General features: G+C 43.3%; 1 protein-coding gene across 1 annotated transcript; it reads left to right on the top strand.

Moving 5' to 3' along the window:
* Positions 1-1594: 1594 nt before the first annotated feature.
* Positions 1595-32456, top strand: LOC117701956 (anoctamin-6-like; the record flags this gene model as incomplete). Its single annotated transcript, XM_034493359.2, has 10 exons — positions 1595-1766; positions 3864-3941; positions 8469-8694; positions 9752-9921; positions 10123-10220; positions 15832-15962; positions 20084-20289; positions 23898-24100; positions 25507-25612; positions 29431-32456. Coding segments are annotated over 10 exons (1597 nt in total), but the record flags the coding sequence as incomplete, so codon positions are not given.
* Between the last annotated feature and the right edge of the window lie 39633 nt (positions 32457-72089).

The following is a 72089-nucleotide window of genomic DNA, read 5'->3' on the forward strand; positions in this document are numbered from 1 at the left end:
CCAAATAGCAGAGAAAGAGAAGTAGAGCTTACTGGGAATGGCATTGGCCTTTGAAGCACCAAAGCTTGCTCTGGTGACACACCTCCTCTTATAAAGCCACACCTTCTAATCCTTTCCAAAGAGTTCCACCAAGCAGGAAACAAGTATTCAAATATATGAGCCTGGGAATCATCTCATCCAACACACACACAAACCCAATGTCTTCCTCCAATGTGCTCCTACACTACAATAGAATCAAGTCCTCTGCTCAAACCAGAAGCCTCACCTGCATTCTTGACCTCTTCTGGCCTCTTCATTACACCTTCTATCCATCCTGTCTGCCTCCACATCCTTCACACAAGCATCCTTATCTGGTGTTTGCATATGTCCACGCAAGAGTACCTCCAGTGAGTGCCCCTCCCAACCTTTGTTAAATTCCTAGCCCCTTTCTATATATTCTTTGTTAGGCACCCTCCTGCAGGTCTGTCCACTTGGCTGACCCGTCTTCCTCATCTTAACCCTGCAGTCAGAGCCTGGCTGGAAAGCACCCGGTGGCCTAGCCTCCTTGACATGGGCAACTTCATGAGGAAGATAAACTTTTCACCTGCCACCTTCCTCCCTGACCTGATCATGCCAGTCATCCCAAGAACTTGCATGACCATCCTCCTTTGGAAGTCTGTCCCTGAGGTCTGGAAGTCTATTGTAGTGTTCTCAACCTTCCTGATGTTGAGGCCCTTTTATGTATATAGTTTCTTATACCATAAAATTATCTTGTTGCTACTTCATAGCCATAATTTTGCCACTGTTATGAATCATAATGTAAATATCTGATATTTAGGATATCTGATATATGACCCCTGCAGGGGTTGAGAGCCCCCAGGTTGAGAACCACTGATTTGTTGGTCCTGCCCAACACAGTCTGTTCTTTCTTGCTCTGCTGTGCCTTTCATCCCCATGCATCTTGGACTCCCTTTTTCTCTTCCTTGTTCTCAGCATGTAGTGGACACTTGAACAGTAACTTTGAACAGAACTGTAGTAATGTCAGAATTTTTATGTAAGAAGGGCTAGAGACAGTGTACTAATTAAAAGAGCCTGACCTAGAAACTGACCTGGAAGCCATATTTTCAATTAACATTTGATATTTTTAGCTTTTTTTTTTTTTTGAGTTCTAGATTATAAAAAATAAAGATGCCTAATTGCTTCATATTTGTACAAAATTGAGAGATTGGTTTTCTGTGTAAAATGTTGTTTTAGCTTATTTTGAGGGCACTAGAGTGTTTTTCCTACCCCAGTCCCAGAGGAAGGGAAGAAGAGGAGTCTGGAGGACAGGAGGAAAGGCTGAACCATGGACTGCCCTTGAGTAGGGAATTACTCATGTGTTCAGTTGGTGAAGCGTGGGTTGCAAGCTTTGTGTCTGACATACACACTTGCCTTCTGACCATCACCGTTGCCCACCTTAGACCCTCATGTTTTACAGTGTTTGTAAATTACCAACATTTTCATTTAAAGAAAAAAAGTACTTCCTGCCTTTTAAATGTTAGCATCTCCTATAAATAGATTGCACTCACCACAAAGAGGAGTGATAATTCCCAGCGTGGAGTCACCAATCTTAAAGAGCCTCACTGTCCTCTTCTCTCCTGTCAGTTACATTGTTTCTGGAGTTTTGGAAGCGGCGCCAGGCGGAGCTTGAGTATGAATGGGACACTGTTGAGCTGCAGCAAGAGGAACAGGCCCGGCCAGAGTACGAGGCCCAGTGCAATCACGTGGTAATAAATGAGATCACTCAGGTATGTGTCTGTGCTGCTGCAGTGCAGTGCTCTCCTGCAGGTTCTCAGCATAGTGATGCAGTGCAGTGCTCTCCCTGCAGGTTCTCAGCAAGGTGCTGCAGTGCAGTGCTCTCCTGCAGGTTGTCAGCATAGTGATGCAGTGCAGTGCTCTCCCTGTAGGGTCTCAGCAAGGTGCTGCAGTGCAGTGCTCTCCTGCAGGTTCTCAGCAAGGTGCTGCAGTGCAGTGCTCTCCCTGCAGGTTCTCAGCATAGTGATGCAGTGCAGTGCTCTCCCTGCAGGGTCTCAGCAAGGTGCTGCAGTGCAGTGCTCTCCCTGCAGAGTCTCAGCAAGGTGATGCAGCACAGTGCTCTCCCTGCAGTTTCTCAGCATAGTGATACAGTGCAGTGCTCTCCCTGCAGGGTCTCAGCAAGGTGATGCAGTACAGTGCTCTCCCTGCAGTGGTTCACAGCATGACCCACCAGGCCATCTTGGGGCTTGAACAGTGCAGGTGCCTGAGCCCACTGTGGCACCTCTGAGGTGCTGAGTACCCAGACGTGTCTGACACTGCTTAGGACAGTGTACACGGATGACCATTGTGGCACCTCTTTTACAGTAACAGTGTATTTTAGAAAGCGAGAATGGCAGAGTTGTTTAAGGAAGCTACTTTGGATGTACAGATCAGTCTCAGTTGTCACAGGCAGCTTCCTTGCAGTCAGTTTTCATCCTGTGCTAGCTTAGCTCTCTGTCTTGTGCTCAGACTCAGTCTCTGGCCCACCTTCTGATTAGGCTGTACACAGAAAATACTGTAACTCTTATTAAAGTCAGAAGGGGTTGAAGGACAGGAATGCATATTGTCCTACTGTGTGCCAGCACTGTGTGAGGCATCTGACACTGGAAGAGTCTATCATAACTACTGCTGCCAAAAAAACATATCTCCCTCTATATCCTCAAACCCCCAACAGGTGATTTCTGGGTATTTGCAGTATTTCTGTCAACACAGGGAATTCTGAGCTGTTCTTAGTCACCAGGGTGGGAATCTGCTCCCACAGAAGGTTTTGAATAGAAGCTACTGCTCCTGGGAGGAAAATCCTTTTACCAAGTGTCTGAAAGGTCCCCAACTGTAGTTTTTCTTAGTTAGCATCCCCAGATTTTCAGAATGTGGGTGCTGTGAGGGGTGGGGAGTACTTAAGCATTCTCATTTTATAAATAGCATAGCAGGTAGCATTTGTCTCTTGGGATACAGGGAGCCCCCATTCTGAATAATGACTGCTCTTTGCAAGAGAGGACAGGGCAGTACCTCAGAGTAGATATTCCAGTATGAAACCCATAACTCAGGCAATGACGAAGCCTCCAGAGAACCAGAGGGGAGATGGTCTGGCCATTTTAAATGGTCAGCTAATGAACTAAACCCCCAGTGAAATGCTGTTTGCTAAAAATTTCCGAATGAAATCTCACTGTTCTTTATTCCTCGCTTCTCCTTCGTTGCCTTGTGCATCCTTCTGGCTTAGAGAGCAGAGTGCTGTGTTTCTGGCACTGCAGGCTTATGCTCAGATCCTAACCCAGCAGCTTATGGGCTGACTGATCCTGGATCTGTGCCTTCGTTCCCTCTCTATGAAATGGAAGTGATGGAGTTTCAGTGTTGCTCTGTCAAGGGTTGATTGGGATGGAGGGGGGTGTCTAAAGGTCAAAGGTCACTTAGGAGAATACCTGGCACAGAGTGAGGGCCAGCTAAGGCTCACACCTGGTGCTACAGTCTGGCTATTCTTCCAAGGAAGTCAGGAAGAGTCTTGTCTTCCTCTCTTGGTAAATTATAAGATGGAAACTCTCCAGAAATTCATTATTGTACTACGTTAGTATGTAAAACTTGACCAAAACCCACGGATCTGATAGCTGAGAGCATTCGTCAGGTGAGTAAAGGGCCTGTGTTCAGTGTACAACACCAAAACAAAGCAACACTGAACATGGCCTCTGTGTCTGTCTGAGATCATTAACTAACTATGTGTTAGAACAGTATGCTAGCAAGCTAGAGTTTGTTTTTAAGTGTAAGATCTGTTGACACATGCAGAGATAGCAGCTCTGTCGGTGTTGCCCCCTTGACCAGCCATTTCTATTCACCAGGAGGAAGAACGTATCCCATTCACTACCTGTGGGAAGTGTATCCGGATCACCCTGTGTGCTAGTGCTGTCTTCTTCTGGGTAAGAAACTGTCTCAAGCCTATGTTTTTGAGTAACTGTTTAATTTTGTATTACACGACAAGGTTTTCAGTATCTCTTTTGAAATATTGAGGGAAGTGCCAGCCAGGTATGGTGCCTACATGGTCTCATATGGAGAGGTGTGGTTGTTACATGGTATCAGAGAAAGAGATGGGGCTCTGGAGCGCTCCCTGGTGGCTTCATGGAGTATTGCAGGTCAGGGAACCTTCTCCATTATCCAATGTGGATCTTCTGTTCCTTCCACTCTGTTCCTGTCAGCAGGTCAGGGGTTTCCAGCCATTACTGAAGAGGCATGTAGGAGGCAGTAAGAACTTTAAGTAGTTGCAACGGTAACTACTAAAAGATTTAAATGTTAGAACTTCCCATAACAAAAAGATATGCCAAAAAAGGCATAAAAACTACAGAAAGGAAAAGAAATTTTAAAAACAGATTTTAAATGAAGCAAAAAATTGCTAAGACCACCAGACTTTACAAACTTGTTCTGTTTGTTATTAATAAAAACATTAGCTAAGCGGTGGTGGTGGTGTACACCTTTAATCCCAGTACTGTAAGTTCAAGGCCAGCCTGGTCTACAGAGCAAGTTCCAGGACAACTAGGACTATACAAAGAGAAACTCTATCTCAAAAAACAAACAAAAATATTAGTAGTACAATTTAATGACAGCTTTGGCTTAGGAATAAAGAGATTAAAGAATGTGACATGGCAGCTGGATCCAGGCTCTGAGGCAGAGCGTTAATGCATCAGAAGTGGAGAGTTGTAGATTCTGACTGAGTTAATGCACAGTGGAAATGTTGCTGGTTGCTGGGGAAAGGAAGGCCATGGTCAGACTTTGGACCACACGTTGTAACAAATGCCAAAATACCTTTTAAACTGTAAGCCATAAATTAGAAATAAAAATGAGTGAATGTACTTTCTAGGCCTAAACTCCACTAGCAGCGGAAGACATTTCAGAGAAAAGTCAGAGTTTGACACACTGAATTTAAACAAAATAGCGGAAGAAATATAAACACACGAATGCGACACAGGACTGATACCTTAGGACAGAGTCCACACAGCTGCAGGAGCTCAGTAGCTGGTGACAGAACACATATGCACCAACCAAGGAAAACACAGTGGCCCATATAGGAAGACATCCTGAGCCGGGAGGCGGGGTGGAGGTGAAATTGCTCATTGTGAGACTCTACTCTCTGCCTCTTGGGGGCGCCATGTCAGCCTCTCCAGCCTCTCTAGCTAGGTGATTTTGTTTCTCCATTTTTCCTACAAAGCAGGTGACTCAGAAAGATTGGTGTGTGGCAGCTTAATTTAGCTTTTAGAAACTGTTCATCAAGAACCATCTCAAAGTCCAGAGTGGCCACTGATCTGTCATGCCAGTCTTCACAGAGCCAAGACAGGAGAGTTAGTTCATAGTCATCTTGGACCACATAGCAAGATCTTATCATGAAAGGGACAGGTGTTATGGAGAGGCAAGAGTATTTTCACAGACATTATCACATTTTATAACACACATGCACACACATAGGCCTATACACACTTGAACACCACAGCCTAAAATGGCCTACTTCAGACTCAGCCAGACAGTGGAGAGGGCTGTATATACTTGCACAAGTTTACTCATGAAATATCCATGACGTGTAAAACTCTTAAGGTTTATGATGAGTTCAAGGGAAAGATACAGGTGACACAAAAAGTGGCTTTTAATGTGTAAATAAGGCATAGTTCTGAAATAACTCACCTTTTATTTTCATAGTTTTCTTACCTATTTTCTTGATATTACTTTTTATAATTAAAAGATTCTTGTCCTTTTTTTAATCGGAAATAATAAAACCAATTTTCCTTTAGTGTATATGATAGTGAAATAGAAGTTGGGTTTATCAGTTCCTGAAAGTCAACTCCAGGTCTGGGGTATAATTTTGGTGAGGGCTGGTGACTACAACTTAAATAATATTCAGTGGGTATCCTGCCGGCTGAGGGTTTAGGAGAGATTGATCCTACAGAAGAAAGGCAGCTTCTCTCCTAGAGAAGGAAGGAATCTATGTCAGTCCACTGTGGAGCTCTCCACAGTGAGCACACGCTCGCTACAGCTTAATCTGAAATACGTTAGAGTCAGAAAAATATAAATCTAAGGGGTGAGTGTGCCGTGCTCCGCGAAGACCAAGCAAACCCCACAGCCAGTTGTGGGGGCCTAGCAGGTTGTAGCTCTGGAAGGTACCAGAATCTGTTACCCAAGCCAAGGGCGGGGCAGGCCAAGTGGGAAGCAGGGGTGGTGATGTCTCTGTCTGACACTCGTGCTTTTCCCTCCCGTCGACTTAATCTACAACAAATTTTTACTCTTTCAGCCTGTGTGTTTTTTCAGCTTTCTAACCCTGCCTACAGTGCAGACTAATTAGAAAATCCACCGGTGAAAGAATGTTGAGGTTGGCAGTGAGCGCTCCAAGGATGTTCTTGTGATGAATAATTATAAAAGTAATTGTGTGTTGGGGGGGGGGGCGAGGGGATCATTAGAAAGGTTTAAATGGCCTGTTTGGAAAAATGCACCGACTTCTTCCATCAGCATAATACAATTTTTTTTCAGCCATAGCTAATTTACACATGCGCACACGTGCACACACACACACACACACAATCCTTTTCATTTCACAAGACTTAACTGTGAAAGAGGAAAGGAGATAATGAGTGAGAATACAGGGAAATACAATGCCTTCTCTATATGCAGATTGCACAGCAAGGAAGAAACCGTCTTTTTAACACTTTGGTTGCCATAATCATAGTTAATACTACCCAGTGCTATTCCTAGGCCTAAGAGAAGTATTCTGACCATTGTATGGAGAGACTAAAGCCTGGGCGTTAACCTGTACAGGATTCACAGCCAGCGGCAGAGCTGGGGCTTACATGGAGGAGTCTAGAGCTCCTCTCCCCTATATGTTGACGTAGGGTGTACCTTGCTTGGTTTTGGAGGTCTTGTTCTCTGTAGCTCCCCCCACCCCCACCCTGGCTGTCATCATAAGCAATCAGACATGGTTCTAAAGTATGTCCAAGAAAGAAACCATAGGCAAAAACAGTTTAAAACCGTCTCTCCGGTGTCTAAATCAGTGGCTCTCAGCCTTCCCGATACTGTGATTCTTTAATACAGTTCCTTGTGTTGTGGTGACTCCGAACCATAAACTTATTTTGTTGCTACTTCCTAGCTATAATTTTGGTACTATTATGAACTATAATGTAAATATCTGATGTGTAGGATATTGAATATGTGACCCCTGTGGGGGTCACGACCCCCAGGTTGAGAACTACTGGTCTAAAGTTTGTGTATCAAGTAAGGAAAGGGCCTTTAACATGCACTTAACACTGGCCAGAGAAAGCAAACCTGTTTACTGAGGAAGTATAATTGTATCCTATGTAAGCTCTGTAGCGGGCGTCCTGGGAAGTGGGAGTCAGAAGTACAGCAGGTCCGTAGAGCAGTGCTCGTGGGGGCAGGTGTGAATGACAGATCAGGAATTCCTGAATGTGGCCGGGCAATGGTGGAGTACGCCTTTAATCCCAGCACTTGGGAGGCAGAGGCAGGCAGATTTCTGAGTTCGAGGCTAGCCTGGTCTACAGAGTGAGTTCCAGGACAGCCAGGACTACACAGAGAAACCCTGTCTCAAAAAACAAAAAACAAAACAAACAAACAAACAAAAAGAAATTCCTGAATGTGAAAACCATGAGATGCCCTTAAAGCAGAGACCTACTGCCAGTACCAGCTACCTGGTACCTTGGCCAGTGCTCCAGTCAGACCCTGCTGATGCCATGGTAACGGCAAAGCCATCCCCTGTGAACTCTTAGTGACTAGCTCTCTGACGGGAGGAATTAACTGAAGAAACCCCTGCAAACTCCACATCTGACTCAATCAGTGTTGTACAAGGGACACTTTCATTGCTTCTGGGATCATGAACAGTCCTACCTAGGACAGCGGTCCTCAGCCTTCCTGATGCTGTGACCCTTTAATACAGTTCCTCGTGTTGTGGTGACCCCCAACCATAAAATCATTTCATTACTACTTCATAACTGTAGTTTTGCTTCTGTTATGAATTGTAACATAAATAACTGATATGCAGAATATCTGCTATGTGATCCCTGTGAAATGGTCACTTCGCCTCCAAAGGAGTCACAACCCACGGGTTGAGAACCACTGACCTAGAAGGTCCCTCCACCTTTGTGCTATCTGAAGACAACGCTCCTTTTAACACAGGCATTCTTTAGTGGCACTCTCTTAGTTTTACAAGACAATTACATAGAACACACAGCAACTGACACACCATGTCCTCCCTTGCCCGACACACAGTGTGACCATCCACAGTATCCCGCTCAGATGGATACTCTTTGGCTCTCAGGTTTCTTCTCACCCCACCCCATCTTCTTTCGTGGCACATATGTGAGGTTTCCCACAAGGGGCACCTGCCCTTTCATCACGTAAGCACGGGGCCAGCCCTGGTGCAGCGCTGACTGACTCGTCATCGTCACTGGCGGTTTCAGATCCTGCTCATCATCGCCTCTGTGATCGGGATCATCGTCTACAGGCTGTCCGTGTTTATCGTGTTTTCTGCAACGCTTCCCAAGAACCCCAACGGGACAGACCCGATCCAGAAGTACCTGACCCCACAGATGGCCACATCCATCACAGCCTCCATCATCAGCTTCATCATCATCATGATCCTCAACACAATCTACGAGAAGGTGGCCATCATGATCACCAACTTCGGTGAGGTTCTGCCCGGAAGACCATTGAGCTGTTTTTCATTCCTGTGGGTTAAAATGGGTAGAAACGGTTGGATGCGAGCGTATCGCTCTATCCCATATGGACAGTTAGCCATGTGCATCTTTGTGTTTGAAGATGGTAGCACTGTCCAAGCTCTGTAAACACATCGGGGTGAAGAATATGTTCGGTTACATTAGCTTCTGTGTTCTGCTGCTGAAAGCAAATGGTCTTTTTATTGCGAACAAGCAGAAGAGGGTCTAGGCTCCAGCTGCAAGTGCACGCCTCTGTCACAGAGAAAACAAACTGCCTCACTGGTGGGTGCAGTGCCATCCCCCATGCTGTCTCTGTTAATACAGTTCTCATCAGAGCTGCCTGCTGTAATGAGTGCCGCTTCTGGATGGCTCTCGTCCCAGGCAGCTGCTTCATGGCTCCAGCTGGGGCCTTCCCACACCCTGCATGCATTTGGGTCGTTCTCAAAATGATGGTCAGAGGTCAGACTGGCTGAGATTCCTAGCTAGGAGGACAATCCTTTGTGCTTCCCAAATGCCTCTAGCCAGTTATTCCTGCCCTACTGTTTCCAGCAGAACCTAGGATTCTGGAAGACAAAAGGACCGTCTTCACTGGGCAGTTCAGAGCTGATTTTCTGAGGGGTTGGCTGTGTTGCTCAATGGCACAGCTCCAGGGTTTGATCCCTGGCACCACAACAAAGATAGCTGAGGGATTTTAGACCAAAACAGTTCTTGCTAATATTTGATAACATATACTTATACGTTTTAAGGAGAAGTGTGTGTGTGTGTGTGTGTGTGTGTGTGTGTGTGTGTGCGCGTGTGCACGCTACTTGCCATGGAAGATGTTGTGTTTATTTGGGAAGAGAACTCATAACAATGTATAAACTCAGAATTAACACAGCGGCTACAATAAGGAATGAAAATCAGATTAAACTGAAACAGTGTGAATCGGATTTCTTTCAGTGTGTTATCTGGGGTGTCAAGGGTCTTTGATTTGAGTCTCAGAGCTGTTCGGAATTTCAGTGTCTCTCTTGTCGTTGATCTGACCGCAGAACTCCCAAGGACCCAGACTGATTATGAGAACAGCCTGACCATGAAGATGTTCCTGTTCCAGTTTGTCAACTACTACTCCTCCTGCTTCTACATTGCATTCTTCAAGGGCAAATTCGTAGGCTATCCTGGGGACCCAGTGTACTGGCTGGGCAAATACAGAAACGAAGAGGTGAGAAAAAACAGAGACATGTTACTCTCTTGACAGCTGAAGCTGCTGCTTGCTTTCTCTCGGCTGCTTAATGAATAGTGACTTCCTTGTGTATTTCTGAGATATTTTTAGCCAAGAGAACCAGTAGAGATGTTAATACAGCGCTTCTTTGCAAGTTAATACACCTGGAATCTAAACGTTGTTCTCTTTGTAACACACCAGTGTGACCCGGGGGGCTGCCTCCTTGAACTGACTACACAGCTGACCATCATCATGGGGGGAAAGGCTATCTGGAACAACATACAAGAAGTACTGCTCCCGTGAGTACTGCATGGGTGACCCTGGGTGGCAGGAAGGGGGACAGGCCAGCCCACCCACTGAAATAGTTTATCCATGTAGCCGTACATCTGTCTCTAAAGCAGATTAGAATAGGCTGAAATTGAAGGCCTCTGGGCAAAATGTCCAACTGGTCGTTTGTATGTGCTTAATACTTATATAGAGAGGCTCAGCCAGTGGCTCAGCTGTAATGCGCTTCATGTGTGAGCATGAAGACTGCAATTGGGAACCCCAGTACCCATGTAAAAAGCCAGGCACTGCCATAAACACCTGCACCCCGTGTCAGGGAGGGAGAAACAAGAGGATTCCTGAAGCTCACTGGCTGGCTAATGAGCATAGCTCAAGTGCAGAGCTCTGGGCTCAAGGATAGACCATGCCTCAAAGAAGCTAGATGAAGATTGAGGAAGACATGATGTCAACCCCTGGACTTTACATGCTCATGCACACTTGAGTGCACACATGAACTCACACAGATGCACACAGTAGTTATAAAAGACCCTCATCTTCATATCTAACAGAATCTAACACCTGCTGTAGTTTATGTCTCTTAGGTTATCACTAATGGCTGACTAAACAGACCTTTGAGAAAAGGCTCTTGTTAGCGATGTGAACTAAATATTGCCACAAATTTGCATAGCATCCCCCCATGCATCTAGAAGGCGTTAATAGTAACGTGTTACATGACTAATATGTGCCGGTCTCTGCACTAAGAGCTATGTGTTTTCATATGTTTATGTGTGCCGGTATATACTTACATAGCTTAATTTCATAAATCTTAATCTCACTTTTGCTGATGAAGATCTGTGCCTTAAAGGGATTAAATGACTTACCCAGATCACACTGACAGGAAGAGGTTACGGTGAGATTCAACTCCAGGATTCTATGACTTCAGACTCAGTGTTGTCAAAAACAGACATTTCATGTGATCCCTGAGACGTTAGAAACAATCACCACAGGAGTTTTTGAATGGTTTCCCTAAAACACTTGAGAAAATGGCAGAGCATAGTGACTTCCCAATTGTTAGCAAGGGCCCTACTATGGGATCTGCCCACAGCCCAGCAACCCCTGTATTTTGTGCAAACAGGACACTTGACATAATAGTTTTCCATTGCAATTTAATAAATTATTACAAGCTTAATAGGTTAAAATAAGGTTCTATGTCTTCCAGTTCTAGAGGTCAGAAGTCTGACATGGGTCTCACAGAGCTAACTTCAAGTGTTGGATAGCCAAGGCCTTTCTAGAAGTTGTTGGGTGAATCTGCTTCGGCCTTTTTGGGCCTTGAGGCTACCTGGACCCTTGCCTTGGGATGCAGCCTGTCAAAGTTCTGCCCTGTTCGCTGGTTCTCAGCCCTCACTAAGTCATCCAGAATGGCCACCTGTACTGTAGCTGACGCTTTCCTGGACCTGACACTCTTCAGATCTTCCTCCTCTGGAGGCTGTTCTGACCAAACACTTCCTTTTTCAAAGGACTTTCTGGCTTCCATTTTTGCTTTCACAAAACTTCTGGTCACCCTTCTACTTTGCCTCCTCTGTGATCTCTCTATTCTGTGCCAGCACCAACAGAGTCCTCTATCCTTAATGTCTTCCAGCATGAAGGTAAACTTAGGAAGGATTTTAATTTCAAAAATGTAAATTCTTTGTAACGCCTTTTATCCCACTGTGCAGTGGGATGGACTTGCTTAGAACGCTCTACCGGATGCAGGCTGGTGCCCCTGCAACCTTCACTGTGCTGCCTCACCACATACAACCCCTGCCACGTACAACTCCCACCTCTTTTTCTGACCTGAATCTTTGCCTCCCCCATTGCCTGGCTTCTGTTCATTCTCTCTGAGGCTTTACCCACCCTCTTCAGCGTGACCCGTCAAGGCCCTTCTCAAAGCAAAGACAACACTCCCATCCCAGGAAGGGATTCCAGCTTTAGCTGTGAGATAACTTTAATCCTGCCGCACAGAAAACAACCCTTCCTTTCATCGGGTTCATATTTGTGTTTTTCCAGATAAGTAAAAGTAGGTCATGCACAAATCATGCCGTTTCAATATGAAAATGTATTTGAAAAAAAAAAAAAAAACTTAACTCATTCTTAGACAACTAAGGGAGCATTTTCTGAGCCAAGTAGTGTGTTTAACACTACATTTTTTGATTAAGAACTGCTTGGCAGTGAGCTGTCTTCTGAGCTTTAAAAGTTAGGGGGTAGGGTGTATTTTCTAAATTAATTATGAGCAATTGAAATGTGACCTGCAGCACCCTCGGTCTGTCCATGTTTTGACTTCAGGTAAGCTTACTGTGATCAGTGGCAGAGATTTCTATTCTGGCTGAAGATACTGACGTCATATGTTTTTAATTCTCCTCCACTGGCTGGAAACCCAAGACTGCCGAGTGTCAGTCAGGACAGCCTCCCTGGGACTGCTGCTCTGTGTGGGCCAGTTCCCTGCTTCCACACAAAATCCAGTACAGTGGGGTGCCCATTACCTCTGCTTCCCAGACCCTCACTCCTCTGAAGAGTGTCAGAGCAGAGAAAGAGCCATCCCAGTTCCTTTCATATGAGGTTGCTATGCCAGTGGAACACAGTAGAAAGGATATTTGACCAGAGTTTCTTAGACTTGGCCGTTTCAGGCCCATACCCTTCATTCAACACGGATTCCTAGACTAAGCTGAGCCTACAGCTAGACTGGTCCCAGGTACGGAGCAGGGGCTGGGCATGAGACCCTGAGCGAGTGTTGCCTTGGCCTCATCTGCAGATCATCAATAAATCAGATGGTGTTTTGCTGGAGCCGAGAATGTCAGCCTGCTGGTCATCCCAGCAGGGATGTTTGAGACAGTCTAGGGATTTTCTTTTTTCTTCCCCAAAGATGATGTTAACATTAAATAATGAAAACCCTAAAAGATGGGGAACATTAGCGCCCTCAGGTATTCAGCCGGGGGATGGCTGTCACATTTCTTTCCCTCTGTGTTTGTATCTCTTGTCTTTTCAAAATTACAGAGCATTTACATAACAAGGGAAGATACTGTAGTGGAGCAAACCTTCTCAGGGGCTGCCACAGGCCTCCCTGGCCACACAGACCCTTCACTAGCATGCTGAATTCGGGTGTGAAATAGTCAGGTCACGGTGGGCGCTTCTGGGTGGCTGTACTAAGTGGAAATACTGGTAGCTGGCTCTAGTTTGATACAAGGCCAGAGAAAATGAGACACAAGGTTTGATCACGTGCTTTGTTAGTGTTGCAGTAGATTTGTACAGGAGTTACTTTGTAACCTCTGCTTCTAGTCTTCACCAGGGACGGAAAGGATCTGTTTAATTCTTTTTTCTTTTCTTTTTTTTTTTTTTTTAAGTTCTGTGGTGTAATTCCCATGTGTAGTCAAGGTTGAGATCTGGCTCCAGAATCACAATTCGTTGTTGGGGTTGTTGTTGTTTCAAAAGAATCAAAGACTCAGAAGATGGATAAGTCTCTATTACAGATGAGTAATTGAACTCAAGAAAATGGAACAATAGGCTTAGAGTCTATAGTTCCTAAAGCCAGGCAGAGAGTCATCTACTGTGGCCTACAGTGTGTGGGAAGACAGCATGAGAGGAGGGAGAAGTAGCTGCTGAGTTAGGTATTTGCCAGGACAGAAGATGTATTGGGAAGCCCAGAAGAAAAATGCTTGCTTTTCCTAGGCCATAGACAGTGTTCAGAAAAGGCCGGGGAGTGGGAGATGGAGCAAACAAACCAACAGAGAGCAAGCCCTTATTTATCACGATTTGGTGTCACCTATGGTAAGAGCTCCTGGGATGACTGCAATGTTGAAGATTCTAGGGCATCCCCAGATCTTTGGGTTGACAAAGGAGGCTTTGCTGTCCACAAACAATGACATCTTTAAGCAGGAGCTGTCAGTCCACATGGCCTGTTGTCTCCAAGCCAAGATTCCAATCATAGCTCCATATTCAATGGCCTCCGCTTGTTAGCTCATATTGATGAGCAGGAGGTCCCACAAGTGTAGGGAAGCGTGGATTCTCTGTCTGGATTCCCATTAGTCCCGACATCAGCCCTGGCTAGTGGACATCCCACCGGCACATTTCAATTCCACCAGAATAGCTGGAGAGCAGGAGAGTGTGGGTTTCAGGATCTTCCAACTCTGAGTTCTTCCTCTTGCCTGGCCTCCTATGGAGGATGTGGGAAGAGATGGGGAAGCCAGGGCCTGTTCTGTGGAAGAGGGTCTGCCCTGAGTGAGGCCTCACTGGTAGTCAGGGGAGGCTGGCATGAGACCACCAGCAGGAGGAAGGCCAGCACAGTGAGTCAACTGTTGTCAGCCTCACATTTTAAACACTTGATGGGTTTGAGGAACAGGTGAGGGCCTGCACCAGTTTGTAGCATTTGTCTTTAGAGTCCCAGGATGGGTCCTCATTGTCAGAATTTCAGACCCACACAAACCTATTGTCTAAGCAACCAAATTGTAGGAGATGCTTGTGCATATACTTGAAGCCAGCTGTCACTTGAGGAGGTGGGGTTTGTCACAGATGCATGGCCAATTCTGTTACCATCTCAGATCTATTTTCAAGGCAGATTGTTAGGAAAAGGGCAAGCATTTTTCAGGGTCAGAGAAGCAGGATGTTCAGAAGGAGAGAAGGCTGGAAAGGAGCCATATGCAGTGATGCACTGGGCATGCTCTGTACCCTCATCTGGAGAATAATCATCTCTTCTGTTGTCCTCAAGTTGTTTGGTTTGAGGCAGTCTGAGACCTATTTTATCATTTTTGTGCATAGTATTCTGCAGTAGCCCCTCACTTCCCTTAACTAAGAACACCCCAATCCCCCCAGTGGTCTCAGAGATTCCACAGCAGTGCACTGGCCTTGCTTTCTACTTTCTGAGATCACAAGAGCTTCTGTGTTGTACTGGCAAAGGCAGGTGTCATCCCACGTCAGGCTGTCTGTAGTCACTAGAACCAGCCTGGAAGTTCTCGCCCTGATGCTCAGCCTTCTGGTTCCTTCAGAGCCTCACATTTACTATCATAAGGTGACCATCTGTCATGGTTTGTATGTGCTTGACCCAGGGAGTGGCACTATTAGGAGGTGTGGCCTTGTTGGAGTAGGTGTGTCACTGTGGGTGTGGGCTTTAAGCTCCTCATCCTAGCTGCCTGGAAGTCAGTCTTCCACTAGCAACCTTCAGATGAAGATGTAGAACTCTCAGCTCTGCCTGCACCATGCCTGCCTGGATGCTGCCATGTTCCCACCTTGATGGACTGAACCTCTGAACCTGTAAGCCAGCCCCAAGTAAATGTTGTCCTTATAAGAGTTGCCTTGGTCATGGTGTCTGTTCACAGCAGTAAGACCCTGACTAAGACATCATCCCTGGTTCTCCCTGCACACTATTACAAACAGAACTTGTCTATACCAGCTAGGACTAGTTTGCACTGCTGTCTTCCTTCTTATTATTTCACTGAAAATTTTCATTCTGAAAAAAAAATATTTTGAAAAAAATCGGACAAACTGGAGATGTTTAACATGCAAAAGAGAAACTAATTTCTTGAGAGGATTACATTTATTTAGCTTTGAGACAGCAAGAAATACTTCATGTTGCGGGTCTGACGTGTGTTCTAATCTATAATTTGATCTTTCTGACAGATGGGTTATGAATCTAATTGGACGATATAAAAGAGTCTCAGGATCAGAAACGATCACTCCACGATGGGAACAGGATTACCATCTGCAGCCCATGGGCAAGCTGGGATTGTTCTATGAGTACCTTGAAATGAGTGAGTTTTCTGTAAAGTATGTTGGGATATGGGTTGCAGTTAAAAGCATCTGTTGTTGACCCACAGAATTATTTAGCGCATTGATGTGAAGAGCAGTATGTTTTTCTCTACCAGGATAAAATTATATGGTAGAGAAAAAAAAAATCAAAGCTTTCAGATATGATGGCTGTGTGTGGTTTTGTTAATGTTTATGTTGTTCAAAGCTAAGGATTTATTCTCGTGCAGTGAGATGGAATTTTCTTTGACGTATGACTTTACTGTGAGTTCTCAGAGTGTTCTGGCTGTGTTGTTCTCAATGAACCCTATCACTGTCATGATCCAGTCAGCTTGGGCTCCAGTCCATGCAGACACTGTGACTGGCTGGGACAGAATAACAGAATAAGCATGTAAGAGTATGCTCTCTCATGGCAGGGATGTACCCTCTATTGCCTTTCATAACTTGCTCCTGCCCAAGATGGCCTCTTGTTTCCTCTGCACAGGGTTTGTATGTGGTGCCATGAGCAAGGAAGCAGTGTACTGGCCTGGAGTTAGGACTTGGCACAGGTCCTGCCCTGCCTTCCTGAATGTCTTGTCCATTTGTGGATTGTTTGCTTGGGCTCTTTTTCGTCATTGGTTTCGAGTGACTTTGAGCTCTGTTGCCTTCGATAGATGCAGCTCAGACAGATTTCCCCGGAAACACTAACCTTTTTTTGTGAATGGCATGCTAAATCTAAAAATGGCTAACCGTTTGCATATTCTGTATCTCTGCCCTTTCACCTATACTTTACAATGAATCATGATTTTTTTTTTAAGGTAGTGAGAACAGAAAAACAGGCATAAAATCTGACAGGCCTTACATTTATGGATAGGAATTTGTGTCTTTTCCAGGAACAGTGTTTCCTGCAGATAGCGGGTGGGTTATTAAATCGCATTCTATGTATAAAATATCATTACAAAAATATGCATAATACAAGGGAATATCTGTTTGTCTGGGTGAGTAAACAGTCCACTTTTATGTGTCTGTTATCAGCCTGGGGTCAGATTTGGAATTCATTTTTGCTTTTTATCAAGATTGGGTTTTATTAAGGGTACAGCATCTGTGCGGAGTGAATTGTAAGACAGTCGTATGTCCTATCTCTTGCCAGGGCCGTTGTCCTGCAATAGAATGTTATCTATTTGAGCTTCTCCCCAGCAAAAAAAAAAAGACTTGATGGGAACTTGTTTTGCCCCAATTAATTAGCTAAATGTATGACATTAAGGGAAAAGCTACATGGCCGTGCTTTGGGGAAGAAAATCAGACTTTAGAGTTTCCCAGGCCTATTAAATAGTTAATTAACTAATTAATTGGACTCATCCTACCCTACAATATACGTATGATATATTCTGTCATAACAGACTTTGAGATTTCCTACAGTGTTTTGTAGCCATCCCAACAATTCCCAGTGACTTAGAAAGCTTCCCTCCCGAGTTTCCGAGCACAGACAATGTGTTACTATGTAGTCGGTAACACTGAAATCTGTGTTGAGTGTCAAGTTGTGGAAGATACATTCTTCAGTACCCTTTGGATTCTTGTATTATTCCTCTAAAAATAAATACCATCTTTGGGTGTGGTGTCACTCCCATGTGACCGTCACCGTGTTCTTCCATGTTTGCCAGCAGCCCCAATGTGCACCCAGGATTGGGTGTACCAGTGTGCCAAGCACTGTATTCTTTGCCAGAGATACCAAGCTGAGATTCAGTGTGTGCTCTTGCGGAGCACACCTTTTTTGGATGGGGTCTGTATTTGGTGGGCAGCCAATTAACTAGGTGACATCAATTGATGCTGATAAGAGAAAAATGCATATCCGAGGTCATGGGCATGGGGATAGATGTGGGGAGACAGGTTTGGTGAGCATTGGAGGAGTGACTCAGGTGGAAGATGAAGAATAGCACTTCCAAGATACCTTTCAGGAGATAGAATATGCCAAGCAGGAGGGAAGCTGGTGTGGAGATGCTCTGGTGTCTGTAGGATGGCAGTGCTACTGGGGAAAGTGGGTGCGCAGGTCAGGCACTGAGGAGCTGTAGTGAGGCCATGGGGGTGGGGTGGGCTTGCCTTGCAGGAGTTGGCAGACTGCCAGCGTGTTGATGAGCCCCAGGCAGAGGAAGGAAGCAGGTGGAGAACTCCAGCAGGGTTCTCTCTGCAGAGAAGGCTTTTGGGGGTGCCAATGTTATTCAGGGGAGATTGAAACATGGCAGACAGGTGCATAAGACAGGAGAGAAAGTTAAAGCTAAAACCCCGTAGATGCTAGAACCATAGGAAGCCGATGGAGCCCTACGGGTAAGAGTGTTTTAGAGGCTCGTCTTTAATATATAACTTGCCTTTTTGCGTTAAGTAAAAACAAATCAAAAACCATCCCGTGGAGAGGAAGATGCCTGGCCCTGTCAAAAACTATCTGTCTAAATGAGCAAGGTCAAGAGCACTCCTGGGCTTTGGCATGTGCGGCCACATTTGGGGGTGAGGATGGGGGTGGGGAGCTGCAGGAGTAATTTCCATGCAGCCGTAAGGGCTTGTGGGATGCAGAGCTCAGAGGTTTGGGGTGACTGGCAGAGAGAGCAATGGGGGATCTTCACAATGGGGGGGTGTTTTCTACCTTGCTAACATCTTCACTTATTCTTCATTTCAAAGGGTGCTTAGAAAGTTCTTCTTACTATTTTTAATATTAAAAAAAAAATCTTAATCCTTCTGGGGTAAAAGTGATGAAGGCCCCTAGCTTTTGCAGTGATTTAGCCAACTGTATGAGAACCCTCAGGTTAGCATACAGTACGATCCCGTGAATATTTGTATTTCTTCATTAGAACCTTCTGTTTAACCAGTACCCGTGTTTGCATGTACTAGAACCCAGTGTCACAGTGACCTGGCCGTTCTCCTTTGATTCTTTATCAGAGTGACTTACATTAATTGTCAATGTTATTTTAACTGTTTGTTGATGTCTCTTGAAATTTAAGTGTCTAAAATAACCATAAGGAATTACTAGCTAGATTTGTATGTCCCCAAATTGAGTCTAGCTGACTAAGAATATACACACCCTGTCATTCATTCATTCATTCATTCATTTTATTTTACAATACTCATTAGTCTTAACATTAATATCCAAGGCTGGCGTGGGATATTGGTTAGAGAGACGCAGAGGCAGGCGTAGCTCGGCTGCTAACACAGCTTGGGTCCTTGCCCGTCTGACTTTCCTGATGCTGACCGTACCAGCCTTACCTCCTCGCAGTTCTGAGGTACCACTCTCATAGGCTGGTATCTCAGACCAGAAGCATGTGCACCACAGCCTTGCCCTTCTTGAGGAAAACGGAGCACAGGCCTAGAAGAGTTGTCAGGGGACATCTCCTCCAGTCTCAGGCTCACTCACACCTGTGTAGGTGTCTTCCGCGGCTCTGCTAGTAAGCTGGGAAGGAACTCAGAGAGGCTTCTTGGCTAGATCTTTGGTCTTAATCTCACTCTTCACGGTCTCCGTGGCGGAGTTTATCCTCTCTCTATTTATACCAAGGTCAGATACATTTCAGATAAAGAGAAAGGGCTGAGTTACCACTGGAATCTTGACCTTGTGACCACACAGACTGACTGCTATATGCGTACCTGTGACACGCAGGGGATGAAGTCTCTGGAGGCTTGGCTGCACCCCCTCATTTGCTTGATGCTAGCAGGCTTCCAACATCCTCTGAATGTCAGCTTCATATCCACGCATTTCTGTTTCTCTTTGCTTACTAGAGACTTCCACTTTGTTCATTTTTAATCCCAAGCCCTGGATCTGCTTCTCATATTATCTTAACAGGAAGAGTGGGCAATATGCTTAGGTTACCTCCGACGTACGACCAGCACGTAACTGTGCTTGACTTAAAGACTTTCCAATATGTCATTTCTTTTGAGTGAGTACATGTGTGGAAATAGGCTGTGTTTAGTCACCTTTCTTTAGATTTCATATTTATGTTTCGTATTCGTCCTGCCGTGAGCACTGTGTTGTGATTGGCCATGGCTCTGTCTCCTCGCTGGGGTGGGTCATCTGTTGGCCTTTTAAATTTCTTTACAAGAGTAGGGGAGATTATGTTGTCCTCCTGTCTGTCCTCTACACCGTGATATGTGTCCATTCCATTGACAGTTATTCAATTTGGGTTCGTCACCTTATTTGTGGCCTCTTTTCCACTGGCTCCCCTGCTGGCTCTGGTGAACAATATTTTGGAAATAAGAGTGGACGCATGGAAGCTCACAACTCAGTTTAGACGCATGGTGCCAGAAAAAGCCCAGGATATCGGCGCATGGCAGCCCATCATGCAAGGAATAGCCATCCTGGCCGTGGTGACCAACGTGAGTAGCCTGGGATTCACGGGTAGACCTCTCAGTATTATCTTTACAGGGGTGGGTGTGTTGCCTGCGTGTATGTGGAACACATGTGTGCTTGGTGAAGCCAGGAGATAGTAGAAGCCCTCCCACCCCCTCGGAACTGAAGAATCAGATGGTTGTGAACCGCCATGTGGGTGCTGGGAACAGAACCCGGGTCTTCTGCAAGAGCAGTGAGTGTTCTTCACCAGTGAGCTATTTCTCTACACCCAGTATGGTATTTAATAGCTATGCAACTGTCTTCTGATACATTTTAGTTACATTATTATTATTATTATTATTATTATTATTATTATTATTTATTATTATTTTTTTATTATTGATTCACCGCACCAGGACAGCCTGCAGAGGGATTGCTGTTGCTCCTCTGCTGGTGTCTTTGTCTAAAGAAACATAAGAGTAATAAGGACGGGAACTTTCACTCGTCTGTGGCATTAAAAGAGTGCTTTTAAACTCGGGCAGATACAGGTTTGTTCCAAGTCACAGCATCCTAAAAGCATCTCACCATACATTCCAATGAATAGGTGCATCACATCTTAAAATATTAACTGTGATGAAGGAAAAATTGCCCATCCTAACTAGATGTTCGTTACCCTCTTGTCTCCAGGGAAACAAGCTCCTATGAGAGGCGGGGCAGGCCCAGCTAAGAGAGAAGACAAGTATAACCTGTACAGGTTGTTTGCTTTGACAGAGGCCAAGTGGCAGCTCTTAGGCAGAACAATTTAACACCAGACCTTCAGAGGATCTCTTGCCTACAAATGTCCTCAAAAACAGGGTTATTTCTGCCCTACTGATCTCGCCAGGCCCAGCTTCCCAAACAAAATGATTTTTTAATTTTAGTTTCTTAAGCCACAATTTGCTGAGTCCCCATGAGCTCCTGCAAAAGCAGAAGAGAAAGTGGCCATTGTCTGTCTCAGGCCCTGGGAGAGGGAAGTGTGCTGTGAAGTCAGGCAGATCTGAGTTCCACTTCCCAGCACCATACAGCTTGAGCTGTGTGATCTTGGCCCCGCACACTGCCGGGCCCCATTTTATATGTGTTAGATGAATGGTTCTGTACTCAGCATGGCTTGGGAAGTCGCCGAGTTGCAGCGGACACACGAAGCCAGATCCCCGTTCACATAGTTGCCTCTGTTTGACTTCATTACCTGACATCATTAACTGTGGTTCCCTGAGGACTCTGACAGGCACCTCAAAAATCAGTCACCCCATTGACTGGTTACAGTAAAACAAGTTAGCTGTCACCCCTCCCCCACCAGTTTTCTGAATTGCAGGCAACCCCTAGCTTCAAGAAACTGATAGATTAAATCAGTTCTCTCTCCCCCAAACAGCCCCTACCTTCAATGCCCACTGTGTTTGAAAATGAAGACTGATGGTAAGAGCCACGACAGCAAGGCCTTTCAAGTTCCACAGTCATGAAAGCAGGAGTCTGTCATATCCAATATGCCACAGTACATTAGGCAGGGCAGGAACATGGACCTGTGTGCTTTAGGAAGACTTTAGGCATGGAGGTTTGAGACTAAAAGCATTTTTTTTGTTTGACCTTCAGAAACAGAAAATTGATCTGCTTCAAACTCTTGACTCCTCAAGCATTTTGGAGTGATTCTGTTAGGCGCCTTCTCTCTTTACCCACGCCATGGCTGTATTCCATGAGCACAGATGGAGGATTGGCTTGGTTTCCAAAATGGTGCATGCATGTGTGTGCGTGCGTGCGTGCGTGCATGCATGCATGCGTGTTCCTGCGTGTGTGTGTGTGTGTGTGTGTGTGTGTGTACACGCGCCCCTCAGTGTGTATATTCACACAGATACACACCCACTGTCTAATTGGGGTTACTGGTTACTTTTTTATTATGTCTTCACAGAGCCCAGTCACTAGATTGTGTCATTGATTAAACTCTTGACAACCTTTCGGCCCATATTGTTAAACACGTCTGTTACCCTGCTTCTGTAATCCTCCCCCTGAAGTACTGTACATAATGCCCATAATCTAATGTGTACAAAAGGAAGAAGAGAGGCCACCCGGACAGGGGACACCAAGCAGGAGTGTGCCGTGAAGTCACTTGAGTTAAAAGCTGACAGTCCCGTAAATAAGCACAGTTGACACTGTTGTGCCATGCCAGAACATCTGCTATTGAAGGGCAATTTTAATTTATTTTGATATAAATAGAACTTGTGTGCAGAACAGCATGGGAGATGAGGCAAGCTACGTTCTGTGTATTCTTGTGGCATACCTCAGAGCAGCTCAATTCAGGGAGAAAGTTACCTTGTCACAACAACAAAGATTTTTCCTCATTGTTAAGTTTTTTTGTTTCTCCCTGGAGTGTATCTCAGGTGGCTCTGTTAAAAGATAGCATTGAGCTAAGTGATACCAGGAAAACTTCACCTATTGAAATCTGTCACGAGACCAAATCTTTCCATCTTACCTCACTGCTGACAGGCAGACGCGTGTGCACGTACACGTACACACACAAACACACACAGATTCTTCACATCGCAGAAAGTGAGAGGGGGAACTGGCTCGAGTAGGGGGAAAGCCTCTTAACTGTTTCCTTGCTTTGCCCAAATCTCATTTGTTAGTTTGTAGTCTCACTGCAACTAAACGGTATGTCCAGATAAATACTATTAAAAATCACTTTGAGCCAAAAAAAAACCTCTGTGTTTGTGCTTCAGTTGATGATTGGCCTTCCATGGATACAATTTCCCCTTTGTCCTTCCTGCAAGCTGTTTCATATACCAGAGTTTAAGCCTGAAGGGAAAGCTCTTTGGGGAAGGTGCATGTAGTTCTAAATAGGCTTTTGTCCCAGTGCGCTTCGCCCGGCATAGGCACAGGCTCATAACTATTCCTTCTATACAGGAACATACTAAGCCGTGTTAAATGATAATTTATGGTTTCAGAACTTGATCCAGTTAATCTTCTGGAAGTTTGGATGCTCAGATACTAGGTGTTATAAAGTTAGCATTGTTTCCTGACTGAGTGAATGGAACAAACCCAAGGTAGTTTATCAGGCCATGGACTGTCTCAGTAAGTCTCAATGTGAGTTTAGTGGCTGTTGTATAACCATGGATCAGGAGACGTGTGTTTTAGTCAGTTTTCAATCTTCTTTGTGAGAAACAAGTGATTTTTTTTTTTTAAAAATCAGTTTTGTATAAATTCTTTATTCCACAAATGAGTTCTCTGGAGCAAGATTATCTTCATAATATTGATCCTGGTGTTATATTACAAAGTGTTCTAACTCTAAACCATGACAGACTCCTGGTTCTATGATGAAGTTCTCTGAGGCTAAGGGGATGCTGTAACTTTGATTGGTGCTGATGCACACATAGGATACACAAGCCGGTCCCGCTCTTGATGGTGTCCCGATAGTCATTCTCCACAAATCGTTTGTACTTCAGAAGCTCAGCAAGCAGCCGTTGGTCCTTTCAATCTTCCCTTAGAATGGAAGACCTCCCAACGTGTCTTCTACTTGAATTATGTATGACTCACACTGAGAGATACAACTTGGTGGAAACCGCCATTCTGTCATCCACTGAACCATAGCTGCCACCCTAACATTCCTTTCTCATTTCCCCCAACGCAGGCCATGATCATTGCCTTCACATCAGACATGATCCCCCGCCTGGTGTATTATTGGTCCTTCTCCATCCCTCCCTATGGGGACCACACTTACTACACCATGGATGGCTACATCAACAACACTCTCTCCGTCTTCAACATCACTGACTTCAAGAATACAGACAAAGAAAACCCATACATTGGGCTTGGTAACTATACCTTGTGCAGGCAAGTTTTGATTCACCTATTTTAAAAATATACTTTATCTTATAAAAAAACAAAAACAAAACACTTTTGGTATGTGTGATAAGAATCCAACTGGTATCGGTTAAGTCTTGTGTTAAAGAGACTGTTTTCACGATGCTTGCTTTTTTTAGTAATACTCAAATGATTAAAGCTAACAAAGAGCAATGGTAGAATCTGTAAACCAGATTTGAAAGGTGTTCAAGTGGGCACGTCATAGTGATGGAGGAGAAAAGCCTAGTGAGCCTCAGAAGTGGAGATAGCTAGCTGAGAGGTTACACATTCCGATCATTGGTTCTAAGACTGTCTTGTGAAGCCAGAGAATGTAGCTGAGTTGCTAGTTCTTACCAAGCACGTACAAAACATAAACCAGAAGTGGTGGTGTATGCCCATAACCCCGCACTAAGGGGGTAAATTGCTACAGGTAAATTGTTTCCAGTGAAGACTAACCTGATACATAGTAAGTTCAAGGCTAGCCTGGATACATAGCAAAACTCTGTTTCAGTAAAATAAAAATAGAAGAAGAAAGAAAGAGCCACGCAGGCTGTAGCCCAGCAGGAGAGAACACGACCCTGGGTTTCATCCCCAACAGTGCAATGAAAGAGAAATAAGACAACTTTGTTGTTCAAGGGCCACCTAAAGCTAATAGTGACACACTGGTGCCTCAGTCAGCAAAGGCACAAAGGTGGCTGCGGTGAGAGCTGTCAAGTGGCTGGGAAGGTCAGGAAGGTCAACAATGCAGAGAGCCCAGCAGCTCACTTACCAGTTGGTAGTTTGTTGACCACGTAGGTCATGCAAGTTTAGTTTCTCTATTACAGTTTCTTAAACCCAAAATTCACTTAATCCAACTGCTCAGAGCTATTCTGATTCAGATCTCCAGTATCACAACCAAGAAGTCAGACAAGGCCAAGACAACTGTTCCAAGTAGTCAGCGTGTTCTGACCATGCAGAATGCTGATCTCAGCAATTACAATCTTGTACTTTTAATACTTTAAGGAAGTAGAAGCAAGCTGGGTAAAAACCCTAAGTTTAACAGTAGGCAGTACTGGGTGGTATGGCCCAGTCAGCTCCCCAAGCTAGCCAAATTGTTTTGCGTCTTCTCAAAAAGAAGGGATGAAGCCTTGGGGAAAATATAAAAACTTTGTTATTTTGTAAAGAAGTGTCCTGTTTTACACAGCTGGAATCCATCATTTTCCGGTTCCATGCTCAATAAGATACTTCTGGATAATTTTCTTCCAGTATTTGATACCAAACTGAATGTAAGGTGAAATGGATGTGATGTCCACTTGAAAAATTATTGAGTAGAAGATGACTTTGGTTTTAAGTCTGTTCCTTGTTTACAATATTAACCAAAAAGATTTGTCTCCTAATGTGCCTGGTTGTGTTTCCAGGTACCGTGACTTCCGAAACCCACCTGGACACCCACAAGAGTATAAACACAACATCTACTATTGGCACGTGATTGCCGCCAAGCTGGCCTTTATTATTGTCATGGAGGTAAGAGAAGTGGTCTCTGAGAGAGCCTCTGGTCATGCATATTTGTAGGCCATCTTTTTCTCTTTAAGTATTGCCAACTTTATTCAATGTACGTGAACTAATCAGGTTTGGCCTGAGAATAGATAGTTCATAACACTGAATGAAATAGCTGTCTGCTTTAAATGTTGAAAAGCATGCCCACGTCAAGGGAGATTGAGTCCCACTTAATACAGAATTTACTGGGTGCCTTTTGTACTTTGGGGTACACTGGCATGTTGGATTGTGAGAGGCCTCTGCCATGGGGTTGTTGTGTTGCATCTGTGCTTCATGCAGCTGCTGCATGGAGCACACCAACTGCCTACAGTGCTTCTCTCGCTAAAGTTAGCGCTGAGAACATGACGCGGCTGTAGATGGCCAGTTGAACTAGCCAGTGTCTTAGTAACAAACTAGGGAGCCTATTTGTTGTGCAAAGACAGACATCACCCCTCACTTGTTTAAGCCACTCTAGGTATGTCTTCTGTCGTGTGTAAACACCAGTCGAGCAAAATTCTGAGGCTTTGCAATCTGACTTAATAAAAAATAAAAGAAAATGGGGGGGGGGACACTTCCCATAATAGACAAGAAGCGTTGGCCATGGAACAGGACGTTCAGCACACATCATAAAGGAAGATGCAGCTCACCAAAGACAGGAGCCAGAGGACAGAGGCAAATAAAGAAAACCAGGATTAGAATGAGGGATGGTTCTCCACAGCACCAGTGGGAGCCAGAAAACGACACTTCTAGAACGTCAGCCTGCTAACCTAGAGAGGCAGCAAAAGGGAATAACTGAGGATGTTTTTCCCCCACAATAAAACACTGGTGAGCCACAGGCCCTTACAGAGATAACAAACTGAGAGAACACAGAGGAGAAGCCCTTCCTGAAGTCCTGTGAGGCTGGAATAGCCTATATCAGTGGTCCTCAACCTGAGAACTAAGTACCAGTCAGTAGTAAAATGACACTTAGAAGGTAGCGGCAAAATTTGTGGTTGCGGGGGTGGGAGGGTGTCCTAAGACCGTGGGAAATAATGTGTTTCCAATGGCCATGACCCACTGGCCTAGATCCTAAACTCACAAACAATCATAGGCACAGAGAAGAAAGCTGTCTGACACAGGGGCGTGTCTTTATCCCAGCACTGAGCTGTCTGACACAGGGGCGTGTCTTTATCCCAGCACTGAGCTGTCTGACACAGGGGCGTGTCTTTATCCCAGCACTGAGCTGTCTGACACAGGGGCGTGTCTTTATCCCAGCACGGAGGAGGCAGAGGTGCTTGGCCCCTGTGAGTTTCAGGCCAACCAGAACTACATTGTAAGACCTTATCTCAAAAACCAAAACAAGAAAATCCAAAACTCTAAAAAGGAGGGAAAACTAAGGTCATTCTCACTGGCTCACAGAGGTCCTCGCAGAAACATGAAACAAAGCAGCACCCTGCCGGGCCCATCACATGGGGAGCTGCAAAACAAGTCTCAGCACCTGCTTAAAAATTAAACTCCTATCAAGTGGCTTTTCTGTGTACAGTGCAATTAAATGAGAAATTAATCGGAGAAATTCTGGGAAGCACACATGTGCACAGAAATTAAAGGACATCTTCTGAAGCAACCGGCAAATCGATAGAGATAGCAAGAGAGAATTTTTTTTAACTTGTAAACAAATGATAGTGGAGATAAACATGCCAAAACATTTGGAATACAATGAAGGCAGTATTGAAGCATTTTTTTTTTATCTGCAGTCATATCGATTTATCGGGGGGGAGGGGGAGACCAAATAGCCCCAAGGATGAGAAAAATGAGTGTCTTTTCTCAGCCCCAGCCCAGTGCCATCAAAGCGTTCTGCTTGTTGGCTCCTTTACTGCTGTGTGTGTTCCTCTACCCATTCTAGGCTGCCCCGGCCTCTCTCTCTCTGATCTATAGTCTCTTCTGTGCTATGACATCTTCGTCAAGCCAGTCTCACAGGACAGTGTTCTGGGAGCCCTTCCCACCCCTCTTCCTTTTCTCTCACCTCCACATTCAAGCCTGTTGGCTTTTCCCTCAACAGTAGACCACTGACTCCTTCTTACAGTCTTGCCTGCTTCCACCATGTGTTGGCTACTTTGGATTGCAGTGCTGGCAGGTTTACGCTGGCTGATAGCCTCCATCCATGGTCCCCTCTTGCTTTGAGCCTATACTCAGGTAGCGTCCTGAGCCAGGAGAATGCTATAGAGAAGAAGTTTCTCCTTCCATGGCAGCCAGTAAGTGAGGGATAGAGTCCGAGCATGTTCTGGAAGCTTCCCCTGCCCCCACTCTGCCCTCCTGGTACCTCCATGGCTCATTCCCTCACTCCTTAAACCCTTGGCTGGTTTATGTGTGTGCAGACTACTCTGCATAAAGTGTCTGTGCTGCATCCTGTTGCATTCCACAGGGGGTTGCACCGTTCTAGGTTCTCCCAAAGCTCTAAGCAGTGCTTGGCACTAGGTATAATCCATTATATCTCTTATATGCATGAAACATAGCTAGCCAAAGGGACTTTGGACTTGGATAGTGACTAACAAATGAAATGCTTAAACGTGAGACCAAAGTCAGGGACCATTTGAAAATCAGAAAACTGGTAAAAGAAGAACAGTGGGATCTCACCAAGCGCTGAGAAGGCAGAGCACAGCTGAAACTGTCCCGCTGCTGGAGTGAGCTAAGCGGATGCCACCACTCCAAAAAGGACTTGGTCATCCTGTAAAACTGGACATTCAATTGGCCAGGTGTCTCAGCAGCGCCCCCTATAGGTTCCTGCTCTTTAGAAACCTACAGAGAATGTATTCATATTCACAACAGCACTGCTAATAGGAAAACTGAAAACCACCCCAATGCCTAACAGTAGGGGAACATATGTGTTACAGCACACTCACTGGGAGCATTATACAACAGTGAAAGAAACCACAGTGAACCAGAACACTAGGGAACACACGTGTTACAGTACACTCACTGGAGGCGTTATACGACAGTGAAAGTAACCATAGTGAACCAGCTACGGAAATGGCATTAAGAATTTTAGAAACTGTATTTGAATTTTAAAAAGATATTTTCCCAAAGGCTTTCCAGAGGGGTGGGAGAGATGGCCCAGCAATCGAAAGTACTTGCTCTTCTTGCAGAAGACCTGGAAAAATTCCCAGCACCCACATGGCAGCTCACAGCCATCTGTAGCTCCAGCTCCAAAGGCTCTGACACCCCTTGCTAGCCTCCATGGGTGGTGTGTACACATGGTGCACACGGTACCCACACACATACAGGGAAAACACATAGAAAGTAAGTCTGTTTGGGAAGACTATTGAGTACTATTTTTATAAAGCTCAAATCAAGTAAGATTAAATACGTTATTGGTGAATACATACATATTTTGAGGTTTTTTTTTTTTTCTCCTTTATAGTAACATCACATATAGGATAGTATTTACCTTTGAGAAAGGAACAGAGAATTAGGAAATATAGTAGCACTGTCAGTGGTCTGGGTTTTTAACTTAATAAAATGAACGCCCTAAATCCTCCATTATTTTTTGTCTTACTGTATCTCCTAGACTGACATCAGGCTTGGTCTCCCATGTGCTGGAGTGGTAGCATGTATGTGGATGAGAGTACACACAGTTGGGTGGACTCTTCACTCGTGCTAAAGTAACACGGTACCACTGAACACTGACAGGTCACTCCTTAGTATCCCGTTGCTTTGAGACTGAATGGCCTCAGTGTCTGCCCTGCCCAGACTCACCACCGTAATGACGAGCAAGAATAAACCTCGGGGGCTCCGTGCCCGTCTGACAGTGTCTCCTCTCCTTCCCACAGCATGTCATCTACTCTGTGAAGTTCTTCATTTCCTATGCAATTCCGGATGTGTCGAAAACCACGAAAAGCAAGATCAAGAGGGAGAAGTACCTCACGCAGAAGCTGCTTCATGAGAGTCACCTCAAAGACCTGACCAGAAACATGGGGCTCATAGCCGAGAGGATAGGAGGGGTAGCTGACAACAGTGTGCGGCCAAAACTCGAGTGAGCGAGAGCTGTGTGTCCTGAGAAGCACTTTAAAAGTCATTAGCTGCCAGACGTATTGTGAATCACTAGAGAGGATGGCATTCAACTTCCTAGGCAGACAGAGTCTTCACCGTGCCCATGTCTGCCTGTACCGTTTTTCCAGTTTCAGCTAGCAGTGCGGGAACTGGAGAGTGGAAAACTTTGATCAGGAAGGGCATAAAACCACCTACCTGGAGGACCTGAATATGTTCCCTCTTTTGATAAATTGGAATTTTAGTAACAGAAAAAAAAAAGCCTCGAGGTGTGCCCAAGTCCTCCCCGGGGCTCTGCTTTTCTGACCTCAAGTGCATTGCTCCTTTTCTGTGCTTAATTTTACATTTTGCCAAATCTATCCCAGACCTATTTCGTCCGGACAGCACCATCACCAAAGACCAGGCGGACCTCAGCCTTACTCACATTTGTGTTATCAACAATAGCCAGCTCAGGATTGAGTCTGGATGCTGTGCTAGGTGCCAGGTAGACTCAAGACTTCACAGTATTTCAGTGTCTTACTATACCCCATGGAAGGAGACTCCGCTGCGTATGAAACAGCTTCTGTATCATTTCAGCCTATATTTCCACCTCCAAGAAATATGTGTCTTAGATTGGCTTGAAGATGGAGGTTATCAAGTGAAGGCCGTCCCTGTTACTCCACGGTGACACCTGCTTTCTAGCAGTACTCCCAGCATGCTCTGGGCCTGACCAGTGTTGGCTGACTTTCAGATCTTCAGGGAGTAAGATGAAAAGGTAGTAGCTCTTATTGATCTGAACGGTTAATTTACCTCTTCTTGATATGTAAGTTTTTTGGTTAGATGATAATCAAATGCTTATAATTGTATCGTCATCAACAGAGTGGGCTAGGCAGCCCCTCAACTTCATGCAAACTGACTTAGCAGATGCAGAAACAAGGCACCACCAATCACCAAGCGCCTTCTGCCTGCCTCACTGAGAAGGCTGGTGGCCTGACGACACTGGGCATAGTCAGAGCAACAGCCAGCAACCCAATCACTAGCCATATCCTGTGATCCTTCTGTGGCCCGTGTCACTCACTGGGAATGCTACTGACTTCTCTGCTTACCACAGTGACCAGCTTCCTTGCCGGCTCCATCCATTTCCCAGACCTGCTAACTCCTTTGTAATCACAGCTGTGCTGGACACACGTCTATCCGGATTGTTCCCTTTGAGGAAGGAAACCCAGGATTTAATTTGAGCCCCCAAGCCTCCTCTCAGGCCATGAGGGAGTTACGGGAAAGGCTGGTCTATCTGCCGGTGGCTTGCTGCTAAGCCTCAGCTTCCTAGTGCCTTGCCCTCCCTGTTGCTTGGCTGAGCGGTTTCTCTGCAGCCTATACATGCTCAGCTTTTCCTCCTCCTGGAGGAGACATGGCTATACCTCGCACCTTTGACTGGTAACGGAGCACCCTTGTCAGTGCTGGGTGAAGAAGGGAAGACCTGCCTCACACTTTGGGATCAGGCCTCTGCTGACTGGATCAGTGTGAAATGCCTGGGTGCCTGGGAGCCAAGCCAAGGAAAGCAAACGGTTTTAAGAGCCTGCCTTCTCAACGCTGAGCTGAAGCAGCTTTCACTCCAGGCTGTGGTTTAAATGCCCACCGGGAATGATTTACTAGAGAATCAACATGATTAATCAGAGCAGTGTTCTGGGCTTTTGAGTAGCCCAGTGGGTCAGTGGGAACATTTCCTCTCCCTTGTACTGGGAGTCCAGGGCCTGCCACACAGTGACTACCTGTCCTGAGATAGAAATGACTGCCTTTCCCCCTGACGGATGTTCTCACTCCACAACTAAAACCAGGTGCCACTCCCTGTCCCCACCCGGACTGCCCTGGAGGTCCTCACTTCCTCTGTTACCTCTTCTCCAGAACCTGTGCTCATTTCTTAAGGACAAGAAAGTACTCACACTTCACATCATAGGAAAGGAAATCTTTCCTCGCATAACTCTCCCCTTCCTTTCTTTGTATACACAAAGAAAACGTCAAATAAAAAGTGCATTTATTCATCTATATCCCTCAGCCAAGAACTCCCTTCACCATGTAGAAAGTACCACTGTGGACAGAAGAAGAAGAAAAAAACACCTGCTTTCCTGAAAGGAGCACTCATGGCATCTGATGCTACCAGAAAGCTGAATGACAAAGTTGATGTGAGCTGTAGGGTCCCAATGGCATCAGTATCATTCCTACGAAGCCTGTGCCAAGTTGATGATGGAAAGAAACAGGGGACACCTGCAGTAGCAGTGAGGTAGCCCCCCAGCCCTAGGAAAACCAAGGGCATGGCTGTGGCCAGTGAGGGAAGGCTATCCACCTGTCTGGCATGAACCACTAGAGAAATTCTCTCCTTTTGTAATGCCTTTGCATTTGAATGGATTAAAGCGATAGACTCAATACTCAGGGGATTTTTCTTTAAATGTTCCTCGGATGTTTTAGGTATTCCATTAGAAGTAGAAGGCCACACTTTGTCTTGAAATTAAACGAGGCCATCTGGTAATGAGTCTGTCAAGGTTTCCCCTTTGCAGGGCACATGGGTCTTGAGTTGCATAGGACATTCATTTGGGATGGGGGGAAGAACGGGGTGTGTTGGTTTCACGGTTCTGTGTGCTCCTTGTGTTCGTTCCTATTATGTTTGAAAAGAGGAGACAGTGCCCAGATCAGCTAAAAAGGGACTGAGATTCATGATGCTTTCCGAATAGTGTATCCCCAGTGTAATGTTTGTAACTGATGTTTGTTAATTTCTATGCATTTTAATATTTTTTAATTAATGAGCATTTTAATAAATTCAGTTTTACAAACAATACTGTGGCCTAACTAGGTTTAATAATTGTCTTAGTAATGTTTTTTAAAGGAACAGGTTTCTGAGATTTGCCACTAACTGGTTAAGTTTCACTTAGATGATGAATGACCACTTCTGTATAAAGTAATCTAAAATGACTTTTTCATAGCCTGTGGTTACATGAACTTTCAGCCAGGGTAGATGCTGTAAATTAACTGAGCCTATAAATCCAGGTGAGCTGAAGATTCTTCTCACCTGCTCGTCAGTCCAGGTACCCTAGTCACCTGTGAGATGACACCCCTTTATCACTAACCCTCTTTGGGTTGTTTTGTTTGGAGATAGGTCTCATTGTGTAGCTCAGGCTAGCCCCCTCTTGAGCTCTGATACTACAAGTGAGCCACACACGTGGCTCTTGAATGCATTTTAAAACAGTACTAATAAAGAACTTTCTCTGCTAAGCACGGTAGGTGCAGCAAAGGGTTAGCTCCAAGTCTGCTTCCAACACAAAGCACAGCCTCTCAGTGGGAGCTTCTCAGTACTGACCGTAGGAGGCAAATTCTCCAACATGATTTAAGAGGCTTCTGCATGTGAAGATGTAAATGTTTTTAAAATGATCTTCAGAAGACAAGGTGGCCAAATAGATGTACCCGGCACTCATTTTTTTTTTCTTCACAGAAGAGCCAAAGAGACAGGTGTTTAGAGGCACGAGAGGTAACAGGACACTGGGAATGAGCAGGAGACTGGACTCTTAAGGATTGAGACGTGTGGGCCCTTCTCATGGTATCACCCTGGTTTCAGACCAGGGTGAGGAGACCCATGAATTAACAGCTCAGTAAGTCAGATAGATACACACACACACACACACACACACACACAGAGAGAGAGAGAGACAGACAGACAGACACAGAGTCACAAAGCCTCAACAACAAACTGGATCAACAGGGAGAAAGAATATCTGACCCCAAAACCAAGTTGTTGAAATAACCTACTTAAACAAGGAAAAAGGGAGAGGGGTGAGGGAGAGGAGAAGGAAGGTGTTCAAAGCCTTTGGAAACAAACATGCATTTTCAGCATACCACAGCCTCGACCTATCTTGAAAAAAAAAAATAGCCAAATTTGGACAGACTTAGGAGTCAAACCTCTGCGTACCCCCATCTCTGGGACTCCACAGATGCTCTACCACCCTGGCTCAGGTCATGAGCCTCGTGATCCAGACTTGACTGGGAGCAACTGTCACAGACCAACTATTACAGTGTGAATATCAAATGTCCCCTGTGGGGTTATTTATTGCATGCTTGGTCACCAGCTAGTGGCACTATTTGGGGACACTGGAAAATGTAGGAGGTAGGACGTCACTGGAAATAATAGGTCACTAGGGGCATACCCTTATGCCTGGGCCCCAGCCCTTGACTCTTCACTCAGCCCTCTCTACCACATGCCCTGCGCCCCCGCCATCATGATCTTGCCTTACCACAGTTCCACACAAATGGCCGTGGGTGGCGCCATTTGAAATGTGTCCTGCCTTGATAATGTTAGCTGTGTTGTGTTTTATTTAAAAGGAAGGGAGGGGAGGGAAGGAGGGAGGGAGGGAGGGAGGGAGGGGGAGAGAGAGAGAGAGAGAGAGAGAGAGAGAGAGAGAGAGAGAGAGAAAGCAAACAAGCGAGCAAGCGAGCAGGCGAGGCAGGATATGTTTGAGGCACAGTATGGTGGGGTGGAAGGGGTTTCCTCTGTGGGACCTTGCTGAGGTAGCCCTTCCCCTGAGGTACAAGTATAGAATAGAGTTTATTTAGGGGATGGGGAGGGGAGTTGAGGGAATAGAGGCAGAGGATGGTAGAGAGAGGGACGGACAGACAGACAGACAGAGTGTGTGTGTAGAGGAGAGGCCAGCCATGAACACATGGAGAAAGAGGAAAATGGAAGGAGGAGAAGGGACAGAGAGGGTAAGAGAGTGAGGAGGGGGCAAGCAGCCCCTTTTATAGTGAGTCAGGCACACCTGGCGGTTGCCAGGTAACTGTGGGGCAGAGCCTAGAAGAAATGCTAACAAGCTGTACTGTCACAGTGATGAGAAAGCAACATACCCACTGGAGAATGTGTGGGGGACACAGGAGCTGATGGTGCCATCCATAAGAACTGGGGGTTCAGGAGCCTGTTGAGATTCGTGTGTGGCCAGTCACATGTGCTTTTGTTTAGGTGCCATTCCTCCCCCAGAACCATGCCTATCACAAAAAAAAAAAAAAAAAAAAAAAAAAAAAAAAGTAAGATTCCGGAGCTTTTTCTACAGCCAATGGCCTGGTTGTGTCCCCATCTCCAAGGTACAGCTTAACAAGGTCCAGCTAGAAAATTCCTGATGCCACCACCATCCCACTCTGCAGCTCCTTGGAGCACCTCAGCTAAGAGCAATTTTGCCTGGCTCCAGCTGTGACCCACTTCTGCTTGATCTGGTGAGCATGAAAAGTAAAAATACCTAGCAGAAGACCTTGCCCATCCCCCTCCCACAGGCATGGACAGCTGTGGGGAAGCCCTGTGTCTGAGCGCAGACACCCACGACAGTAGAAGAATGCACATGCTACCCTGCATCTGCACTTCTGCATGTCACCTGAGTTGATCACTGGCACCTTACCTGGTCGTGTGGTGCTGGCAAACCCCCATGAATGTTACAGGGCAGGTAGAGGGATTCATGACACTGCTTCTCATGAAGTGCCTGGTTCCACATCAGTGTCAGAGGACAAATGTTAGATCCCTTGAGATTTGTGGCAACAATATCATGATTGATTCAAGTAGCAGTATCTGAGGAAGCCCACACTACCTGATACAGACTACAACATAGAAGAGACCCAAGGGACGTACCATAGTGGTGCCAACATCAAGCCCCCATTTAGAGTATCTACACTCATGAAAATCAACTCTTGGTCTCTCTGTGGTTTCCCTGTGATGGTTAATCTTAACTTGTTAACTTGATTAGATAGAGATATGCCTAGAAGATTAGTACAGCCCACCTCTGGGTGTGTTTGACCTGACCAAATGTTTAACCCATTCAAGGGTTCAGAATTAGAATAGCGTATAAGAAGTGATAAGACTGTGGAGGGTGAGGTACACTTGGAGAAGTGGGTCATTGAGGTGTCCTATTAGGTTTCCATTGCTGTGACGAAACCTTGACCAAAAGCTACCAGGAGGGGCAAAGGGTTAGCCCGGCTTACCCTTCTCATGCTCACCATCATCAAGGGAAGCTGAGGCAGGACCTGAAGCAAAGACCATGGAAGAATGCTGCCTATGGTGTGTTCACCTTACTCTCTCATACAGCCCAGAACTACATGCCCCGGGTGGCACTGCTCACAGAGAACTGGGCCCACACATGAATCATCAATTGAGACAATGCTCCACAGGTTTGCCTGCAGACCCATACAACAGAAACATCTCCTCAGTGGAGGGTCCCTCTTCCTAGGTGACTAGCACAGGGGAAATGTCTCTCCAGAGTCTATCGAGGTCCTGGCCCCTTCCTGTTATGCCTGTTTCTTAGCTGTCATGGGGAACCACCACTGCCCTGAACCCTTCTGCCATGATGCTTTGTCTCACATGGGCGTGGGACTCTGCAGACTGTGAGTGAACTGGAAGCGCTGGAACTCATACAAAATAACTCCGCTCTCCCCTCAGTGGTCTCACTCAGGTATTTTGTCAGAGGGACAGAACCTTAGCACACTGTCCAACTCCAATATGATAACAACCTGTGCCCCAACTCACTGGTCACAACCAAGGGAGTGGTTATGCTGGGATGTGGTAAATAAGCAGACCACTGCATGACAAACTGATGCCCTGAGACATAGCTTTTGGAGGAATCCACTTACTTAGGATAAATCCACAATAAGGGCAGAAGAGATATTCATTTTACCAGGTATATAAACCTTAAATTAAAACACACACACACACACACACAAAAAGCCTCACTAATATAACACCTGCTAAATCATCAATAAAATGCAAACAGTTGAACTGAAAGACAAAGCAGGCCATAAGTAAGAATATAGCAGGAAATGGAAATTTTTTTTGATAAGGTCACAGTAAAAAAAAACTCAAAACCAGATAATTATGTATATCATATAAAAATTAGTTGAAAGAGTGAACAGCAGACTAGATCAAACAGAAGAATCTCGAGCCTTGAAAATAGGCTTTTCAAAATAGCACGCAAGTAAGGAGTGATGGGGACAAGAGAGAAGATATCACACAAGAGCTGCTGAACACCACTAAAAGGGCGGTCTTTCATAAACAGATGGACAGGAAAAAAGGGGAGGAGTGTGGAAAACACACTCAATGAACTCCAGCAGGAAACGTCCCTCGTCTTGGGAATGACAAGGACTTCTAGGTACAGGAGGCCTGTAGAAGCTCAAATAGACACCACCAGAAAAGATCCTCACCCTGACAGTCACACAGTCAGAAGTACAGGACAGAACATCTTAAATGCTGGGCGATAAAAATGCCAAGTCACTTAAAAGCAGCCCCATTAAGGTAATAGCAGATTTTGTAAGTCCTATGCAAAGGATGCATTTCAAGTCCTGAAAGAAAATAAATGCCAACCAACTATGGCTATACTCAGCAAAACTACCATTTAGAATCAAAAGAGAAACTGGTAACATCCAAGTTAAGCCACACTGCAGAAGCCAGTAACGGTGTCACAGACCTATGAACCCAGCACACAAAAGGCAGAGCCAGAGGATCTGTGAGTGTGAGGCCAGGCTGGGATTCACAGTGAGAGCTTGCCAAAGGCAAACAAATGAGCAAAACCTCACACTACAGGTTAAGCAGGTTCAACAAACATTTTCAGAACAATCCAGCAGCTATAAAGGGCATATTCTTTCCAACAGCACCTAAACCTGGATGTGCCAGAGTGGGGGATGTGTTGGGGGGAGCTGTGACACCCAAGGGGGGCTTCCCCTTCTCAAAAGAGAAGGGAAAGGTGGAATGAGGGGAGGACTTGCTTGAGGGGGTACTGGGAGAAGAGGAAGAACTGATATTGGGTTGTAAAGTGAATAAGTAAAAATTTAAAACACGAAAACATGAAGCTACAAATGCCTTTATAATATAAAGAAATGAAATCATATCATCAGATCCTGTATCTTTCCTGATCACTGTGAGATGAAATTAAAAATCTTAGAGAAAATCTGGAAATTATATAGACAGATTGTGATGGTTTGTATGTGCTTGGCCCAGGGAGTGGCACTATTAGAAGGTGTGGCCCTGTTGGAGTAGGTGTGGTCTTGTTGGAGTAGGTGTGTCACTATGGGTGTGGGCTTTAAGACCCTCATCCTAGCTGCCTAAAAATGAATATTCTGCTAGCAGCCTTCAGATGAAGATGTAGAACTCTCAGCTCCTCCTGCACCATGCCTGCCTGGACAACACCATATTCCCGCCATGATGAAAATGGACTGAACCTCTGAACCTGTAACCCAGCCCCAGTTAAATGTTGTCCTTATAAGAGTTACCTTAGTCATGGTGTCTGTTCTCAGCAGTAAAACCCTAACTAAGAAACAGATACAAGACCCTTCTCAGGTGAACTGAATGTATATTGAAATTTTACATGAAATAATGGAATGAGACCAAATGCCACAGCCTGTGGGCTGTGAACAGGGGAGAGGTTTGCCTTAAGGAAAAAGAAACAGAATAACAGATTAAAGGAAGATGGAGGCGGAATACTGTGGGTGGAAGGTTTGGACAGGGAGGGAGGTGGCAGACTGGGGAGATAAGATCAAAGGGATGAGGGAGGAGTCGGAGGAATCAATGAGATAAAGAAGCAGGAAGAAACCACATGGAAAGCAAGACATACCTGTGCAAAAGCAGATGGACTGTCAGGGAGGTCTCTCTGAACAGACTAAAAACTTACTGCACCAGGGCTCAGAGGAAACAGGTCATTTAAGCCTGGCTAACAACCCATGCATGGGACACTAGTAGGTCCATTCAGGGAACGTATTTCTGATAGTTAGCTAAATTTACTTAGCAGCAAACTGCCTTATAACTGCCTCTGCTTATATTCAGAGACAAAAGCGGTTTCCATGCTTAATCAGAGAAGCTTCTTCTTGCAATAACAATAGTAAATGCAGAGATTCATGGCTATCCAAGATGCAGAAAAATAAGTGAAGGATATGGACCCGGCCCTTATCCTTAAATCACTTAAATCAGCCCTTCTCTATGGCTCAAGGGACATCTCAGAAGGATATGGGGTTGGGGTTGGGGTCGGGGTTAGAGTATGTAGGAGCCAGAAATAGGCTACAAGGCTACAGAATAATACAGCTGTTAGAATCATCAACTCATATCAACTCTAGCTACTTGCATCGGCCCTCATAAGAGCAGCCCTGTCAACAGTCTCTCTGCTACCTCCAGATCAAGATGCAGAACTCTCGGATCCTCTAGTATCATAAGTGCCTGCACACTGCCATGTTTTCTACAATGATGATAGTGGACTAAAGCTCTGAAACTGTAAGACAGCTCCAATTAACTGTTTTCCTTTATAAGAGTGGTCGTGGTGCCTCTTCACAGCAATTAAACCCTAACTAAGCCAGATGTTAAAGAAGAAATTTTATGTAACGTCTCCATGATAGACTGGCTCAAGGAGAAGACAATGATATCTGAACTTGAAGACAGTGTAGAGGAAACACCACTCAAACAAATAGAATTAAGGTTAGGCACTACTTGAGAATTTATACATGATGCTGTTAAAAGACCAAAACCCATGGACGCTGGCCATAAAGAAAGAAGATTTTCATTTTCAAGGTATGTGAACATTTTCAAAGTAATCATAACTGAAAAATCTCATTTAGGAAAAGAGATGCCAGTCAGATACAGGAGGCCCTTAGGATATCAAACAGACAGAACCAGGAAAGAACACCCCCCCCCTTATAATAGAATTAAAATACTAAATAAATATACAGGATGGAGAAAGGATAGTTGAAGCAAAAAGAAAGATACCAAGTCACCATGAAGGCAGGTGCATTCCAGTAACAGTAGATTTGTCAGCTGAAATTTAAGAGGGAAAAACTCAAAACACCATAAAATCCAACACAAGAGCAGGAATCAGTATATACCTTTCAGGAATAGCTCGAAAGTGAATGGTCTCAGCTCACCCATCAAAAGGCACAAATGGCTTGCATGATTTCTCGATAGATAAATCCTAGCAACTTGAGTTCAGTCCATGAACCGGACATGATGAAAGATGAGAACTGACACATTCAAGTTGCCCTCTGACTGTCATACACGAGCCATGCTGCACGCGCCTCTCCATGCCCCTGATAAAGAAGTGATAATTCTGTAAGCTAATTACAATGATTGTTTCAAATGGAGTTTGAAGTGTGTACCAAAAAAAAAGTAATTGTTTTAAAGGGCGCACACTAGTAGATTGGCTCAAAATACAGGAACTATTTGTTATCTCCCATGAATGTATCTCACCATATAATGCAGACACTGCCTTACGGTGAAAGGATTGAGGCAGTAAGCTACGCAAATGGACTTATGAAAACAGGAAGGTGTCCCTGTTCTAATATCTCACAAATAGACCTTAAACCACAAGTAATGAGAAAAGAAAGAAAGTCACTTAATACCGATTAAAGGAACAGTCCATAGGGGGAGATTATGACTTTAAACATGTATGCCATGAATAAGTGCACCAAATTTCATAAAGCAAATACTATTAGATATAAAGTCACTGAGTAACCACAACACAATAAGATAGTGGGCAAGTTCAATATCCCACGCTCAGAAATTGACTGGTCATCCTGACACAAATTAAACAAACACCTAAATTAAGTGACATCATAGATCAAATGCATTTAATCGACATCTATAGAGTATCCCAGTCAAACTCTACAAAATACACATTCTCCCAAGCAGCCCACAGAACTGCCTCTAAAATAGATTGTGCCTTAGGACACAAAGCCAGGCTTGACAGATAAATGAAAATCGAAATGATTCCTCGTATTCTGTTGATCACAATAGAGTTAGACTACAGATCAATAGTAAGAGAAACCCCAGAGCACGCATGGACGCACGAAGGTCAAACAGCACACTACTCGACAACCATTCAGGCCCTTCAAAAAGCAAGGAGAAAGCAAGAGCACTCCTGAGATCAAATGACAATGAACATACCACATGCCTCAGCCTGTGAGATACTGAAAACAAAACTATGAGAGAAGTTCATGGCTCTAATGCCTGCACTAGACAATCAGAAATATCTCAGACAAATGACGTAAGTATACACCTTACATATCTGAACAAAAGAACAAGCAGCCAAATTCCGTATCAGCAGACAAAAACAAATCATTACTACCAAGGCAGGAGTGAGTGGATTGGAGAGAAATAATTAATAATACAGAGAGTTGGTTCTTTAAGAAGATAAAATGTGACAAACCCTTAGCCAAACTAACCAAGAAAGTGAAGACATGAAGTAAAAGCTTTTATTAGATATGAAAAGGTAATACACACACACACATACACACACATTCAACTAAATTTGAAGATGTCAAGAAATGGATGAATTTCTGGAAACCTGTGACCCACCACAACTAAGCCAAATGTGATAAATAATTTAAGCAGATATGTGCCAAGGGGTGAGATTAAAGGACTAATTTTAAAAGGCTATTATGGAATCAGCTGAGATGTGTATCAGCTAGTTGGTAATGAAAACGTGGTGCATGTGCACAGAGGATTTAAGAGATAACATTATGGAGTCCCAGTATATCAGAAGATAATTTTAAAGTGAGATTTATTTTTAAAGCCTTTCAACAGAGGTAACCAGGTTTGGTGGACAACACTGGTTCCAGAAAACATGGATTTTATTACATATGAATATGAGTACCAGGCATGGTATATCTCTCTATGAGGTTTTGGTTAGGTAGGTGCAAAAAGCCCCCCAAACATAATGACTGACTTGTAAGAGCCTATCGGCCATACCTTCTGGTTGCAGAACATACAGAAATCAAACTGAAACTGACCAGGAAACATCCTATTTACTGGCTAGTTTAGAACATACAGAAATCAAACTGAAACTGACCAGGAAACATTCTATTTACTGGCTAGTTTTCATAGTGCAGAAAGGTACTCTGCAGGTGGCTGGAGGGTGGTGGGATTACATCTGTCCTCTTGTCCAGCATTGGCCTTTGCATCTTATAACACTGATCTGCCAGGCAAGACATACCAACTAGAGCAATAGTGGCTTCTCTGTTGGGAGCGGGATGGGTAACCAACTGTTTTCCTGTTGAACTTGAAGTCTGCCCCACAGAAGAAAATACATGACTGCTACTGTATATGTAGTCAAAAGCCCATAGCTTGAGAGGTCATATAAGTTGTTGTTTGAGACCATGGCCAAGAACCTTGGTGGTGGAGTAAGAAGGCACAGACTCAATGACAGAATGCAGGAGACAGGCAAGTGGCAAAAGCAGACTCATTCATTGCAGGAACTGGGCAAATCTTTATACTCTCCTCCTAGCATCTCATTGGCTCTCGTATGACCTACTAAAGTTAAACCAACATGAGATAAACAACTTTAAACCATCTCTAACAGACAATAAGATTGAAGAAGTGATGTTTTAAAAGGGGTCCAGGTCCAGATGAATTTTATCAGATCATTAAAGAGTGTACACCAGTATTCCTCGAGCAATCCACAAAATATAAAGGGAAGAAATATTACCAAACTCTTTTTATGAAGCCAGTATTAACTTGATATTCAAATCAGATGGAGACAATAAAGGGTTGGGGGATGAGGCTGGGTAGGGGAAAGAAAGACGAAACTATCTGATGCACATAGATGCAACTATTTTCAGGCTTCAAGAAAGAGCTCAGTCATCCAGTGCTTGCCTTGCAAGTACAAGGACCTAAGTCTGATCCCCAGAAGCCATGCAGAAAATCAAGAAATGGTGACACATGTTTGTAATTCCAGCACTGGGAAGGCAAGAAGATGAGGATTCTTTGGATTTACTGGTCATCCAGTATAACCTACTCAGTGAGTTCTGGGCCACTGGAAGACTCTGACCCAAGAGGAACAAGATGAATGGCACCTGAGAACCCAAGGCTGTCTCTGGCCTCTACTTGTATGTACCTGTGCACGCACACGCACACAGAAATAGAAAAAAAATATGAATATAATGAAGCCTATATTTGCTAGAGCTTCAACCAAGCTTATTCTAACTAGAAAAACTCCTAGCACTTCCACTAAATTCAGGGAAAAGATAAGGGTGTCCAATTTCTCAACTCAAACTCAACATGAAGTCTTAGCTTGAGCAGTAAGATAAGGAAAGAAGACACATAGAGTTGGAGAGGAAGAAGTTGGGTATCCTTATTTATAACTGACATAATTCTATATATAAGAGACCCTAAAACCTATACCAGAAAATTCTTACAACTGATAAACAATTTTAGCAACATGGGAAGATACAAAATTAGCACACACAAATCAGTAGCTTCCAATGTATCCATTACAAATGTATTGATAAAGAAAGCAAGGAAATGAATCCATTCACAATAGTCACAAAATCAAAACAGACTGCTCTGAAATAAACATAACCGAGAATCACCTCAATACATAATCATCTCAATAGATGCAAAAAAAAAAAAAAAAAACCCTTTTATAAAGTCCAATGTTCATTCATGTTTAAAAGGCCTGGAGAGCCTAGGAATAGAAAAAAACATATCAATATAATGAAGCCTATATTTGCTAGAGCTTCAGCCAAGCTTATTCTAACTAGAGAAACCTCCTAGCACTTCCACTAAAGAATGTGAAAGACTTCATGCTTACTCATAGAACTTAAAGAGAAGACCTTATTGCTGAAGACGCCATGCATATCAGACACAGGACTTAGAAGAACTGAGCTGAAAGCTTCCTCCCTGAACACTAGCTGCCTAAGTACCCAGAGTGCTATGCAAGCTGCCTAGGGAGAAAAAAGCCTGGTAATTACTGCTCTGCCAAGTTATCCACAATAGTGTAATAGTCACACTTTTATCCAGAAGGTAACCAACAGCTGTCTAACTAAACCTAAGGACCACTCAATAGGAGAAAACTCATGCCTGACCCTATAAATCTAGCCAACTACCCATGGCTGGGCATGCCATGAACTCTAGAGAAAAACCTTCTACCACCACTTTCCTAAACCAATGTAATTTCTAACCATATTCTAAATACTTACCTTTATATCCACAGATAAGTGTAGCTCTTACCCCTCATCAAAGAAGGTTTTAAAAAAAAAGACAGAAGCCATTATAGAAAACAGATGACTTGAGGGTACCCAATTCCAACACACAGATCCACAGTGTAACACTTAAGGCTCAGAGAACACTATAAAAGAGAGAAAGATTGTAAGATTTAGAAGACCAGGACACATGCCACTAGATAGTGTCCCCTAAACATGACAGAGAGGCTGCACCCGTAAACTCTTCAATAAAATGGTTGCCTAAACAAGGGTTGCATAATGGAAACACCAACCAACGTGGCTGGGAGCAAGTCACAAGTCACTCAATGCTGGATGAAGAACTAGAGGCAATCAATGGCTGTCAAAGAGGCAATTGGTTTTGATCCAGAAAAGAACCCCTAATGGATTATTCCAAATGCACACAGTCAGCTCTGCACACATGTGCATGCAAGCACAGTTGAATGAAGAGCCTATAATAAGCCCCATAGGTTTTCTTAACATATGTGCAACAGTAATAATTAAAGTAGAAAAGCCCTTGAATCTGAGAGGACATAGGGATGTGGATAGAGTTAGAAGGGGGGAGGGAACAGTGGGGAATAGACACTATAATATATATAGATAGATAGATATATAGGTAGATAGATCGATAGATATAGATAGATATAGATATATAGATGTGTGTGTACACATACATATATATGTATATATACACATATATATGTATGTATATATATATATATCATCTATGAAATTATTTTTAAACAATTTTTAAAAGAGGTTTAAAATACTGGAGAAATTAATTGGAGAGACTACTTCTAGTATAATCTTCATGGAAAGATTTCCATGCTTGCGGATTCTAAAACTTGTTATTATGAAGATGACTGACTATATGACCAAAAGTAACCCACAGGCTCAATGCCATCCCTATGAAGCCCTAATGTCATTCTTCACAGACATTAAAAAAAATCTTAAAATTCATATGTAAGCACAAAAGACCCAAGGTAGCCAAACAATCCTGAGCAAAATCATATCACTATGCCTGATTTCAAGTTATACTACTGAACCAATAACAACATAGAACACAGTTTCACAGTACTGGCACCAAACCAGACACGTAGATCAGTGGGCTAGAGCAGGGGACCACCAAGATAAATCCACCAAGCAATAACTGCCTGATTTTTTTATGAAGATACAAAAATAAACATACATTTGAGAAAGGTCACATTTTCTCTGGTGCTGAGAAAACTGGGTGTCCACATGTAGAAGAATGAGGTGCAGCTAGGTCCCCATTGCTCATCCCATTACAAAACTCAACTCCAAATGGATTAAAGACATCAGTGGAGGGCCTAAAACTCTGCAACTGAGAGAGCAGAGAAAACACTTCATGAGAAAGAAAGGCAGGGCATTCTGAGTAAGGCTCCATCTGCTCAGGGAATAGCAGCAATGGATGACCAGTGGACCTCATGAAATAATGGCTTCAGCTCAGCAGGAAAAAAAAATAGTTAATCAACTTAAGAGACAGGTTACAGAATTAGAGCTAATCTGTATTAGCTAAAATGTTGACAAGATTAATATCTAAACTATACAAAGAACTAAAAAGAACTGCCCAAGACACTAACCAATCTAATTAACAAATAAATGAAGAGACATTTCTCAAAAGGTGAGACACAAATGGTCAGTAAACATAGGAAAATATTTGAGTGCCCTCCACCAGGAAAATTACAGTGATATTGCACCTTACCCCAGGCAGACTGGCAATCATTACAAAATATATAACAACAAATACTCACGGGGACCTGGACATAAGAGAACCTTATACACTATTCTGGGAACTAATCCACTCACTGCTGAAATCAATATGGAGGTCTCTCCAAAAAAAAAAAAAAAAAAAAAGAATAAATAAAAGCAAACCTAACTAAAAACAGAAACAGAACCACTATATTCTCAGCTATACCACTCCCGAGTATTTACTGTAAAGGAATAAAATCTAACACAACACAGAGAAGCTAGTACATTAATGTTTATCACAGCCCTATTGGTGATAAGTAGACTATAGAACCAGTGTAGATGCTCAACAACAGAGGATGGATAAAAAAAAAATGGTATACGTGTGTATGATAGAATCATTTAGCCATAAAGAAGAAAACTATATCCAACTGGTGATAATCCAACTGGATAACTGGATGCAACTGGTGATAAGCATGCTGAGCTAATTATGACTGTCTTAGAACAACAAACATCTGTGTTTCCTCATCATGGTTCTAGATGTCACATAGATATGTAAAACCATGCATGGATATATGATATTGAGACACTAGGAGTTATATAGCATTCCCAGGTAGGCAGACAAATAGGAGAGGGGCATAGTTAGTGGATAAAGATGGAGAGCTTTCAAGATGGCAGCTCCTTCTTCACTCTCCTGACCTGAGACAAAAGCCAGACAAGCTTAAAACCAAGGCCTTGTGGGCTTTTTCTCCTACTTGTAAGCTCCTGCTTATGGACTGGATGGAGTTCAAGGCCGCATCAAGACTTGTGACATGACAGCTGTGGGCCTATCAACCATCCAGTCTTTCTTCAAACTGGACAATGTTAAATTAGGGGAGGAAGATTCTTCCAGGACTTTAAGATCCCCAGTCCATGAGAATAGATAAGATTTTGGTTTCCCGAGTCTCCTCCCGCCTCTGCTTTGCCGAGGGTCTTTTTTCCCCATGTGCCTGCTGCATGCCTTTCATAACCGCAGATCCTGTCTGCTTCTGTTCACGGTATTTGAGATTTCTCTGCTGCTACTGGCCACACTCGGGGTTTTGCCTACCTTTTATCTCTATAACGCACTGAGAAAATGAACTGGTGAAGACTAGATGGTGACAATATAAAAATAGCAAAACTGTCTGGGGGAATAAAGATTCTCATGGGAGGGGGAGAGGGAAGGAAGAGGGGAAGAAGCAGAAGTGATATGAAGGAGACTGTGCTCACGTATAATATATACAAATATCCATATGTAATACAATACCAGTGTACCATGAGTATACTGGATGAAAGGTAAACACAAACACACACACATATGCACGTGTGTATGCACGTGCACACGCACACCTCAGGTACGAAATGATCCAGCTCATCTACTCACATGCCTACTCCAAACCCTTTACAATAGCCAAGGCCTGGAATCAGTCTAAGTGTCCATAACAAACAAATGGATAAGCAAAATGGATCAAATGTGCACAATGAAGTATACAACTCAGGCATGAAGAAAAATGAAATTCTGTAATTTCTAGCAAAATAGACAAAATGGGACGATGTTATATGAAATGAAACAAGACAGACACAGAGAAGTGCAGAGGAGATGGCTTGGTGCTTAAGAGCACTTGCTGCTCTTGCAGAGGACTAAGGTTCAAATGCTAGCACTCACATGGTGGACCACAACCACCTGGCACTCCAGCTACACACACACACACACACACACACACACACACACACAAATAAATTTTTAAAAATTAAAAAGACAGTCACAGAAAGAAAAGTTTATTCTCACAATGAAATTGGGGAGGGAGAGGAAGCCTACCTAATGGCAGAATAGCTATTACTAGGGATTGGGAGGGCATTGAATCATAATACGCTGGATGTGGTATGAAAATACCAGTAGGGGCTGGAGTGATGGCTCAGTGGTTAAGAATACTGGCTGCACTTCGAGAGGTCCTAAGTTCAATTCCTGGCACCTACATGGCAGCTTGCAACTATCTGTAACTCCAGTTCCTGGGGATCTGACCCTCCCACAGACATACATGCACCAACACACATAAAATTAAAGTAAATATATTTTTTAAAAAGAAACTACCAGTATATATAAATAATACATCCTATTAAAAACATCTTGATAAATTTGTTGCACATTATTTCCTTTTTATCCAGTTGAGAGGATTTAAATATCAGATTTACAAATATGTTTCTCTCTAGAAATACTTTTTATAAAACGTAGAGGTATGTCCCCTATTTACTCTAATTATCTAGAGGCTGAATAGACAAGAGACAGTGGCCAGATCATGAATAAGAAAAGGACTCTGACTCACAGCCTGCATAGAATAGAACCTTTTATCTATGCTAGTCAGTCCAGGAAGCCAGGTGGCTCTAAGCCAGACTTACACCAGCTCCAGTGACATCCCAAGTAGACCAAAAGGAACTTTTGTAAGAACTGACCTAATATTGCCAGGACTTGACTAGTAACTGACATCCACCCCAACTTTTGTCCCCTGTTGCAACCTAGAAATCAGAGAATGCAACATATGTGTCCTCGCCCAACCCCATAGTACACCAGGTTCTAGCAGCTGCCAGTTGCTTCCATGCCAACAGCCTCCAGTCATGACACACCTGTCGTTTCCTTGTTTTCTGAACAACTCTCCCACTCCTCTCAAAGTTTCTGAGTGTCCTCTCAAATAGAGGTGATAACGGTTGACTTCCTTGCAATAGCAGGCTATGGGTCAAGAATCTTACGCTGTTATTATTTGGTTAGATTTCATATTCCTAACAATTCGAAGGGGGTAGGTGTTGCTGGGTGTACATGGCAAATATTGAGAAGCTTTAGTTTGGCTAACTTCCACCCTGAGTCACAGGAGGAAGGATGCTGGTAGTTACCAAGTGACTCTTCCAAGAGTGTGCATCAAACCACTAGGCATGTGAACTCAACAGAGACATGGGGAGTCTAGGGAAGATATCAGGGTTGAACAATGAGAGCAAAAATCTGATCTTTGCCCTGGTGAGGATTCTTCTGCTCAGCTCTATCTGTGGTACTCCTTGAGGCTAGCCTATCTGATTCAATAGAGAGTTTGGTGACAGTTATCACAATGGGGGCCTATACTGTGATATTGCTGAGTAGAGAAGAGTGCAGGCCTCACGTAGAGCCTTGGAGTGTATGAAACATCAAAGAACAGACAGTAAAAAACCATCTTGGGGTGACTGGAGAGGACCATTTCTTTTTGGGAGATGTTTTCTTTTCCATACCCACAGGTAGGTAGCCCTCAGACCCCTGGCTTTCTTCTTGAAATGATGCTACATTTGGAACATTTTGCAGTGCTGGTGCAATTTTGTTTCTCTTGCTTAGCCAACTAGAAAAATGCCTGGCTCTTGCTATGTGCATATAATTTTCACTCTGTTATCTGGGCACACACTTCACCGTGATCGTAACTAGTTCATGTAGTTAGAACCATTTCATATGGAAGTCCACCCAGCAGACTGTGACCCCTAATGTTCAGAATGGGTCTGCATACGTGTGCACCACCACATTGCCCGTGTTGTGTGAAGGTGAGATGGTCTTACCACAGCTGAGTTGCCATTTTGAGTACAGGACATGGCAGAAGTACTGACTGACCCAAGGGTTCATTTCAACACCGAACCTTTTACCTCTACTTAGAAAAAAAGTAGACAGGCAAAATTTTGCTCTCAGATACTTAGTTTCCTTTGTCCAGCAGCATCTCCTCTCCAAGGGCTCTATTTTTAGGACCCAATATTTTAGGACCCAAACTGTAAAGTATCACTGTTTGCAGAGTAAGTTTGAAGAGAGGTATTGTTCAAATGATTCTAAGAGATAATAAACAAAGGAGAAAGTTTCTCAGGAGATTCCAACAGCACACAGAAGGTTATCTTCTCCTTTTCATTTCTTCTGTTTGAGTATAACTAATGAAGAACATACTGTCCACCCTGGCTGTTTCCCAAATACTTGAAAGCAAACACATGTAAGGACACTCTGCCAGGAACATGACTGATGGAGGAAATCAGCCTTAGGAACGCTCTCACTGGATGGAACTCAGGGGAAACCATCCTGTTAATGCCTCTACATAAGGTGCATTCTTTGGCCCTCTTCACAGAAGCAAATCAAGTGATTACCTATCTTTTTCAATCTATGAGATTGCACTAAGAGCCTAAGACAAAATCTTCCTATATAATATCTGACATGCCACTTTCTGGAAGGCTGCTACCCACTCAACCTGACAAGTCTAACTCATGAGCACATGACTGTGGCACTGTACATGGTAGGGTGGGGCCCTGGCTGTCTCTTCTAGTCTCCCCCTTGCTAACCTACACATCCTTTACAGCTCCAACCTCGGACTCAACAGTCTCAAGTTCTTGTTGTTCCTGCAGGAATCTGAATTTGGTTCCGCACCCATATTAGGTAGCTCACAACTATCCGTCATTCTACCTTCAGGGTATACAGTGCCCTCTTCTGGCCTCCATGGGCACTTGTACTCATGTGCTCATACCCAAACATAGGCACACATAATTTTAAAAAATAAACATAAAGCTCCTACCTTTTTTAGTTGGAACCTTCCATGAAGCTACCTTCTCCAAGGCCATATAGCAAATATGCCAAATGTATGAGAGAGAGAGAGAGAGAGAGAGAGAGAGAGAGAGAGATCTATTAGACACAGCATAGACACAACATATCTTTCAGCATAAAATTCCCAGGCCAGAAGAGAATGGTGTGCTATAACCAAACTCCTGGAAATAAATAAACAAACAAAAAAACCCTGTCAATCAAGAATACACCCAGATAAACAATCCTTCAGAAAAGAAGAAATAAAGTCTTCCCAAATAAGCAGAAAAAGAAAGAAAATACTACCATCAGATTATCCTTGTGAGAAATGCTGAAATGACTCATATAATAGACATAAATGAATGAGAGTTACCATTATTAAATGCATACAACTATACAAAGCTTACCAGAACAGCAGTATGAAAGAAATCTACATGACTAAAACCTATAAAACTGCAAGGATACAAAGAGGTGAAAAAGAGTATACAAAACAAGTAAAAACTATGAAAAATCAAGAGGAAAATCAAACTTAGCAATAATACCTTGAATGTAAATATTATATCCACCAATCAAAGACAGAGTGACTGGGTGGATTAAAAAAATTAAACAATTAGGAAACAAAACAGAAACAAACAAAACCCAACCATATGCTGCCCACAAGAAACTCACTTCTAGTCACACAGACTGAAAGCAAGAGACTGGAAAAGGCATATCATTCAAATGGAAATTTCAAACAAAGAGGAATAACTATATTAACCTCAGTTAAGGCAAGTTTGAAGTGGAAACTATAAAAAGAGACAAAGAGTCATACATGGTGTACACCTGTCATTTTCTCATTTTCTCACTGACACATAAAAATCAGTAAAGAAACATCTGAATTAGTGAACTTACAAATGTTGCACCCAACACCATCAGAACATACTTCATTCTCATGGGCACCCAGAACATATTCTGGGACAAATCATCATCTAAAGTCTCAAGCTGAGTTTCAACAAATTTTAGAAAATCAAAATTCTATTGTGTATCTATTAAGAAAATGGGATAAAATTACAAAACGGAACTAAAATTTAAATATACAGATACATGGAAATTGAACAACACAGTGCTTTGTGGACAATGAATCATTACAGAAACTAACAGAAAAGTTTCAAAAAGTCATGAAACAAATAAAAATGAAACCATAGCATATTAAAATGTATAGGCCACAGTGCAGGGCATGGAGGTTGTCTTAGTCAGGGTTTCTATTTCTGCACAAAACATCATGACCAAGAAGCAAGTTGGGGAGGAAAGGATTTTTTCAGCTTACATTTCCGGAAACATTGCTGTTCATCACCAAAGGAAGTCAGGACTGGAACTCAAGCAAGTCAGGAAGCAGGAGCTGATGCAGAGGCCATGGAGGGACGTTACTTACTTGCTTGCTTCCCCTGACTTGCCCAGTTTGCTTTCTTATAGAACCCAGGACAACAGGTGCAGGGATGGCACCATGCACAATGGGCCCTCCCACCCTTGATCGCTAATTGAGAAAATGCCTTACAGCTGGATCTCGTGGAGGCATTTTCTTCAGGAAGGCTTTTTTTCTGTGTGATAACTCCAGCTTGTGTCAAGTTGACACACAAAACCAGCCAGTACAGAGGAACATACTTTTAATCCCAGAACTTTGGAGGCAGAACCAGATGAGCATACCCGTGAGCTCCTGGTCAAGCTGGTCTACACAGCAAGTTCCAGACTAGCTAGGGCTACAGAGTGAGATGCCATTTCAGGGATGGAAAAAGTGTAGATTATACCAAAAGCAGTTTTAAGAGGGAAGTTTATATAGGAATGCATATATTGTAAAGAAGGCAAGAGAGCTGGCCCTGCACCTCACCTGCTGCATCGCTTGTGAGACTGGGCCCCATACCTCTCCTGGACAGTAAAGCTAGGCCTGGTGGCAGGGGTATGAGTGAGCCAGCCTCCGAGGGTATGAGCATGGGAGAGCTGGTCCTGACTCCTTGTCTGCTATGTGTTTCAGTGGGGGTGGGAGAGATATACTCCCAATCCACCCCCCATATGTGATACATGAGTGAGCTAGCCCTGAGGATAGGAGAGTGAAGAGCTAGCCCCATCCCTCACTGACTACAGCACTTGGGAAAGTGGATTCACCTTACCTGGGCAGCACAGTAAAGCTAGACCTGGTGACCTGGGTGTGGGGGGGGGGAGCCTCCCCGAGGGCGTAAGACTGAGAGAGATGTCCCTGCTCCTTGCCTGGACAAAGCAGAACTGCTGATCCTGTTGGGGTAAGCACAGGAGAGCAGATGGGCTGACCAACTCAACTTCCACCCAGGCCCAGATCCAGGGCTCTGAGTTGGCCCACCACAATATCCACTGCATCAATGAACTGCTAGAGCCAGCCCTGCAGATCCAAAGCTGTAGAATCTCCATGACACAGGACAACAACAGGATATCCCAGAGGAGTCCCAGTGAAGATCCAATACTGATAGTGTAGCAGAAGCCAGAGGCCTCAAACCAGACCAATGATTCATTGCAACAAACATTTTCAAGGAAAGCTGTTTGGACAAAGGGGTATATAATGTGAGACACACAGCAACTTTCATGGTGAGACTTTTAGTTTTGTTTTCTATTTTTATTTTTTGTTTTCTTTTGTGGGTGTTGCAAGAGTGGAGGGCAGATATGAAGTGACAGGGAGATAAGTGAGACTAAAGTCCATGATGGAAAATTCACAAAGAATCAATAAAAAGTTCTTTTTAAATTAAATAATGAGGGAAAAGAAGAGTATTAGACTGGGAGGATAATTCAGTGGTGGATTTCTTGCTACTGTATTCGGTATCCTACCCTCAGTGTGGCAAAATGTGCCAATCTGAAGAAACATTCATGTCATAGATTTAGGGAAAAAAAAAAGAATAAACCAAAATCAAAATGAGTAAGAAAAAAAAAATCAAGCTTAGGGCAGTGATACATTAACCAAGAACAAAAAAAAAAAAAAAAAAAAGATTAGTAAGACAGTTGGCTTTTAAATATAAGCAAGACTACTCTGAGCTACAAAAGAAAAGCAAAAAAGAACCAATTCAATAAAACCAGAGATGGAAAATAAGAGCAAGTGATTATTCAACAGAAATACTATTATAAGCAGTTATAGTTACATGTTAGCAAACCAGAGGCCCAGGATATTGTTATGAACAGTTACATGTTTGCAAACCAGAGGCCAAAGATACTGTTATGAACAATTATATGCTAGCAAACCAGAGGATACCTAGAAACAGTTACATGTTAGCTGAACAGTTACATTCTAGCAAACTGGAGGCCCAGGAAGAATATGTAAATAAATACTTAAGTACATAAACTACCAAAGTCGAATCACAAATAAATAAAAAATATAAACAGACCAAAATGCGTGATAAGACTGAAGCAATGATTGGAAATCTGCCTTTGTAAAAAAAAAAAAAAAAAATCTAGGGTCTGAAGGCTCTCCTGATGGACTCTATAAAACATTTTAAGAAAATTAATTCTAATTCTTCTTAAACTATCCACAATTTTAAATGGCTGGAATTCTGTCAAACACTTTTTATGAGGCCTATACTGTCCTGAATCCAAAACAGCTACAGAATAACTGCCAACATATCTCTGATGAACAGAGACATAAAACTTCACCTCAAAATCACAGCAAACAAAATTTAACGGCACATCAAAAGGCCACACACCATAATCGAGTGGCTTTCATCCAGAGATACAAAGATGCCTCTACCCTGTACAAATGTGACCCAACATATCTACAGAATTGAGGGCAAAAATCATATGAACATCTTGAAACACAAAACACACAGAAAACTGTATACAGTAAGATTCAATATCCTTCCCTTTCTCACACACACACACCATTAGGTATAGAAAAACATACTTTAAAATTTTGAAGATTAAAAGTTAAAACCACAAGATAACACTATTTTATAAGCTTCTTAAATATGTGTGTTTGTGGATATACCCATACATAAAAATAGCCTAGATAGACTTATTCTATTCAGGGGATAATGCTCCCCTAACAAGCCACGGATAAAAGAACATGGTACCAGGTGTGAGATGTCTCCCCTTGAGTTATTGGTCAGAGTGATCCAAGAGACCAAAAAATAATGCAAGTTATTGTCATTGCTTTGGGGTATCTACCACAATTGTTGGTAAAACCCTATTGCTGGGTATTGCATATATGCTGGTCACAGGATTTGGCAAAATCAAGCTGGTGCTGACTTGGAAGCTTCCTTCCTTCTGGTTAGCTTTCATGGTGCCAAAATGTGCTATTCAGGCAACTGAGTGAGAAACGCCATCAGTAATCTTATCTACCTGTGAATCCATCCTGAAAGTTACAACAACAAAGACATCGTGGCAAGGTGGGCATGCCTGTTAGTACAAAAGTAGCGTCAGCATTGTAGGACTCACTAACCAACTGCTTTCTGATTAAGCCTCACCATGGGAGAAACCACATGACTAAGAATGTAAATTTGCCAAGAACCCATGGCTAGGAGCTCATAGGCCCTAAGAGTGAATGTGTTACTATTACTTTGCTATATATACTTTGAATATAGTAGCAAATAACCTTCATATCTGTATTGGCTTTAGTGACGCTCTCAGACCATATCAGAGAAATGTCTGTGCAGTGGACAACAGTTAATGGAGAGATAGAGCTTGTCAAAGTGCAGAGAATGTGTGTCTATGGGTGCTCAGCCACAATTAGGAAGTCTATTTCACACACACACATACACCACTCTAAGGCTCAAGAAATGTTAGAGAAGAGGAATTGGAAAGCCTTTAAGAGTTAGATGGTAAGGAGGACTGAGCTAAAAACAATATATTCTGGATGTGAATTCACAGAAGCCCAAGTTGCCTGCAGAAGAACAAGCCAAGTAACCCTCAGCATGGCGCAGGGAAGAACACATGAACTCTTACCCCCAGCTGAGGGGCTGTTGACAGTTGATGATTGTTAGGGGAGGGAGAGGCAGTTTTCCTTAGGACTATGGTTCCTGGTAGGCTGACTATGTTCTAGTGTGAATAACTGCATACTCATAGGTATATGGACAACAACAATTGCACTTAGTGGGTTATTTTTTTAAGGACATAATATTAAGAAGGTGGGCTTATCCAGGAGGAGTTGGAAGAGGAAGTGATAGTATATATGATGGAATTCACTCTATGCAGATAAGGAATTCTCAAAGAATAAAATAATAATGTAATACACTAAAACCACTGAGTTAATCACTTTGAATGGATGGAGACTATTTTGTATATGAATTTTATCTCAATGTAGCTCTTTAAAAAAAAAATAAAGGAACACAACTCTCAGGTTTCTTTCTCTAGTAAACAAACAAATAAATAATTTCCCATTGGTCTATAGACTCACTGTAATTCTCTATCAAAATACTAATGATGACATCCTTCAAAGAAGTGGGGGAAAATTCCTGAAATTCAACAGAAGCCACAGAAGACCCTATATAGCTAGCTGGTGTGACCCATAAGAAACAAAAATGTAAAGCTTCACAGGATCCCAACTTTTGACTTTAAAACCTATTACAAAGCATGGGAGACCAAAACAGTGTAATACAGGAATAAAAACAGGCATGAGAGCTAGAGAGAAGGCAGAGTCAGTAAAGTGCTCACTACACAATCATGAAGACCTGAGTCCAGATTCCCAGCACCACCTGGGCAATGGCCGGATTCTACATTATCTATTTATAACTCACAGCTGGGAAGGGAGACACAGTTTCCTCTGTTGGCCAATCAGTCTAGCTAATTGGTAAGCTCCAGGCATGGTGAGAGACCATGTATCAAAAAATAAGATACAGAACCAATTGGAGAAAGACAGCTGATATTGACTTCTGACCTACACACACACACACACACACACACACACACACACACACACACAAAGAGAAAACCTACAGAATGGAAGAAAACACCCATAAACCATTTATCCAAGAAAGAACTGCTATTGCAAAATTTACTAATCAGAACACTGAGCTTCTGCCTCATCAGGGGCACATGAGGAAAACACATGGAGAAGACTGGCTTTGGAGAGGGTTGTAAAGATGAGAGAACATGTACTGTGAGTCAGGACCAGAACCTTCTGAGGCATGGTCAAGACAAAGTCTAAGGAGGCCAACACATAACATCATAAAAGATGCTTATCTCAATAAAGGAATAATTCTTACCACAGAAATATGAGAAAAATGAAAAGACACAGTTAAATGAGTTAAGGAAGTGAATGGAGGATCTGAAAGAGAATTGGACAAAGATCATGGAGGAAATGAGAAGCTCTAAAGGTCAAGGGAAAAAGTTAGTTTGCAGCTGTATAGAATGAATCTAATATGTACAAATACATATATAAATCACATGCATAGGTATACATATATATACTTTATCAGCTGATTTAATACAGTGGCTTATAGATTGTGGTCCTGCTAGTCCAAGCATGGCTGACCACCTATAGAAAGTCCAGTAGTTGTTTAGTCAACAAGGTTGAATGTCTCAACTAGACTCCATATATGCTGGAATCCCAGAGACATAGGCTCTAACGCCAGTGAAGGATTAAACCTACTAGACAGAGTAAAGGTAAGAGCAAGCAGGCAAAGAGAAAAGAACTTTTCTTCTTCCATGTCCTTTATATAGGCTGTCACCAGAAGGTGTGGCCCAGATCAAAGGTGTACCCTACCTTTCCACCTCAAAAGATCTGGGTTAAACGGTGATTCTTCTACTTCAAATGATTTAATGAAGAAAAGAAAAGCCCACGGTGTACCCAGCTGCTTCTGTTTTAGTTAATTCCAGATGTAATCAAGTTGACACCAAGAATAGCCATCACAGCAACCTCAGTAACATTAGATGAAGCAGAAGAAAACAGGACCCTGAACACATATCATTTGAACCCTAAGTTTCAGACAGAACAAAAGAGAAGTAAAACATGAAAAGAAAATTCGAGAGCTTTGGGGTACCCTTTGAATATCTAATATCAGGACCATTGCATACCTGAGGGACAAGAAATACAGGTTAGGACATAGAAAATCTCTTCAGTAAAAATAATAGCACAAAACTTCCCAAATCTTGAGAGAGACATAGACATCTAAGCACAAGAAGTATTTAGAACCTCAAACACACATAACCATAAAAGTACATCACTACAACATACTATAGCCAAGTTGTTAAAAGTAGCGGGCAAAGAAAGCATATTACAGTCTGTAAGAGAGAAATGTCAAGTAATATTTAAAGGCAAATACATTAGACTAACAGCAGATTTCTCAGAAATAACTCTAAATGTCAGGAGGGCATAGAGTGATGTATTTAAGGTCCTGAAATAAAATAATTTGCAATCAAGATTCTTATACCCTGCAAGGCCGTGCTTTACAACAGAAGGAGAAGACCTTCAATGATACAGATAAATCAGGGAATTCATGACCACTAGACCAGACTTACAACAGATGCTTAAAGGAATCCTATACCCTTAAGAGAAAGGATTTAGTAAACACAATCACTTAAAAATGAGAATAAATGCCACTGGAAAAAGAGGTTATGCCCACAAGGAATAAAAAAGAAATAACTACTAATACAGTAAAACCACAAAATTTATAAGATACATAAGAATTAAGTATATTCAAATCTACCTGAAGAAAATCAGAATAAGATGTAAATTTATATGTGTCAAGCATTGAAACACCACCTCCTGATTTTATAAAAACAAAATACTACTAGACACAAAAAGCTAATGTTTGGCCCCAGTGTAACAGTGGGTGACTTTAAACAGTAAGGGTAGCTTTGTATATCTGGAGACAACTTTCTAGAATTCATATAGAGCACAAAAGAGTTCAAGTAGCCAAGAAAACCCCGGTAAAACCACAACGGAACCAGAATATGACCTAAGGTAGAGTCCCTAGACTTCCAAAGTAGAGATAAAGAAGAACTGACATCTAGAATTATATCAGAAGTTTCTGTTCAGCAAAGCAGATGGTCTTCAGACTGTCTCCTTACAGAGTGAAGGGATCTGTGGTATGAATGAGAATGGCCCCCATCCGTTCATATATTGGAACACCTGGTTCTCAGTTGGTGGAACTGTTTGGGAAGGATTGGGTGTGGCTTTTCTAGAGAAGGTGTGTCACTGGGGACAGAAATGCTTTCTTTTCTAAAAAAGAAAGTCTAAACACCAAATACATACATACATACATACATACATACATACATACATACATACATATACACATACATACACACATATATACATACACACACACACAAACACATGATCAATCAAGAGGCTGAGGAATTCCCAGTACATACATAGTGCATCTCACAGTCACTTATAACTCCAGATCCACTGAGGGCACCCTCATAATATGGCATACACTTCACAGGAACACACACATGAGCAAAAATAAATTTAAAATAAATCTTCAAGAGAAAATAAATCCAGTTAAAACTTCAGCTCAACATCTGAGTACATATTTCTCATATAGATGACATAGGCATAGAGGGCCAATATGTTTATGAAAACAAGTTCCATCTCAGTACTCAACGGGGAGATGCAAATCAAATCCCCAGTGAGCAGGGCAGGATGGTACAGACTTGTAATCTCAGAACCTGGGAGCCTGAAGCAGGAGGATTGGGGGTTTGACAGTCTTGGCTACAGGGCAAGACTCTGTGTCAGGTGAAACCAAACAGCAGCCAGAGCAACAACAAAAACCCCGAGAGTCACCGTCCAACCCGTCTGCGTGGCTGTCACCAAAAAGATTTTTAAATGTTGATGGAGATGTGCAGAAGGGAACCTCTCGGGCACACTAATGAGAATGTGAATTAGTGAAGTCTTTGTGGGAAAATAGCGTGGATAGTCCTCTAAAAGCCAAAACTAGAACTGCCATGTGACCTAGCAATCCTACTTCAAGAAATGCATTCAAACAAGCAAGGGGATACTTGGGGATGCCCGTGTGAACCGCACAACTACACACAAGGACGGAGAGATGGACTTGGCTGCAGTGCCCACTACTGGACAAATGGATGTATAACATGTGTTACACATACTCAGCTCAATATTATACAGCTATCAAAATCAACGAACTACTGTCATTTCCAGCAATGGTGATGGGACTGGACATTATTTTTTTCCATTAACATTTATTTATTTATTTATTTATTTATTTATTTATTTATTTATTTATTTATTCATTTTACATCCTGATTGCTGCCCTCGACTCCCAGTCCCCCCTCACAGAGTTCCTTCCCTCCCCTTCTCCCCTTCTCCTCTGAGAGGGTGGGGGCTCACCTGGCTATCATACTTTATGCATCAAGTCTTTGCAGGGCTAGCCAAACCCTCTCCCACTGAGGCCAGCCAAGGCAGCCCACCTAGAGAATGGATTCCACAGATAGGCAGCAGCTCCAGGGACAGTCCCCATTCCAGTTGTTGGGGGACCCACATGGAGACTGAGCTGCACACCTGCTATATTTGTGCAAGGGAGCCCCTCTCTAGCCTGTGCATGCTCTTTGGTCAGAGGTTCAGTCCCCAAGAGCCCCCAAGGATCCAGGCTAGGCAACTCCATTGGACTTCCTGTGGAACTGGGCATTATTACATGGAATAAAGGAGAAACCGGCAAATGGAGCACATTGTGACCATTTGTGGAAACTGAAAGTCTTCCTATGGAAGAATGACTCTTGAATGCAAAGACATGGTGGACTGGAAGGACGACCAGTGAGGCCAGAAAGACATCAGATGAGCGTCACCAGACAGACGGAAGCAATGAGTTCTCACTTAGACAATACCGTAAGGTAATAGCAGGTTAAAATAACCTATATCTCCAAAGGATCAGAAAAGCATAAGAAATTCCCAACACACAAAAATGCTGATTTTAGGGGGCAAAAGCGGGAGGATTGTGGGTTGTAAGCCTGAATTCCCTGCCAGTCTGAGCTTCAGAGATAAACTGGGTCTCAAATAACAGACACAAAACAAACATACATTAACATTTGAATAGATGAGAGCACCTGTACCTCTCCCGATGGACAATTACATGTAAGCTAAGAGCCAAGCAAGATTATACTATGGTATGCTAACTGAATTCCCTGCTTCAGATGTCTTTCCTGAGTTTTCTCTTGGGATTCATCCCTCTCCGCCACACACACACACACACACACACACACACACACACACACACACACTTGGATATGTCTTTCTTATCCCTACCCCTCCCTTCCTCGTAACCCCTTCTCCCTCGTCTCCCTCTCTTGAGAATTGCACCCTCATATTTGGGTATGTCTGTCTTTCTGAGCATCCTTCCTTCTATGCCTATATTCAAACATCTGTAATACAATCTCCAACTCTGCTTTATTACACTGTCGCATCCCGAGAGCCGTTTCAGCAATGAAGGCACAAATCTGAGTTTGATCTGAGTTAAGAGCATCTGAAGACCGGGTTCCCTCAGTCTCAGAACTCTGTTGAGCTGTTGAGGAAGACAGCAGAGCTGTCTCCTTACCACTGACTACAGAATTGTAAAACTCAGAAGGATAGGAGTGGCAGAAAGAACTTTGCACTCTCTATACATGTGACATCCACAGGCTGTTCTGTCACACCTCTATCTACTAAAGCTGTCTTTAATGCCTTCCGCTGTCTTGTCCTGCATACAGCCTGCTGGGTTTTTAATGCTCTCCTTTCCTAGCCCTATCCTGGGTCTCCGTCAGATAAGGAGGACGTATGGTTTCTTCTGCGTATCCTGCCAAATTCCTTACATATTTGTGGAATTCCATGATGACTTATTTTATTTGGAAACCCTGGTCTTCCAGGTAGAAAATCTGCCAACCGTGTTAGTAACAAGTGTGCAAAACCTTGGTGAGAACTGTAATTCTTGGGTCCTTTAGACCAGTGTAAAACCAGTCATAACCTGATCCCGTGCTCTGCGCTCTGTCTGTTAGAGACAGTCGCTTCAAACTAGGAAACTAGTGTATGCAATCATCCCTTAATACAGCAGTCCTGGCAGATGGTAGGTGTTCAATAAATATTTGTTGAATTGATGAATGGATACCTCGTCTGCCTCCATGAGAGATTTTTCCAGCTAAGTGATTTATCAGCATACCCAGGAAAGTGGAACAGAACATAAATGGAAGTAGCAGCTGATTGTCTAAGATACCAAATAAGGATGGAAAAAGCTGAAGTGCTGGTCTGGTACGATAGCTCAGAAGTCCCAGCAGGGAGACATGAGGAAGCATGCTCCGAGCATCTTGGCTACTTGAGTGCTGCCAGCACACTGCCAAAGCACGTCAGAATGTACGACGCAGTTACAGTAGCCTTCCGAGAGAGTCGGAGCAATGCATGAGTGTCAGGTCACACAGAGGCCAGTGAAAAAGGAAGTGGACCGGGACTCCTGACATCTCCATCAAAATCTGCTACATTCATCTAATCTGCACTGCAGGTCTCAGGGCCAGTTCCCACTTGCTCTTCGTCCTGGAGACAGCTCAGAGACTGGCGTCCTGATACTCTTCTTCATTCAGGGAAGCATCACACTCAAAGGAGCCTCTCTGAGCGTGGGGCATTTGAATTATACCTTTCAGCAAATACGCAAGGATAAGCTTTAGTTCTCATTTACACTTACCTGAAGACAATAATTACCAGGCACGCTGACTGGTTTTATGTCCATCTGACACCAGCTAGAGGAAGGAACCTCAACTGAGACATTGCTACCATAAGATCCAGCCGTAGGCAAGTCTAAAGGGCATTTTCTTAATTAGTGGTTGATATAGTAGGACCAAGCCCACTGTGGGTGGTGTCACCCCTAGGCTGGTGGCCCTGGGTACTATAAGAAAGCAGGTTGAGAAAGCCATAGTAAGTAAATAACACCCCTCCATGGTTTCTTCATCAGCTCCTGCCTCCAGGTCCCTGCTGTTTGAGTTCCTGTCCTGACAGTCCCTCAGTGCTAAAGTATGACCCGAGAGTTGTAAGATAAAATAAACCCTTTCCTCCCCATGTTGGTCATGGTGTCTCATCATAGCAAAAGAAACCCCAAGACACTAGAGTATTCAACCTATGGTCTTACTGAAATATTAACAAAAGTTTTTCTATGAAGTTAGACTTTCAGAAGGGGCCATCTTGGATTCTGCAAACTCAGTTCATTATGGTTTTATTTCTATTTTATAACATCCATTTATTATATCTTTGGTGCTGTCTAGTTTTATGCTAACTTGATACAAGAGTCATCTGAGAGGAGGGAGCCTCAGTTGAGAAAATGCCTTCATAGAATCCAGCTGTAGGCATGTCTGCTGGGCATTTTCTAATTTGTGATTGAAGTAGGTGGGCCTATCTCATTATGGTTGGCTCTATTCCTGAGCTGGTGATTCTGGGTTTTATAAGAAACCAGGCTGAGCAAGCCACAAGGAGCAAACCTGTAAGCAGCAATCCTTCATGCCCTCTGCATCAGCTCCTGCCCTGTGCGAGTTCTTGTCCTGACTTCTTTCAATGATGAACAATGTTATGGAAGCAGAAGCCAAATAAACCCTTTCCTCTCCAACTAGCTTTTGGTCATGGTGTTTCAGCACAAAATACTAACTGACTAAGGCATCGTTCTCTCTGTCTTCTGCATATCAACTTTGAGTTCTCCTTTAATTTATTTAATTTAATCAACAATTCACTCAACTAACATCTGTTTATGTGTTATGAGGCAGGTATTGTCTTATGTGCTGGAGACCATGTTAACTAGATCATTCTTTTTTAAATTTGGGGATTTAAAACCTCAAATGCCTTTTCTTACTTTAGCATTTAAATAGCAGCTTGACCATAACACCTGAGTTATTTTATTCTGATTTAAACTTTTAAAATTTCATTTTTACAAAGCCTAACTTTAAATTCATATTAGCAGATATGTTTTGATCAATACAAATGCATATATAACCTTTTTTCAAATAAATATCCTATGTATGTTTGAGAGCATAGTTCCCCAGTGATGGTAGCAAAACGAAGAGAGATATGAAGTGACAGGTCCTTACTTCCCCATAGGAAATATTAAATGAACACGAACGATGAAATTAAGTTGTTCTGTGGACCCCTGGGAAACAGCCAAAGATTTGCAACAATTAATCGAATGCCCAATGCCCCTCCTCAAAAAGCCACACACAAAACGATAGAAACACAGTGCTTTTATGTTTCAGTTAATCTTGCTGCATCTGCTCTCTGACAAGGCAGGGCTTGGTGGAAGTGGACCATTCCCAGGTCCCTCTCTCAGGATGGAAGGAAAAGAATGAAAAATGTATTTGCAATATGTTAGCCTATCTGTGGGCCACCCAGGGGCGTGGTTTTACAGGGACAGAGGGAGCGGAATGGCTGCATGGTTTGGATGTCAGTTTCCAAGTCATGAACAGCAGAGGGAAGCTTCATACTTACCATCACCTAGGGACAATGAGTTGCAGGGAAAATCATCTGAGAATGTTCTGAAAGCAAGTGTAAAACCCTTAGAGAAATTAAAACACTTAAAAGCAAACTACGTGTATATGTTCATATATATTGCATATACATAACATATATATATCAATATATATCATATATACATACATACTTATATGCATAAGAACTGATAGACCAAAATCTAAGCTTAGAGGGTACACTCACAAAGGTCCTGGACAAAACCACCTCCCTTATTGTCATCAAGAGGGGATGACGGGAAGAGCTGGCTCTTTTAACAAATGTTCAGTTTTCTCACCAACATCCACCTGCCCCTAAAACCACAAAGCATGAGAAAATTTAGTGAAAAGTAATAACATTTTAGAAATTAAAACTAAAGAAATACAGAATCTGGATGTAATGGGGAAAGGCTTTTAAATAACTGTTATAAATTCAAAGCACCAAAGGAAAACATGGTTTTAAAAAGAAAAAGAAATAAAAGCCAAAACAACAATGTTCAGAGATACAACATTGCCTTAAGACAACAAATTTCTCCCTAGTTTTCTCCCTTTGCTTCAATAGATGCAAAAAAAGGCCTTTGACAAAATTCAGTATGTCTTCCTGATGAAAGCCTTGAACAAACTAGGGATAGAGGAACATAATGGAACATAACGTAGCATGACAAAAGAAAGCTACAGGTGACTAATCTGTAGCTGGCATTATACTACATGGGGAAAAACTGAAAGAATTTCCTCTAAAATAATAAACAAGGCCTCTGCTCCCTCCTCTCTTGTTCAGTTCTTGATGCTTTAACTATGGTGACAGAGCAAGATGAAAAGTAAAGAATGACACGGAGACCAGCCAGTCCTGTTGGCAAATCCTCCAAAAAAAACTAAAAAGCTCCCACCAGAAAAGAAATTAAAGCAGGAAGCAAAAGAAATATACAAAAAGTAGGCTTTTCTGTATCTCACTCATGAGCTAGTGAGAAAGAAATTAGGAAACAAGACTGAAGTGACTACTTGTGGTGTCTTTGGAAAGTCAGTTGTCAAATGATGGTTTGCTGGTGCACACAGGTCAAAGGATGTTTCACTAAAACAGACACAGGTGAAAGGATGTTTTGCTAAAGCAGACACATGAGAGGATGCATGATGTTAAGAAGAATATAAACATAACCCAGCAGATGGTGAACAACGCTGGATACACTCTGCCTTTCCTTACTGGTTATCATTTGTCATGACTTCACAAGACCTCATTTACAATAGCTTTAAAAATACTTAGTAATATAGCTAGCCATGTATATGGAAGAAATTTACACTGGAACTCTAAAACACTAGAGAAAAATTTACAACACCAGATTTAGCAGAATTAACATTGATAAATTGGACCTATCTGTGAAGTAATACAAAGAGTTGATACAGCTTTCGTATCAAATACCCACTGATATTCATTACAGAAATTTAATTTAAAAAAAAAAAAAAACCCTAAAAGTCACATAGAAAACAGAAGATCAAAGCAGCACAGAGGAAGGTGGTGTTCACAACACCTGACCTTCAAACAATACTACAAAGTCAAAGGCACAAAAGCAACATGATACAAAAAACCAGAAAACAGCTAGGTTAATGAAAAGATGAAAACTAACCACACCCCATCCTAACTAAAGTGCATCAAAGACCTTAATGTAAGAAGTGAAATTGTGTAACCGCTGGAGGAAGACAGAGAAATCATCTCACGATTCAGGCAGGGGCAACGACTTCTTATCGGGGTGCTTGCATCTTGGGAAATACCAGTGGGACTTGATAAATGAGACCCATCCTATAAAACAAACCAAAGATTCTGTACAGAATAGACACAAACAACAGTGCAAAGAAACAGCCTACAGAACTATGCAAAGGACCAAAAATCAAACACCAAAAGAGGCAGTGATCTTATCAATAAATAGCCCATGATACTTTGCTCTGATAGTCTTGGCAACTAATATGGATTCCTGTAAGAAAAGACAAACCCAGAAAGCAGATGTAAGAGAGAGCAACAGGCCATGCTAGTTTGGATTGCTAATTCCTCTCTCTGCGTTGACATTTGGGCTTTGACATGAATAGCTACAAGGGAACAACAAAGTAGAAACTTGGGGAAAACACATCTTGGATGGGAGAAATGATGAATGCAAAAACTCCAGAGTGAGAACGTGTCTGCTGTACAATTTATACCTCCTTTACCTTTTTCTTGCCTTGAACACAGATGGCATACATGTGATGTCTAGAGCTGTGGCAGCCATCTTGGAACCATGAGGTAACAGCCATAGGGAGCATACTGTGAAATGGCATTAGCATGCTGAGAGAAAGAAGAATCCGAGAACTTCTTGGATTCATTAAAAAAAAAATCCACACACCAGCACAATTAACTGCCTCTTTGGGATTCCTTGTTCTGTGGGCAAACACACCCTTTATTCATTAGTCAGTTTTTCCATTACTTGGGGCCAACCACGTTCTTCGAAGACAAAACGCCGCTCAATGTGGTAAGGATTATTAGACTTTGAAGGTTTTTAATCTGAGGGATAAGTCTGATTCCAACTCTTTAAAGAACATTCTGTGAGATTAAGAATTATGACAAACGTGAGCACGGAGCCGCTGGACAACCATCTAATATTTTCCAAATGTAACAGAGAGCTTCGCTGGGTGGGAGTTGGGGGATCAGATCTGACTTGTTTTGTTGGAGGGTCTCTTTGGCTGTCTTGTTAGGCCAGTTCAGGAACAGTAACAAGGGGTAGCATCAAGGTGGGTGGGCAGGGTGATGTCATCAAAGAGAAAATGGGGGAGAAGCACCAAGATCACCAGAAGAAGACGAGACTGCTAGCTGTGGCAGCCACCTGTGGCAACTGAGGGTTTGGGGTGGGGGGGTGGGGGGTGGGGTGGGGGGGTGGGGTTTCTCTAGTGAATGCGCTAATGGACAGCACATGAGGAGGAAAGACAGGAGCAATCAGGTAGAAGGAGGTGGTACTGTGACCTAAAAGACAAGAGTTCCACCACTAACTGTCGAGTTACAGATCTTTGTGGTTGTTTCAGATGCAGACATCGAACTACTAGACACATGCAAGCGGGCTTCTGGAGCCCTGACGGCTAGGGTTGTAAATGTGGGGTTCATCTGCGTACATGTGTATGATGGGATGTGATCAGGTCACCTGAAGAGAGAAAGGTGGTACCTGCCAATCATGCCACCATGATGGGGCTGGGGGTGGGGTAGAGGAGGATAGGAGAGCTTGTCTCGCTGGAAACCAAGCTGCTACACGAAGGGGTGGGAGGTCTTTCTTCCGGTGCCGAGTCAAGAACAGGCAGGACAAACTCAGAAAACGCCACTCAAATAGACTTAAAAAAAAAAACAGATTTATCTTTTAAAAATTATTTTTTAAAGGCTAGCAAGGTGGCTCAGCCTATAACGGCGCTCGCCACACCTGACAACCCGAGTTCAATCCCTGTAACCCACATAGTTGAAGAAGAGAATTGGGATCTCCACATGTGGGCCGCGGCATAAGCACACCCTCCCGTCCCAGTAAATGAGTTAAAAACAAACACAAAAATCAGACGGAATCTCCGGGAGGAGCACGCATGCTTTCCAAGGGTTTCATCTTCTTTTTGCTTGCCTCCCCCTCACTCCCCGCCCCCAGCCAGTTTCCTCCCTTTTGCTATACAGTTCTTGGTTACTGTCCAAAGTCTTGTGTGAAGCGAGTACCCTGGTGGCCAGAGGCAAGCAGCAGATACACCCCTTTCTTCTGTGGCTTTTCAAACTACAATTCTCCAGGGCTAAAAGGTACCAGATTCTGGTCAGACAAGAGTTGTGACTTCTCTGCCTCCTATCTGTCAAATCTCAAGCATCGCCTAGCTTTTTGTCATTATGTATATTTAATTCACTTAGTTTCTCAATGGCGGCAGGAACAGGCTGTGTTCCTGTGGGTTTATTTTAACTGCATTTGACTGCACAGCACACAGTCAAATGCCGTGAACACGTAATCATTTAAATGAATGCAGGTGCCGCGTGCCCGCATGCTGTAAGCTATCCTCTGTGCTGCATGTTGGAGATGGTGAGGTTGGCTGTATACACCACGTATCCTAATTTCTTTTTAATTTCATTCTCCTTTATGCTTTTTTTTAAAAAAACCTCATAATAAAGCATGATGAACCCTGGGCTTTGTGCAATAGATATTCACCCAGCAGCAGACCTTAACCACCCTTGAAGCACGGGGAGAAAAAGCAAACTTGCAAATGTGAAATGTATTTTTAACTTTAGGATTTAAATAAAAACAAAAACCAAATCCGTGTTCTTTAAAATTAGACATTAGCACCTTCAGCAAGGTATCACACCCCGGAAAGGAGATGAAAGAAATTAAATTACCTTCTGTGCTGATAATCCGGCTCGAAGAAACATCACATCGGGGAGGAGGGGGGCTCCTTTCATGTCCCCCTGACAGCTCCTGATGAAGTCTCCCGGCTTGCTAATGTAATCAACCCTGGCGTATTTCACTCATGCTGACTAGGATTGTATTATTAACATGACCACGTTATTTCATAATTACCTTTTCTTTTCAGACAGGAAGTAGAGCACGTGAGATGGAAACACTTGTGGGTTCTTTGAATCAGTTCCTGAAGTGTTTGCTCGAATGTGTGTCTAAATCCGGTCCAGACAGAATGGGGAAGGGTCTGTTCTCACTACTGGACCTCCTCTAGCCAGTGTGAAGCAGTCACAAGCCCTCCACTGCCGTAAATGCTGCCATGAAGAAAAACCTTCAACACTAACCGTTAGTGACCACCAACATATGTCCAGGTGCTTCTCAAAAAGTGATAGGTGGTCACTTCATCAGATGCCCCAGAAGGGCTTCTCAAGTGCAGACTCCCGTTCTCTGTCCTCTCCATCAGGGTCTCTGAAGGGAACTTGGGCTCTGGAAGACTATTGATGTCCAAGCTCAGTAGCCATTAAAGTCACCTACTTTACATTAGTCATGTTTTCACCAATGATGATGTCATCTTTAAACCACAGCTAAACATGCACTCTTACCTACCTACACATATGTAGGTATAACCTTGGCCCTGCCGAAACCGGAGCCTTGCTCTCTAGCAATGCTATTCTTTTTTTTTATATTGGATATTTTATTTATTTACAATACAGATGTCATCCCCTTTCCCCATTTCCCCTCCCTAGAACCCCCTATCCTATATCCCCTTTTCCTTTATGCTTTTATATCATTTTGATTACATGCATGTATTAAGGTCGGTTCTAGGTTGAGGGTCTAGCAATACAATAGATGCAAATAGTCAAGGAACAAGCAAGACAATAAACACAAATAGTCAAAGAACAAGCAAGGCATTAAACCCAATTACGTGAACACTCCCGTGATCACTGTTTCTAAAGGCTTATCAGGAAGCAGTGCTACTCTTGAAGACTCTCCAAAGCAACGTATTTAGTGTTCACCGTACCAGCACACCTGTTGAAATGGATTTGACAGAAGCTGAGCACCCGGCTCAGGCTGAGTCAACAGAGGTCATTCTCCCATTCTCCTACTGATTAAGAAGTAAGGCTGGGGTAGTCTAGGGACTGAGCGGATGCATAGGAAACAACCAGACCGTGGTGTGAAGCAGAAGGTGAGCAGGTGGCAGAAAAGTAAACACTGTGCGGAAAGAATATGCTACAGAGACACGGGAAGGAAGAGGTGGGACAAAGTAATAAGTTTCTGAAGGCCCCTCAATTTACAATCCAAACCTCGGGGCTCCTGTGCCCAGGCTCCACCCCCACAAGCCAGTGTGCTGCTGGGCTCCGCCCCCACAAGCCAGTGTGCTGCTGGGCTCCGCCCCCACAAGCCAGTGTGCTGCTGGCTCCACCCCCACAAGCCAGTGTGCTGCTGGGCTCCGCCCCCACAAACCAGTGTGCTCTAGCTGTTGCCTCTGACTCTACTTTTCATCGTTCAGGATAAACAGGAAGGGTTCCGAGTCTATGCCAAGACTAGAGGCATTTTTGATTTTGTATTTTTCAGACAACCTTCCCCCCCCTCCCTTTATTAAAAAAAAAAAATGGCAGGGGTCGGGTTCATAAATCTCACAAAGCAGAGATGCAACACCTGAGTTATAGAGGCTCCAGGACTTAATGTCACCTCTCTTCTCTTTGGAAATGTTGAGGGACAAATCAGCAGCAAAAAAGTCCTATTGCCTTGGAGGTGAATTAGTTATTTCTCTGCTTCTGTGATAAAACACCGTGACCAAGGCAACTTAAAGCAGGAAGAGTGTTTGGGCCTGTGCCATTCCAGAGTCATAAAGCCCATAGTGGGGGGGGGGGGGGGAGGGGGAGGGAGTGTCGTAGCACAAATGTGGTGGCAAGGAAGCATGACAGAAGTAGGAAGCTAAGGATCGTATCTGAACCAAAAGCACAAAACAGACAAGCAAATTGGAAGTAGGATGAGACTTTAAACTCTCAAAGCCAACCCCCAATGACGTGCTTCCTCTAGCAAGGCCACACCCCCTAAGCCTTCCCAAACAGCTCCACCAACAGGGGACCAAGTTTCAAATACCAGAGCCTACCGGGGGACATTCCCACTTAAATCACCACAGAAAGAAGGTCATCTATTTACTCTATTTAAGCTAGCAAACAAAGGGAGGTCCCCAACCTTATTTCAGCTGGCATCAACTGCAAATAAGTAATCATCTAAGATTTTGGCTTTCAAGATAAACATAGGGAAACTGCTGTCAGTATTGACAGGGGCCAAGCCCTAGCAGGCTTGCTTATGCAGTGAACAGACTCTGCCCACTAGCTCCCTAGACAAAGGAATGCTCATCCCCCTGTAGACAGAGCCAGCAAGGGTGGGAAGACTCCAAGGAACAGCACTCCACACACCCATTCCCTTTTACGGCTCCCTCTAACACTCCTGGCTCCCCTCCCTTGGCCACACTGTTCCAGAAAAAAAAAGAGCCAAGAGCTACAGGGGCCCCTGGGCCGATCTGCAAGGCCCACTGTGCCAGGTTCCAGCTGCAATTAATTTTCCAGAAAAAGCTCGAAACCTCTGAAACGCATTTCAATTTGAAAAGCTGATATAGCCGTCAACCAGCACAGTGCACAGGCATAAATCTGGAGCATAGATAGTTTTTGTTGGTAATAATGAAGAACAACGTACATTTAATTAGCGTGAGATTTAGGAAATGTGCAGTGTAATAAAACAATATTCTAATTAGGTTGGGGAACCTTGTTTGAATATGATTTGTGCAGTGCCATTCGGAGGAGTTCATGCAAACTGCAGGGAAATATGCTTTTACTGAGTAAACAAACATTCCAAACAAAAGACACAAGGGCTCTATGTCCTTGAACACTGGTCTCAGGAGAGCACAGGATTAAAAACGAATGCTCTCTGGTCATCTGGAGCAGCCAGCTTGGGGGAAATGGATCTCAAGGCTCAAGCCCAAGCCAGAGGTTGGTGACATTGAGTGTCCTCACACTGTGGTTGATGTTTTGAGATCCCCAAATTCCTGTATGAAGCCTGTCACCCATTACCTAGGAATCCCACGTGTGACAACATCCAAGGATCCTGGGATTGGTAAAGACACATTTCTCAAGAGACCTTCAGTCCTTCAAATCAGTGGGCAAGCTCAGCTGACACCGAAAGAGCATCAGGCAAGCGCAGCTCTGACATCAGGAAGCCTGAGCAGAGTCTCAACCTTCACTGAAATGTCCTGTGCTAGTCTGAGAACATTCATAAACCCTTCTGTGCTGTGCTTCCCCTGATCTGCAAACACGAGATGCAGGCAAGGTTCCTTCTGGGTGCCGTTTGAGAGATCTCGAATGATTTCCTGTGAGAGAATGAACAGAAGCAAAGTGCTGGAAGAAGAGCAATGTCCAGAACGCGCCTCCAACTGGCTCCTACCTCCCAAGTGAGCAGAGTAGCAGTGGGAAACAAGACAGTGTCTTAGAGAAACAGGTCTTAGGGTTTCTTAAAGGCATTAAAGAGTCAGAACACTTAGTATTTAGACAGAGTTCGTCTCAATTGTTGTTAAAGCATTTCTTCTGAGTCTAATAACCTCACTTTAAAAAAAACCAATAATTTTAATATTTACCTAAAGGAAAACATAGACAATAGCTTCTTGAAGCTGTTAAAAAAAAAAAAAGTAAAAATAGATAATCCAGACACCTTCTAGGAGCCTGGAAATTAAATGTGTAGAATATCCCTTACCAGGTACTGGCGGCTGTCATGTCCTGGTGGCTATCCTGGAATAGTCACTGTGAGCTATGGACACTATGAGCCTTCATTAAGTTACAGTATTTCATTTAAAGACTTCACTTAAGTTCCCAAAGCCTACCCCTCCCCCCCACCCCCAGTCTCTCTGTTTTTAAGGCTTGAGATTTAAAGGGCCAAAGGTGTGGTTTGAACAGTTAGTTAACCGCTCCATGGCTGTCGCCTTGTTTGCCAAGAAACTGGTTAGGAACAACAGTTTAAGTCGCTCTATGTCTCTCCTCATTCAGAAATGTTGCTTCTAATCAGTTCTGATAAGTGCTTTTAATTGCAGTATCTAAACTGAAGCCTGGGCTTCCATAAGGAATCCAAAGTCACCCAGGGAGCTGGAGCAAAAGTCAGGACTGTTCCAAGCAGTAGCCTCTCCAGTCTCTGCTTTCTACCTCACAACACATAGCACCTTCCAAAGGATAAACAGTGGGATCATTCACCCGAAAATCGCATGATTGTATTTCAGTTTTGCAGGACTGACTGCACATTGGAGAAGTGGTACCAATATTTTTTAACATTGGAACTGCAGTGGGTATCAATCTGACACTGGTTAGCAATCTGAGAAAGA

Source organism: Arvicanthis niloticus, unplaced genomic scaffold, assembly GCF_011762505.2.
Source record: "Arvicanthis niloticus isolate mArvNil1 unplaced genomic scaffold, mArvNil1.pat.X pat_scaffold_352_arrow_ctg1, whole genome shotgun sequence".
In the NCBI taxonomy this organism is placed as follows: domain Eukaryota; kingdom Metazoa; phylum Chordata; class Mammalia; order Rodentia; family Muridae; genus Arvicanthis; species Arvicanthis niloticus.